Source organism: Brachyhypopomus gauderio, chromosome 11 (assembly GCF_052324685.1).
Source record: "Brachyhypopomus gauderio isolate BG-103 chromosome 11, BGAUD_0.2, whole genome shotgun sequence".
NCBI lineage: Eukaryota > Metazoa > Chordata > Actinopteri > Gymnotiformes > Hypopomidae > Brachyhypopomus > Brachyhypopomus gauderio.
Window position 1 is genome coordinate 9479602 of NC_135221.1, and position 71274 is coordinate 9550875.

Genomic DNA, 71274 nt, shown 5'->3' on the forward strand with positions numbered 1-71274 from the left:
GGCAAATGCAATTAAAACAACAATGTGGCACCACTGTGCGCAGAACAGTAATCTGAATGATTCTGCAGCTGCGAGGCTTTTCCTTGCGTATCCACGTGTCGAGGCCGACCAGACACAAGCTGGCAGGTGCTACATAATTCTAATCGTTATTAACGCTCTGTTGTTCTTTCAATGTGCAGTCTATAATCGACATTTGATGGTGTCGCCTTTCCCAGAGAACTAAAGGCTATCCGAGTGAATCCATACTAAGGAAACGATATTAGTTGTTTCCAAATCTGTGAAAGCCGACCAAAGCGTAGCGCAGGAGAGGGCGGAGGGCCACGGTGAGGTCGGGGGACTGTGACAGATTCCTATTGTCTCTGCTTTTGCCCACACTTTATTACTCAAACGACCGACACCGCCCGGAGAAAACGATTCATCACCCGACTCCATACACGCTGCTACCAGGCCTGCGGGCGAAAGAGTTGGGTTTTATATCAGCCTTTTGCGGCTAAGGGGGAGCGTAGTTTGCAAAGTGGTGCTATAAATATATGAAAAAAGACAAATTCAGGGGGTTCAAAGAAGAGCCTAAGATAACTAAGAAGCCAAGGATTCTTTGGCACCTCAGAGCTATATAACGTTAGATGAACATACTTCAGGTAGGTTATTAGGACACTTTCTTGCAACTTATCAACATATATTTCATTACCATATGGGTAAGAAAGGACTGTAACATCACCACTCTTAACACTGTGAAATTTTAAAAGGGATTCGGTTCTTGATCGTTCATCGCTTGATTTGATGTATAAATAGGACAGTAATTAGTTAGATTTTAGAATAGACTGTTCAGTGCACAAAGTCTAATTAAATGAAACAAGTTAGGTAGGCGCGAATTGTCAGTTTTAATAATGCGAGTGCTTCTTAGTATTCAAAATAATTGCAACATAAACGAATTAGTCGATACCATTTGGCTCCCCGAGAAAAAATGGATTGTATTTAGCATCCACTGACGTCGAAAACATCCCAGGAACGTGGTCCACAGTTCTCTTGAAATTGAATTGAAGTCAATAATAGCGCGAGGGGGAAACGCAATTAAAATAAACGTGTGGGTTTTTTTCCGGCACATTTCATTTAGTCAGATAATAATTGTGTTAAAGTGTATCAAACGGAAGTGAAATGGCTGCTAAAATATTCTTAATAAAAATCAGAATCAGGTAGGCTATACAATTACACTAAGGCCTATATATGCCAGGCCCACACATAAAACAAAATCTTAGGAAAACGAGAATTAATAAGATAGAACATACAACCATGACATAATTATAATCATTGGTTATGATGTCGAACTCGTTTAACTAACCTCTACTGGACACTAAAGACCTGTATTGAGTCTTGACCTTCATCTGCAGAGTCAGATCTTCGTATCATGACCTATGACGTTCTGTGAATCTGTCATACTGCAAGTTGAGGCACCATCGCCATCACTTGAGGGTTTATGTACAGTCATAATAAGCTCAGAATAAGAGAACACGCGTGGAGTCTTACAAAGCCTGTTTTATAAGGGGTTTGGTCTAATGCACACAGAGTTAGAGGCAAAATATGGCGTTGTGTTGTTAAAAGCCATACCTTAAATGTCCCCTCACTCGTGCTCTTCCTATTGAGACACACAGATACACTTATTATTGATATAGCTTAGAATTCACAAAATTGATTTTTATGCTTCCCTCTAGCCAGTTTGTGCTGCGGAGAAATATTTTTATTCGCGCGAAAGCCGAAATAAGTGCGTAATAAAACGATGATATATTAAATTCGTTTCCCTCGTGTTGAGGTTTTATTATGCGTCATTTTTCATTTTTATTGAATTGAAAGCGGAGGATCCTGCGTGTTGCTTCGGGCGCAGAAAGGTTAAATTATTTGTGCCAATCAGCGAAGCTCGCGCGTCACTGAAGGACCGACGCTGCTTTAGCCGTCGGTTTACACGCCACAGGCAACACATATATCAGTGGGATTTGATTTAATTCGATTTAACAATCTCCTGGCAAAGTTTTTGTTAAATACTAAACGTGACCTATCCAGATTATTTAATATTTTTTGTTACTGACAGAGTTTTTTTTTGCCCAGTTTTAATCTTGTTTTTAATTTTTATTGATCTATCTATTTATTTTTTTACTCATTATTTTTACTATGATCTTTCATGGCGGTAAAACCGTGTGAAACCATATTGCAACAGCATTTTTTGCTAATGGCGACTCATTTGTAGGTTTTTTTTTTTTTTTTTTTTTTTGTAGGAAAGCTATGAAGCTGCTCGCGTGAGCATAACCGATAAATAAAACACGGAATATAAGAGTTTATAATCGGACTCGTGTCGTCAGTCACTTCGGTCTAGTGCAACCCGCTGTTGAGAAGATCCTAAACAACCTTCCAAGTGGAAAATCGCAGCGGGTCCTTTAAGAGACGGTGCGGGCCACCGAGCATCGTGTCTCCAGAACACAGGAGCCAATGAGGGGGGCGCCCGACAGAGTTTGGGCAGAGGGGGTGTCTCACCTGCTGAAAACCACTTCAAGAGCAGCGTGAACAGGACGTTTTCTGCTTTCGACAATTAATATGCATGCATCAGACAGTTAACAGTTCACTTTAGATAATCACGACCTGCTGAAGTCGTCTTGCCAAAGCTACTCGCTTTTCTGGTGTAGTAGTGCAAACTGAAAACATCGCCAGTTTTAATCTCGAAAATTTAGAAACTCGTCACACGGATTTAACGGGTAGTGAAAAGTCGTTTTTACCCATGAGATTTTTCAGGTGCCAAGGAGATCTTTGAAAAAAAAAAGATTCAGGCGAAATGCAAGGGGTGATGCAAGGTGGTGGATAATCTCAACTGAAATGTTGTTCCTGGGTATTTGACAGACGCTATGGATTCGCTGTGATTTCTGATTTACAGTCTAATAATTTGCTTCCATCGAATGGCTGCGATTCAGAGTTCGAGTGCGAACATTTAAAGGAAAATACAGTTTTGCACACTGGGGATTAACTGAAACCATCGGAGAGGAGTAAAACAAACCTGCGACGCCTTGCAGATTTCTTATTTTTTTGCGTTTTACAGCCAGAACTGCGACAATGGAGCACACTGGGATCGAGGAGGTGAACCAGACCCACCAGCAACACGAGCCCATCAGCTTTGGAATAGATCAAATTCTGAACAACACAGACCAGCCGAGCAGCTGCATGCTGCCGAGCCGAACTAGTGAGACGGACTACCAGCTACCGCCCAACGTGTACGCCAACGGGTACAACAGCGTGTACAACCCGGCCTGCTCCATGGCGGCGGGGCTCGCGGGCTCCTACAATGTAAACATGAACATGAACGTGAGCATGAACATGAACGTTAACGTGAACTCGGGGAACGCGGGGGGTGTTATTCGCGTCCCGGCCCACAGACCAATGCCATCGGCGCCTCATCCTCCTCCCCCTTCCCATCCAGCGGGCATCGCGGCCGGCTTGCCCACAGTACCCACGGTGCCCACCATGGGCAACCCATCCAGCTTCACCTTCCCGTGGATGGAGAGCAGTAGGCGGTTCGCCAAGGACAGACTGACGGGTGAGTGTCTGAGTGTCTTATAGTCCGGTGATCCTCATATCATGTGTTTGTATCACGTTTGTATCTGCGAATCTGCAAATGGCATGAAAAAGAAAGGTGTAAGTCATAGATCAGTGAAGTAAAATTAAAAGAGCGAATGATATATTAATAATAATGATGTCATTATGCGCATTAATAAAGCAATAATATACAAAAAACTTCTAACACTGTTGTCGATAAGAGTAATAATAATGACGATGATGATGACGACGATGATGGGATGACAACAGCAATACTAACACTAACAATACTACTGCTACAACTACTACTACTGCTACAAATACTACTACTACTACTACTAATATTTTTATACTAATAAAATTATTATTATTTTTATTAATATTATCCACACCACCGTTATCATCATTATAACAACAATAATAACACTACTTTAATATTAGTATTAGTAATAATAATAGTAGTAATATTAATAAAATAATGTAATAATAATTCTATTACAACTAAAAAAATGCAAAAAATGTACAGTAAAATACTAACATGTAAACAACACAGTATAATGCAATTATTTATACCGAATGGTACAATACTGTCGGTTGACCTTGCGTAAACTTTTTAACCGGTTTTAGAGTGCTATTGATTTTTCGTTTGGTTTATTGTTAGTAGTTATGATTGATATTATGTGATATTTTTTTTATTTATTTAGTAGAATTAAAAAAAAATTCTCGTCGAATACTAGGCTAGTCTCTTTTTCATTCATGAATAATTGTCATATTGCCACTTGCCATATGCCTATTCTGCCTACCGTTTGGTCTTTGGTTAAAATATCACTTCTGTCCCTAACATTAAATTAGACATATGCCTTTTTCCTGTCAAACCAGCGTTCACTCCGCAATTTGTCTAAATATTTTGAAATGAAATGAGGCTGTATTACTATGTATTCATCACAAAACAAAACAAAAACATTGTTTGGAGAAAAAATAGGAAGTGGACTTTACTTCTACGGTTCATCGATGGAGAAGCGATCCGGACGGTCTCAGGGTGTAATGCGTTATGTTAGCATTAGAATATTACTTGCATTGCTTAAAAATCTGGAATTTTACTGGCACTTCACGACACTCTGCACTGTTGCACATTTATAGCCGTTTCTTCATTGAACATTATAGAGATATTGCTTATTTATTTGACATAGACGTTTACCACAAAAAAAAGCTAAACGCCACAAATATATAAAACACTTTCATGCATAGCCACGGTGCGCATTATATATAATATATTATATATACATATAGGACATATATAAATATAACACACACACACACACAAATATATATAAATATGTGTGTGTGTGTGTATATATATATATATATATATATATATATATATATATATATATATATATATATATATATATATATATATATATATATATATAATTATTCTTTTTTTCACATCTTGCCAGTGTGTATTTATATGTCTGTCTAGTGGATCTCACCACATTCTCCACCTCCGTTTTCCATTTGGGCCGTGCAAGTTCACTACATCAATGACGTCATTCATATTAAGATGAAAATGAAGACCAATATGGATTTCTCCACATTAAATATTCACAAAGCTGTTCTATTCACATTAATTATTAAAATGAGAGAATGATATGTCAACTGGAAAAGGTCTTTTGTAAATATGCTTATCAATTTTACTCATGGTCACTATGGGCCACTCGTTTAATATGTTTTATCTTTGCGAGTCTTTCATTGGCTCTGGTGTTGTGAAGCGGCTTTTTATTTGTATCTAAACTATATTGTAAAAATCATTTTTTACTGTTAGAGTTTAGGAGTGAGTCTGTCCGAGCAAGTGATGCAAGTTATGCATTAATTTACATATTTCTTTGCAGTCTTGCAAATAACACAATAATGAAAAACACCCCAGCCTGAAATATTACTTGAAACCAAACGAATCAACGTATTTCAAGAACAATATCATATAATAAAAAGCTGAAGGACATAACAAAACTAGTTTTCTTAACAAATGTAAAAATTAAACACCATCTTTATTTGTTTCTTTCTTGAGTTCGCAGATTTCCCGCAGGCCAGGCATGATTTTTTTCTTAATTGTCTCCTTGGCAATTTGTAAGTGTATAAAAAAACTGATCTCGTGAAATATTTTTTACGCAAAACATCATTAGCTGCATGCTGTTAACACAGCGGAATGAGAAACACGGCATGAGACGAGCTATAAATATGTTTTAATATAATCAGTGTGATGTATGTATGCAATGCAGAGGTCAACACAGTTCAAGTCATTCTCTTCCCATTTGGGTATGCAGGAGACCCGGAGTGCGCTAGCTGCATCAGTTGCTTTAGCGAGATTTTGTTCAGTAGCCTACACAAGTGAGCTTTTCTTTTACAAGCGATATTTTTCGGACTGTTAGTCCATGCTGCATCACAGCAAGTGTCGCGAGTGTCCGGAAGATGATTGCGCTGGCCAGGAAGAAACTGGGAAATGAAATTGCGTGTGGATGGCTCTCTGAAATGACAATAATGATCTTACTCACCCATAAATACGAATGATTAGGAAGGCGAGGGCAGGCTGTGCAGTCATGGTGACACTGTAATGGATGAGGCCGTAACCACTGTACGTTTCCCTGACAATTGTTTTATTTCATTCGATATTTCAATTCCCAGACTGGAGGCAAATTTAAAAGCACAATCTGTTTTGCCTCACCGAGCATAAATAGCGATAAATGCCCATGTTATATTTCAATATCCGCTATTGAACCCATTATATGTATATTTATTAGATTGCTACAAAGGTAATATTCGCAACGGGGACGGCTGGCGCTGTCGTATGAAGGTGATATCACGTATAAATGATTTTATTACTGTCCGCATATTCTCCAAGGCAGGGTTTGATTTTTTGATGTGCCCACGCTAAATTCTATTACACCGACATATCATTTAGAATTCCCTTTGCTGTCGGGCACAAAAAGGGGCGATGTTTGTATTTCTAACTGACCTGTACGGCCTATTTATTTTTCAACTGATCTGTATATTTATTTTCGGCCAACTGAGGCTTTCTTGGTGATGTATTAGTTTTGTCAACGCCTCCTACTGTAAAAAAGATCAAATAAATCTTGTAAAAAGGGATTAAGATAAAAAATGACTTGAATTCCAGAACACTGATTAAGGTCTAGACCTCTACACATCACACCAAGACATTTGTGCTGTTTTCTTCGTGATTGTTCTTAGCTTTTAGCATATCCTGCTTTTCTGTCAGTACGATAAGACCTTACTCCACTATCAAATTGACTGTCATGGCCTTGACAGCCTGTCAGTCAGTGTCAGTATTTTAATTAAAAGCATTCAGGTCCAATTATGTGCAGATATCAGGGGGCTGTTAATAACATCAGAAGCCCTTTCATTTGCCTTTCCAATAAGGTGGACGTCCTGATTGGAGGTAAAACACAGTCAAACTGCATAGGCGTAAAGGAGTGCAAATAAATATTTAGTTTTGCTTAAATTATGCAACTCCAATATTTTACTTTCAATTTAGATTTCTTACAGGACTGCAAAGCTAGTTCTTTCAAATTGTGTAAACTGGATGTAATTTCTTCGTATAAAAAGATCCGGTTTCAGGCTCTATATCCCTTTTCCCAGTATGACCAGTGTCAACATGTGAAAAGTTCCTTTGAGTTCCAGTGCCTGCTTAAAACCTTTTGCATGTGAAACTTGTGTTACACAGGAGCGTGTGTGAATGTAAAAGATCTTTGGGTGTATCCATGAAATGACTGCTTCAGCAGTCCAGCACTGTATTATTTGTATGCTGGTTTGCCAGTGAGACCAACCAAGACACGCTTCCTCCATACATGGGCAGTCAACCAGTGCAAGTTCAACTAGCACTTTCAGGTCAACCGGACTCAAGTTACCAAATGCTAAGTATTGTTTCAGATGGAAGGTTATTCTCTGGGCATGCATTATTGGTCAAACGATATATGCTAGATATTTAGTATATATATGTGTGTATATATATATATATATATATATATATATATATATATATATATATATATATATATATATATATATATATATATATAGTATGTACAAACAGTATATGCTAGATGTGTAGTCAAAATATATACATTTATATATCTTTTGACTAAACATCTAGCATATACTGTTTGTCCAATGTATGCCCAGAGGATAACCTTCAACCTGCAATATATATAAATATATATCCAGTTTTTCATAAAGGCAAATCCATTTTCTTTTTTCTTTCTTCACCTTTGATTTTGAGTAGTCTATTGTGCTTAGTTTTCCAAAAGCACTATATGACATATACTTAAGTATTTTCTCAATTTTTTTCTTTAATAGTTAAATTAATGGGAACATGATGTTACTTTTGGCAAACTGGACCATTAGCTGGCAAGTGATCCGTATGCATTTCCAAGCAGTTACCCAAGTGCCTCTAACATTCTCAGTTGAGGTTAAATGGAATGAAAACACACCTACTGGTCTCAGCAGACACGTCTGGAGGTTGTTTGCATGATTTCAGTTCTAGTGGAAAACTGATTTTTTTTCTTGAAAGAATACGATACAGTTTTGTCTTAAGCAATATATCCCATCTTAATTGTTAATTGTTACATTTTAATCATCATGTTATATATATTGGTGAAGTTTTTCAGAGTGTTACATATTCTGTGGTGCTAAAATGTAGGTGTAGATAGTGTCACAAATACATGATGCCTTTCACATAGCAACATCAATCCTGCTTTCTGTACATTTTGGCCTTATACAGCAATATCTGCATCCATTTTTTGTAGCATGTAACCCATATTTAGGGCTGTATTAGTGTATTAAATAGCATCCTGTGTCAGTACATACCCATATAAAAACTATATCAATGCACAGCTGCTTCTAAGCGTTTTCTTACCCAGGCGCACCAATTTATGTATACCAAATTGCAGCACACACGCACACACATGCTCACACACACAGATGCCCACACACACACACACACCCTCACTCACACACACACACACACACACACACACACAGACGCCCACACACACACACACACACACACACACACACACACACACACACACACACACACACACACACACACACACACACACACACACACACACACACACACACACACACACTCATTCAGAATATTGCCAATAAGATGATAGGCTGAGATGTAGCTGAGCTCATGTCACCCTGTGTTGCTCCAGTGAGGATCCTTGACTGTGTACCCTCTGTCACCCTTCAGCAGAGCAGGCTGTTGACATACATGCAGGAGGCCTCGCCATGCCTGGGGCTCTCCTGACGTCTCTGCGGGGCCTCAGAGCCCCATCTGAAGGGAACACGGACAGGGACTCCCCCTGGAGCTCCATGGAGGTGTTAGCCAAGCAATATTACCTTAGTCCACATATGTCCCTATCTAAGGGTGTGTGTCCAGGTGAGTTGCTAGTGAATACCTTACAGGTTCCTCCGGTGTGTTTCAAGGCAGCTGAACGTGCAGATGATATATTGTAGTTCAAAGCTTTTAAAAGTAAATGAATAAAGGGAGGATCACATGAAAATGATCACAGATACATTTAGAAAACATCATTTTATGTTAATAAAACTATTTATTTATTTAATTACTGAGATTTGTGCAAAGTACGTCCTGTTTAATTTCAAATGATAAAAGCAACCACTAAACTAGATAATTAAAAAATCTTGCCTTGGGAAACATTTTCGCTCTACTTGAAATATAACTCTGTCGACGTTAAGGTGTTAATTTACGCAATGCCAGGCTGCCAAAAGTGAAGCAAACGGCTGTAGACCTCAATAGTAACTACAACACTCCTGTTGCTTTTTCAGCCGCTCTCTCTCCGTTCTCCGTAACGAGGAGGATCGGACACCCGTACCAGAACCGAACGCCACCAAAGCGGAAAAAGCCTCGGACGTCCTTCAGCCGCGTTCAGATCTGCGAACTCGAAAAACGATTCCACCGTCAGAAATACCTGGCGTCGGCGGAGCGCGCCACGCTGGCGAAAGCGCTCAAGATGACGGACGCGCAGGTCAAGACTTGGTTCCAGAACAGAAGAACGAAGTGGAGGTTGGTTCTAGCTGCTTGACGGTTCTAGCTGCTTGATGGTTCTAGCTGGGTTAGGTTAGGGTTAGTGTCCATTAGTGTCCTCATTTGTTTATTTACACGGTTATAATAAAACAACAACAACAACAACAAAAATAATAATAATATTGTATAATATTATATTACATTATATAATATATTATATTTTCAAGGAAGTGTGTTTTAGCTAAATGAAGACTGAATAGAAATTGCTTGTGGCTTGAGCATGAACTGTGGATGAACCCAAGAAATTAAGTGTGTGTGTGTGTGTGTGTGTGTGTGTGTGTGTGTGTGTGTGTGTGTATATATATATATATATATATATATATATATATATATATATATATATATATATATATATATAGAGAGAGAGAGAGAGAGAGAGAGAGAGAGAGAGAATATAAATATAGTACATTACAGTAGTGGTGGGTGTTTCATTCTAATTCAAAAGTTATCTGGGAGGCCTCCTTTACTTGACCTCCTTTACTTTACTAGTACCAACGTGTAGTACCAAAGTGTAGTCTGGGGACCATCCACCTTCTTAAGGCACATAAGGTACATTTTGCAAATGAGAATAATGAATCCCTGCTACTGAATCTCGCACAGAATCCCAGCTAAGAAATGTCAGGTTTTCAGTTTCATTTAAGCCATTATATGAGGTACAGCTCCATTTTATTTCATCATAACATCTGCTGTGAGCCCTGCTGTGTAGGCAGTACTGAAACATACAATGTCTGGTGAGAAAATAAGTATGACAGACTCTTAGTGACCTAAATATCCTCAGCTGCACAACCAATGTCACAACCATCAGTGAATGTGTGGTGATTTGTGTGAGCTACTCTGCACCAAGCAATATAGCTAACATTATACCTACATCTGGTGGCTGGCTGTGTATGACCAAAGACAAACATTATTAGCTGAAACATATTAATTTATTCCTTGAAATCTGTTTAAATCAATTCTGAAAATGTCAACCATTACAAATAGACATCCACCATAATAAATAGGAAGAGACCAAGAGGCACTTTAAGGCTAAGTGATGACCTTGAAGCCCTAGATGAAAATGTAATTGCTTCATTTGCACTGTAAACAATTCCACTATTTGTAAGTGTGTAAACAGTGGGATTAAAACCCTCTGTGTATGGGCTCAGTAGGGCAGTGAAAGTATCTCACTTGACATGGGGAGAGCGTTGCAGGACACATATAGCCGACATCATGAGTGCAATAAAGAGCCAGAGCTTGTAGATTACCATCGTTTGTTTAAATTTGCGATTTGATTAGTTGGTTGGCAGTTAATGTTTATATTTTTGTACCAAGCCAGCAAGCCAAACTTGGCAACTGGCGAGATTCACTGTGGACGGCATTTAATGTCTCCTCGTGGCAACCGTGTAGTTATTGCTTAGCTCTGCTAAATATTTCTTCAGCAGTTTTTTTTTTCCAGTCACCGATTTCCTTGACCAAGCAGAATTGCTGTGGCGCTTAAAAGCTCGTCTCGAAACTTGCTTTCCAGTGCATTATGGAGCCCATAGGTCTGAATAATTGAGTGTATGTCCATCCTTTCTCTTTAATCCAATCACCGTGTTGCTGTTGGCTCCTTCAGAACAAATGAGTGTGCAATCTAATTAAAGGACAGGCTTACTTACCTCTGTTTTTATCAACGAGCTACAGCAGGCAGGAGAGTCACTGAGAAGCAGATGTATTTATAATGAAGCTGGATCATGGCCTTTAAAGACTTTACATTGATTAATCTCATTGTGATGTGTCAACTCAATAACATATCCATCTCTACCTCATTTAACCAGGACTAGGAATAGTGTGGAGTTCAGCTTTGTATGAATCTATCTAAAAAGATGCTTTCTTTCACATTAGCAGTCAACCTTCTAATGTAAATGAGAAAGATTTTAGAAGAAGTCATTTTCTATTCTTAAAAATAAACAACAGCCAAGAGTTCATATAAAATGAACATTTTAAAACACATTTTCTATTTTCTAAATACATAGGATGAGATATTGCGTAAATAAATTGAATGTTGAAGTAGATCCAGACAACGGCTTTCATTAAATAGGTCTTTTAAATATTTCTTGCTTTTCTATTGCAGCATATTCAATTTCTAGTTTATTTCTACAGTATATGGGAAAATGTGCAGTTAATTTTTGAAACTTACATTATTAGTTGTGTCAGTTTTCTCTGTAAAGCTTAATAAACAGAACAAGGTTGTAACCATTTAATTTCTAGGGTTAAACAGTTACACTGATCCTTTAGGTGCTTCTAGTTGACCATATAAGCTCAGCCTGAGCACTGATTGGTCGTCTCACATTAACTAAAATATTTTGAGTCCGCTGAATTATTAGACACACACAATTAGTTTATTCTTACTCGATCGACTCTTTTAAACTGCATTTCTAAAAACATTTATGGATTTTGCTTTAGGGCTTTTGATCAGCAAATCTAAAATATGCAGTAATCTTCCATTTGTATGAACAGACTTTTGTTTTGAAGTAAACAACGCAGGGCTTTCAAATATGTAGAATATCCCCTATATTTCCCTATTTATGTATACAGAAGACTTTGGTTACAGTATCATGATTCTAGCCTTGCTATTGTTTTAAATCAGATTCAAAATAAAATCAATCACTGATTCCTGCTTTCCAGCAGGATCTGAGTTCCTAGTTCCAGTGGTGAAAACATGGAGCACAATAGTCTTAGTAGCTGCTAAAAAAGTTATTTTCAAATTATTGTTTTACATTGTGTACATTCAGTTAATAGTGTGTTAACTCATTTCATTCAAAACATCCAACATAATACAGGGCATAGAGTCACCACTGTACTAAGACCAATGCTTTAATGTGAGATGAATTCTCCCAGCACAGTAAACATATCAGCATGTTTCCTCTCAGTTTGTATTTCCTCAATGAATTGTTGTGTCTATGATTATTCCTAATCCGGCTGACTGATTCTGAAATGATAATTACATTTTGCCCCAACCAGATTTTCTTCCCACAGTACAAGAATATTATTCTTCTGGACACTGTGGTTTGGAAAAAAAAAGTTAAGCGTCAGTTTCAGGAACGAACTTACTGACAGCATGATGACATAAATTCACAGACTGTGTCTCCAGAACGTGCACAAACAGGATTTAAAACAAGTGCTGTCAAAAAAAAAAATCAATACTGCTTGGTCCGTTGCAAATGTTTTCTTTCAATTGACTGATTCAGTTCATCGCAGAAAGATAATTGTGCAATGCTTCCTGAACAGACTGTACCGCTCTAAAATGCAAGATTTAATTATCTACAAGGAATATTATCTACAAGGAATATTATCTACAAGATTACATTGTGCTCTGAACAGTTAAACTGAAAGACGTTGGGAATTTTGGTCTCATGTAAATTTTTAAAATGTTTTTTCAATATTTATTATGTTGACCTTGTTCAAGGGCAGTAATGGATGTCTTTATTAAAAGAATCAACTTTCAGCTAACAGAATTTTATATTATTTTACATTATTATTAACGATATGCTAAAATATCCTTTTGTATTGAGATGTAATGCATCTGGAAAGCACACGCTGTAATGATGGCGGTATTTGTTGTCTCCCCTCGTCTTTGTGGCGGTGGTCCAGGAGGCAGACGGCAGAGGAACGTGAGGCGGAGAGGCAGCAGGCCAACCGCCTGATGCTGCAGCTACAGCAGGAGGCCTTCCAGAAGACGCTGAGTCAACCCATCCAGCCGGACCCCCTCTGCCTCCACAACTCCTCGCTCTACGCACTGCAGAACTTACAGCCGTGGGCGGACGACAACAAGGTGACCTCGGTCACCTCTGTCGCATCCGTGGTCTGACCCACACCTACCATTTGTGCTGGTTAATGAGAAAGGATCTTTATAGCCAGGGTTTAATAGGATTATGGGATGCCAGCTAGGGGAACATTTGGGTGGATCTCAAACACACTCCTCTGGACTGATTCCAGGAGCCTTGATCCCAAGCCATAAGTTAAACATATTTATTTTGTGAACCCTTTAGCAGACATCTCACGTCACGCAGTTCATGCTTCATGCGGCTCTTTGTTTTGTTTTCACTGCATATATATGGAAATAATGTAGCGATTTAAATGCTTTATTTTCAATCACGGTGAGGAACCAGCTTCCTCTTTGTAATGAGATAATACTGACAGAAGAATTGTGGGGGATGTGTGTGACAAATGAGTATGTTGTGTGTTTCTTCATCCCCAAATTGACTGTAATGGAAGGTGAAAAACAAACACACTCCCTTTTCCTGATAAATATTATTCCTACCTGAATCTGGTCATTTGTTCAGTCCTTACACTCATTCTCCCTTTCCTTCAACAGCCCGTCTAACAGAGGGCGGGACTCTGTTCTCCCATCCAATCCGAAAGCGTGGATTCACCCATCCAGACGGCTGTTTGTCTACGTGCAATTTGGCACCAGAGGCACCGATTTAGCCACCGACTCGTTTGTTCTTGTTGCTTTGAGCTCCATACGATGTGTTTGTGATGCATGCTCCCAGCGTCTCCTGTGCGTAGACAGGGACTGAAGATTGTGAGTTTTGTTAAGCCCGAGTTCTTCTTTACCTGAACTTTGCAAGCAATTACAAAAGTGCTCACTATGTATTCTTCATGACATGACATTTAAAATCGTTTTATATTAAACATAATTGTGACTTCTAAAAAGGGCATCATATTTTCTACCCTGTGTCTCAGACAAAATTCTTACATCTCTTTTTAAATTTGTTTAAAGCAGACGATAATAACTGAAATCGACATTGCTTGTATTTTGCAGTGTTTTCCGATGTAGCCTACATATCGTAGTATTTTCCACCAAGCCCATAAAAGGCTCTGGGGTTGGCACAAAAACCTGATATGACGAGGTGTTTTGATAGTCGTGACCCGTGTCCATCCAGACACTTGTAAACAAGCATTATCGTCTCAGGGTCTTTTTTTTTTAAAACAAGAGTCAAGTCAAAACAAAGATTTCCTCTTTGGATGCCGCAACAGAGCACTATCAGGGCTAATCTCCATAGGGAGCAGCAGCGTGGCTGTGTTCTCTGCTGCAAATGAGCCTTTACACTCCTCAGCACACATGGCTGCTTCTCCCAGGAAATGCCGAAGAAGTAAGCTGATTAGAGCAGCGCGTGCAGCACGGCCCACGGGCTCGCCAGAGAATCCCCACAACATAAATCACACGCCCTGCTCGGGTCAGGACGCACGGCACTCTGCAGCCAAGGGTTTCACAGCACCCCCAGTCCTCTGGTCCGTTCCTTCACCTGAACCCTATTTAACTCTTTAACCTACAGTGTGTGTGTTGTAAGTGTTGTATGTTCACATATGAATTGGTTTTGAAACCTGCTTTCTCGTTCATTTTTTACATTTTGTTTCTTTTCTAATATATTTTCATCCTTTTTTGTAATTAGGTTTTTCCTATGAGAGTTCTATGGTCTCGTTTAAACATTTATTGTTAAAAGCAAATGCTATAAAACACACACAGACACACACACAGAATCATACACGCACATACACACAGACATATACACACACACACACACACACAAAAATAAGTGTTCCTTATTATGCTAATATGTGAATGGGTTTGGATAAGGATTTTGAGTGACCTGTCGACATTTCACTGGGCTAAAATGCACTAATTACAAATGCTGAAATATGGAATGTTGAATTGAGACACTGCTAACAAAAACCATTAAAGTTGTATGTGGACTGTTTCCTTACCTGGTAACTCAGTTCTAGCACATGTGGATTAATTAAAACAAACATGAAACTTTTTAACATTAGCAGTTGTTTTTAATTAGATCGAAATCAAAGAAATTTTTAGTTTTCTAATAACTGGGTATGCCTTTCAGTGCTGCTAATGATCACTTGCAATTGTGACGTGGTAAAGCAACGCCTTTCTAGAAAATAATAAAATTAGTTGTTTTAACTCTTTCATCCTAAACAGAAATGTCTACCGAAACAGAATTCTACCCCGAACCAAATGTTTCTTGACTTTTACCCATTAATCTGATATAAATTGCTCTGAACTGACCAGTGCTTATTTTGCCTTGATGATAATAAGCACCCTAACCCTAACCCTAATTCTAATCCTAACCCTATCCCTAACCCTATACCTAATCCTAAGCCTAACCCCAACCCTAATCCTAAGAAAGGTTTTCAGTCCATACTGTTAAGATCATTAAATGACACTAAGCCCGTTGCTTTATATTTATAAAACAAAGAGTACAGAACAGTATTGTCAGATGCAGAAAGCTGTTTTATAATGGTTCCTGTCATAACATGGTAAATCTAACTTGATGATCTTTGCAGAAATGTGTTCCTTGTTTTCAAATCATTTGAGATTCAGAATCAGTAAGCTTCCGTAAAACAAAAAACATCACAGGCTTTAAATGAAATATTTTACTCTAAAGGATGTAATTTCTCTGACATGAGTTCCTAAGGCTTGTGATATTCAATGCAAAATAGCTGTCTAAGTTTAGCTTCTGGTCTGTTCCTGGTTTGTTTAGTGAGGTTTTGACGGTGTCTTGCCTGGTTTAGATTCTGTCAGTATGAGCCTGTTGCCCTGGCGATGCCTCCTTCACCCCTATTTCCTCTGCCAACCCTTGAGCTGCTTTCATCTTCCTGCCTCTGCCGTCACGGCGACGTGACTTGGCTCCTTTTAGCAAAATTCCTCACGCCCACTGTTTTCAAAACTCGGCATTGTGTTTAGCTACAGGTGTTGTGAAGTTCCCTCTCTCCGTCAGTATACTCCGTCTCTTTTCTTTTCAGTCTACCTGAGGGCGTGCACATTTTCCCATAAAATGAGCCACATCGGGAGACGAGAGTTTAAGTGGGATCATATCACACTTCCTATCTCACTTGATGTTTGCAGACAGACTACTGGGTTTATCACCTGCGAGAACAGATCAGTCTGAGCTGCTGATCTCAGTCCCATCTGCTTGTCATAATGCGTTTGAATGAGCTTGCGTTAACTTGAACGTGAGCTTGTTGATATCAAGATGTGGAGAGGCAATGCAAAAAATGAACCCTACTAACGCAAAATCACACAAAACGGACTGGATACAGACATGAACTGAGATACATCCACTGAAAAAGTATGGATGCGATCAGAGTAACTAGATAGCATGTTATTATATAACATGATAACAATTCAGAACGTACCTTAAAGCTTTGTCAGGATTGTTTCGACTAAATGCTCTGGTCTCCACAGTCACTGGATCCTTCGATAGAAAGGAGGTATGTCAAAAAATAACTGTACTTACACCAAATTACTTTGCTTTCATTTCTTTTAATGTGAAATTCAGCGTAACTTACACAACTATATCTACTGTACATGGCTACATCATGAAAGAAACTAAATGTAGCATGAAGTGAAATTTGGTCTTTTCGACACAGATTTTTTTTTTCACAAATCTGCTTCCTTTCTTCAGTGAAAAGATACTGTTGACCCTGGCCTACGGTTGTAGCAGTAAACAGTACACCCATGGGTTGTTTGTGTACCTATATGATGGAGCACAGATAGGCTCACTCTCAAGTAAAGAGATGTCTGCAGAGACTCAAATCTTTATTGTCTTTTCCAGACAGAGATACACCCAAAGATTACATGTGAAAATGATGAGAGTAGCAGTCATGGATGATGACCTTAGGGCAAACTGTCTGCATTTTAATCACCTAGCTCTGTTTGCATCAAGCATTATAGGTAAACTTGTTAAAGGTATCAGCTTTTGTTACGTTTTAACTTGCCTAACTTCTTAAAGTGTGTGGGCTTTCTGCCTTTTTTGATACACAGCAACTAAAAACCCTCCAAGAACCTTAAGGGACAGCGTTTATTATTTTGAGGCATGAGTGTAGCAGGCTTCTTTCACACAGTGCTGCAAAGGAGAACGTTTGGTGGACAAGTCTCACATCAATTGCACAATGGCTACAAAAAACAGGTCTACAGCTATGTAGCTATGTCATGCATGACAAGTACTTTCGGATAACCTATATCGCAATACCAGCATGTCTACGTGTTGTTTCATACGGATCACTCGCATTTGCCTTTATGAAATGTATTTTTTTTACCACCAGCACCAGCATAAAAGGATACCGCCCGATTTGATTTATGTGAGCTTAATTAACTATTAATTAGTTATGCTATCGTTAACAAAACAAAGTGTTGACAAATGTTGAAGACGATACATTTATCTCTACAATAAAGTAGAGTGCCACGATATTTATATTTCAGGACAGAGCTATTGGAATGAGTTCTTTTGATCATTTAATACAGGACAAAATGCTAAACAATAAACAGTACAGTACAAAATAGGCAAGGCGTGCTTTTGTTACCTTAAACTGAAACACGGTGGGAATCCAGAAATGCAGCCGCGGCTTGGCCATAGTAAACACACGTCCACTTTTTTCTTACGCCATCTACTGGATGAGCATGGTATAGCTCGTCCTTCGAACGAAACCTGCAGCTCTGTTACCAGCAGACCTGCAATTCTATTGGACGATGGTTCATCGGCGGATCCTGTTCTGCCCGCTAATTCGTTCGCGGACCCGTCAATCATAACTTACAACTTCCGAGTTTTCGTTTGTAGTGCAACAATGGCAGAGGATAACATACCAGACCTAAGCAGACCTCAGATGTTTTTATTTGGTGAGCTAATCAATGAGATGTTGCACAATCATATAAGTTTTTCGAACACTTTTCCAACCACAATATGACCCCACAGTTAATTAAAAAGGGTGGTCGGCGCAGTGAGTTAGTGTGGTTCTAGCTGGCTATTTAAGCAAGCTAGCTTATGTAGCTAGTCAAATGCCTTTGTTTTTAGCTAGCTGTCCTGTTAGCTGCCTAGCAACACTTTGTCTAGATACTCAGCTATAGTTTGGCTTTTGAATGGTTACAATGAGTATGCATTCTAAGTAACTTTATTTACGTGTTTGGTAGCTAAGTAGCTAATTACCAGTAACTATATTTTTGCAAGGCTACGATATATTAGCAGGTTAGCTAGCCATGTAAATGTAGCTAGCTTAGCCTGCTGTGTTTTTAGAAAGGGAGCTGTAAGGAGCAGTGAGCTCTGGTGTGTGTTGTGATGGGTGTTTATCTCCCTGCTCTTCCCCCAGGTTGTGTGCTGAAGTCGGACAAGAAGGAACACAAAGTCGAGGTAGACGACGATGAAGCTGACCACCAGCTGTCACTCAAAGCGGTATTCTGAAGACATTTAACCAGAATTAAACTTCAACCTGCATGTATAAGTTCATACATTCATGCAACAAATGCTACTACTTAAGCAGTATCAGGTCCTGTGTGTATTAGCTAGTTAGTACTCTCAAAAGACTTAAAAAATATGTGATTTTTTTCTTTTCATGTAGAATTCTGAAGGTGTCTAATGTGTGATATTATCCTTATTTATTATATATTATGCAGTTGTCCTTATTTCATGCTTGCATGTATTCTCAGGTGTGTCTGGGGGCAGATGCGGAGGACAAGTTCCACACAGTGGAGATAGAGGGGGTGACGTACAATGGCAAGACGACCAAAATCCCTCTTGCTGTGTTGAAGCCATCTATTCTGCCTTCTGTAAGTGATCCAGGCTATTGAGACATATTGGTCTACTTGCATACATTTTCATTCATGAATCTAGATAGTGTTAATCTTTAATGATTTGCTGTTATTGTTTATTAAGCTCCGTCTCTGTGTAGTTTTCAGCATCTTTCTTTCCGCCTTGTTTTGAATGTAACGAGGCTTTACGTTCTTTCTGTGGGTAATAGGACTTTAAATGCTTAAGAATAGCTGTACAAAATTGCAAGATATGGAGATGTATATTGGGAGCAAAGAGCCAGCATCACAGCAATATAATCCAAAGTATGTTACATTAAGGCATTACATTTTTATGGATGACAGCAAGGTTCCTTTGTAATGCATCATAATTTCATTGCTTTTTATAGATAAATGCAAGCTCTGTTACTTTATCACGACAGTTTTACACTGTTATAGTCGATGATCTTAGAAAGCAGGTTATTTATGTTAGCCATTTCTGCTTGTGCATTTTGTACTGCTGGAATTTGCTTCAAGAAAAATTGTGCTGACATGGTTGAATGGTGATTGACAGATTGTTTCAGTGTTTGTTTCAGGACAGTGAGGACAGAGTCTCCATGACATCATTGCTTGCTTTGCTCTCTCGTAGCAACACTTATGGAAAATATGATTTCATGAGCGTTTGTGGTATAGAATTGTACTGTTTTCTTTTTGTGTATGTTTGATGAACGTCTAAAGTGATGACACAATAAAAATATCTCGGATATACGTTAAAAGAAAAATACAACTGTAACATCTGTATTTAATAAGACTTAATTACAAACTCTATCCAACCCTGACTCATGAAACAGTTCCTTGTGTTGAAACAGAAATGATGAGATGATTCCGGATAATTGCATTGTGTGGCTTGCCATGATGTAATTATTGCAGTTACACAGCTGCCATATAAACATTAACCAGAACATCCCTGCATGCCATCACCTGTTTACATTCAGTTGCTATGGATGCAAGTGTTGTTACATGACACTGTGGAATGTTCATTCAGAATCTTTGGCTGTGTTTCGAGATTCCAGAATTGCACAACACTGTTCTGAGAAAGTGTTTGTTTAAATCCAGGCCTATCTGGGAATTACTGGAATGCAATGTTGAGAATGTACCCTATCCCATCATTTCTAGAAGTGAACTAATCAGATTTGTAAAATTAAAGACTAATTATGACAGATTTGAAAATGTGTTGCAGTTGGTAACTTCTGCAGCATTGCTCCAGTGTTACTGTCACTCTGATATTGCCCGCAATCTCCTCTAGATTAAACAAAAATTGTCTGTTGTTGTAAAATCCATACCGATAAGATTATTTTAGATGATAATTCCCTTGGACATCCATCAAAACAACTGTCATTCTAAGTCAGTCTGCATAAAATGTCTGAGAGCAGAGTAATCTCACATTTGATTAATAGTGGTGAAGGAACAGGTCACTGCTCATGAAACTCTTGGCATGTCTGGACATTAGTGGATGGTCACAGTCTTGATTAGATTGTGAGTCCTGATTCTGTTTATGTTTGCTAGCTGAGTTTAGGCGGATTTGAAGTCACTCCTCCGGTGTCATTCCGTCTACAGTCAGGGGCTGGTCCAGTCTACATCAGTGGTCAACATTTCGTTAGTAAGTTACTGTCTCCTCTAGTTTTCAATTAGTATAAATCAGTTAAAGTGATTAAGGCATTTTATTGAGTATTAATTTCCCAGCTTACATGATAACAAATACCAAACCACATTTTAAAAAATGTTAAGTGGCTTTTGTGCAATCTCCCTCTGGTGTGTTTAGGCATGAAGGAATCTGATGAGGAAGAGGAAGAGGAGAATAACACATCACCGGTGAAAAGACCATCCATCATGACCTCTGGGAAAGTCCCTCAGGTAAATTAATCCCAATATCCTCCTTGAAATGTGGGCGGCGCGGTAACCAGACCTGTTGTTTAGACACTGAACCTGCTGTAGATTTGTCCAGGTGTCTTGGTACATTCGTGGTAGGACCCAAGCTGAGATGGATGCTTGTAAGAACTTGTATTTGTTAAAGGGCTGAACATTGGTTTGCATGACATGATTGACTTTAGAACATATTTGTTCTTTTATATTTGTATTTGTGAGTCTGGTTGAGGTCAGGACTCTGTGCAGGCCAGTCAGATTCATCCACACCAGACTCTGCCATCCATGTCTTTATGGACCTTGCTTTGTACACTGGTGCACAGTCATATTAGAAGAGGAAGGGGCATCCGTTCCTTTGCATCCGACGCTTTGCATTGCACTTGGTGAGGTATGGCTTGGATGCAGCTGCTCGACCATGGAAACCCATTCCATGAAGCTCTCTGCGCACTGTTCTTGAGCTAATCTGAAGGCCACATGAAGTTTGGATGTCTGTAGTGATTGACTCTGCAGAAAGTTGGCGACCTCTTCGCACTGTGCGTCAGTGTACGTAGCCTACCACGTCGTGGCTGAGTTGCTGTTGTTCCATTTTCTTATAATACAACTGACAGTTGACTGGAATATTTAGGAGCGAGGAAATTTCATGACTGGATTCGTTGCACAGATGGCATATAATCACAGTTCCACGGTGGAATTCACTGAGCTCCTGAGAGTGACCCGTTCTTTCACAAATGTTTATAAAAACAGTCTGCATGCCTAGGTGCTTAATTTTATACACCTGTGGTCATGGAAGTGATTGGAACACTTGATTCCGATCATTTGGATGGGTGAGCGAATACTTTTGGCAATATTGTGTATCTTTTTAATTTTGAATAATCACAAGTGTGATCAGTCCAGAAAATCACAGGCTTCCATCAAGAGATCTAACACTCCATATTAGTGTACACACTTTAGTACACATTTCAATACAAACTTTAATATTACTTTAACTTGCGATTCCAAATCCGAACGGTACTTTGAAGATAGTCGGGGATGAAGTGTAGGAGAGAGATGAATTCTAGGCAGTGGCGCTGGAGACGTTAGATGAGCAGTGAAGTAGCCGGCGGTTGACAACATGTGTCCACCTGCCATGTGTGTGAAGGGCAGAGTGAATCCATGTAATAAATCTATGCAAACACCCACACCTCAAGGATTCAGTACATTCAGTAGGTTCTGTTCTGTAGAAAAAGCTTAAATTGGACTCGGACTCGGACGATGAAGAAGAGGATGATGACAGTGAAGATGATGATGATGAAGATGACGATGATGATGAGTGAGATTCTACTTTTTTAAAACAATTTCACCTGCATATCAGCTGTATTAAAAGCTCAGTGAAATGTATATTGATGCAAACTAAAATCTAAACTTTTGTACATATTCAGGGATGATGAAGATGAAAGACCAGGTTCAAAGAGCACTATCAAATCACTAAAGAAAGTAAGTTTTTCTGCTCTAGAAAAACAATCAACTTTTCCCCTGCACAAACACTGCTTAGAACTCTTGCCTTTATGAAACAACTGAGAAGTACCTTTACTGGCCAGCAGGTGTCACTGTCTGCCAGGGTTAGACTGAGGGAGCGCGAGGCAGTACCCAGAGTAATAGGGTGAAGCAGTGTAAAGACGTTTGGAGTGAGACAGACAGACAGAGAGAGAGAGACAGACTCATTCCTACTGCTTTTAAATGCACCCAAACTCAAGACTGTTCCAATAGTAAACCCCTACTTTGAAACAATCTGCACACTGTCATTGCATAACAGCAGAATGCATGTCAACACGGGATACATCATTATGTGTGTTAAATTAGTCTACAAATAGCAGAGGCGCTTGTAAGATTATGTAAACTGCTCAAGCAGTCATCAGAGGTGTGTTTGCAGTGGAGTGCCATACTTCTGATGTGGTTCCTGTACCTGTCAGGTGCCTGAGCCGTATGTGGTCTGGAACATAATAATGAGTCTTGTGTAATCTGGGTAAACGTCTAGTGGCCAACCAGGCTCACAGAGCGGACGCATACGTGCTGCGTGCGGGCGCGTGACTCGACCAGACATGGGACCACTCAACACTCTTTCCTTTCTCACCTCCGATCCTTCCCTCTCTTTTTCTTTCTTTCTCTCTCTCTCTCTCGCTCTCTCTCGTTCTGTCCATTCCTTCTCCTGTCTTGTCAGCCCTGCCTCAGCACCTGGCATTTCTGCTTAGACAATGTGTTTGTCATGTCTGGGAGGGTGTGTTTGTGTTTGTGTGTGTGTGTGTGTGTGTGTGTGTGTGGTAGGGTTGTGCCTTATGTTTTCAATAAGCATGTATGCGGTATATGTTCTGTAATGTCTGATATGTTTTTTCTGTGTGTATGTGTGTGTCAGGAGATCAAAGGCTCGGAGGTGCATACCTGCTTTGAGTGCTGATTCCTGCCCTAAAGGCAGATGACAGGCGAACACTGCAGTCGCACATTCATTTAACCCCCCCCTCCCCTTTCTCTCTCTCTCTCTCTCTCTCTCTCTCTCTCTCTCTCTCTCTCTCTCTCTCTCTCTCTCTCTCTCTTTTTTTTTTGCTCTAATACTGCCTCAGCTCTTGCTCTTTGCAAATTCCCAACTCTGCTCCATACAACCTAAAACACCTTTTTCTTTCTCTTCGCCACCCTGAGGGTTTGAGGAGTGACGTTGTTTCGCTGGCCCTGCAGGCCATGACTCGACAGGCTGCACACTCCACAAATTACTGAGCACTTTTATCACTCTTCACCGACAGCCTCCCTGAGAAGAACATATTCACATTACACAGATAAAGCACGAGCCAGTCAGAACCACAGGAACCCAGGGCCTCTGTCACAAGTGCCGATTCCCCGTCGCAGACATGACTTGACACCCGAGGGGCCGCTTTGTTTCTGACACACGCTGTGCGTTTTCACTGATGGCCCCTTTGCTTCTCCTCAGGCCCCGGAACCGAAGAAGAGTGCGGAGAAACAGAACGGCTCGCCGGGGAAAAAAGACGACAAGGCCGGGAAACCTCCAAACCAGGCAGGTTCCCTAAAGCGAACCGCAGTTAGAACGAAGGTTCTGCTGCTTATCCGACACCAGCCTCTTCTACGCTTGGTGCTGAGGGACGAGAAAACATTCAGCTTCAGCTAACTGGTTCTCGTTTGAGGAGTGAACGTGGAACTGTAGAGAGGGATGAAGGTACTTTGAAGGTCTGCTGGTTTTTAGGGCAGTTTCTGCTCAGTGCTGGAAGTTTACGTCCCCCTTAGTGTAAAGAAGCGTGAGATGGGGGTGGTGGAGGTGCATGAGGTGAGAACGTTTACACGAATCAGTAACTCATGGATTAGTTGCAAGCGTTGAGTCACTGTCTTCATGGCGTTGTGTCTGTCCTGTTTGATTGTGGGATTTTTTCTAGAAGTTCTAGAGTCCTGATTGATTCCTCAGTGTTTGGTGAATGTGGTAGTTTTGGTTATAAATATCACCTGTCCACAGATCAAACCAGAAGAATTTTTGAGGCGCTGCGGTAAGTGATGCTAACCGAAATTTTGCTCTGGGTTAAGATGAACCGCACGTGACCACCTGATAATCCTCTTCCCGTTGTCTCTCAGAGGTTAATGTAATGGTGCCAAAGGTAAAGGGCAAATCAGACTAGTAATTGTCCCTTTAAATGTAATAATGCACGTCAGTGTTTAGAGTTCCAGCTCTGATTAGCAACCAACATGATGGTCCGTTCAGAACATTGTGGTCCCAAATCCAGAACGCTATTATGCCTGTCTGTGTGATAGTGGGTTTTAAAATAACCTCCACAAAACGTTTATTAAATAGGTACGCTAGACAGAAAACAAAGAGTGTTCTTTGACCGTGTGGAAAAGGCAGAGGTCGTACCACGTTGCTTTCCCAGGCGGCGAAATCGCAAAAGTGCTCGAAAGAGCAGCCGATGGCGCCAATCCCAAAACGTGCAATTTAAAGGGTCGTTTGCGGTCCACTTTTAAAAACAAACTTGTCTGAAAGCCCCAGAGCTCTGGCAGAGAGTCTGACTGTGGATGAGAGAGAGAGAGAGAGAGAGAGAGAAATGGCCAGACTTCATCATCACAAGCCTCTCCTCTTCCCAGTCCACAACACACGCTTATGTTTGTGGACAACCTGGTGTTTGTTGATATTATGTTACAAGAAATGGACAGTGATGCTTGTCTGTAGACACAACAACAGAAGAATGGGTGGGAGACTCTGGATAATAAAGGCCAGATTCTGTCCTGCTTTAAGGCGCACCAGAGAGTGTTGGAGGACACCTGTCGGAGGGAGCGGTTTAACGTGGAAAGGTGTCCATCAGGCTGTGTGTTAAACAAGCCAAAGCTGTTAAGTGAACCTGGTCGGCAATTACCTGAAATGGGCAGTTAATGTCATTAACAAGCTGGAAATGATGGAGGAGTGTCAAACACACACAAGGGTCTACTTGTTCCTCATAGAAAAACAGTCGTGACCGCTGAAAATCAGCCCTTCAGGACAGGCTTGACCTGTCCTAGTGCCTCTCAGATCACCTTTAACGCAGCTATATGTGTGGATGAACACCCCCCTCCTTTAACTAACCCGGTGGCAGTTCACTTGACCTGACATTAAAAGGCCTGGCTAGTGCCGCATTAGCGTCGGAGATGCTTGTCGTGAGTGCTAATTACCTGGGGCACCCTGGGGCGGCTTTGGTCTGGGTTGCGTGCAGTTGCATGCAAGTGTCAGACAACCTCTGTAATGTAATTCTGTGTGTTTGTGTCTAAGATGGCCTAGATTAGAACCTTCATCCACATCTGAACCTCTGCAGCACATGCGCGCACACACACACACACACACACACACACACACACACACACACACACACACACACACACACAGCCACCCCCTTATTTCCGGTGGGTCAGCTCTCTGCCATTAGTCCTCATTAGGGTTTTGTGTTTGATGTTGCTGCAGACCCTGAGGAGAGCGGAAACCCGCTGCTCTGTGATTATAGCGTGCTGGACGACCTTTTAACACTCAACACCTTCTGCCGCATGGCCTACCAGACCACTGAGCGCTGCCGCCGTTCGGCCCGCTGCTGGAGAGTCACACAGGCCTCCGCGAGTCACGCCCATCCAACCGGCCACTCCGAGCACTGCGGGTGCCAGACATAACGTGTAAGCTCACTAGTCCAGCCCGGCGCAGCTGATCTGCAAGCCTCAGACCGCCAGGGCACAATTCTCAGGGCCCGCTCCGCACGTGGACCAGGCCGAGAGGGCACCTGGGCTCTGAAAGGCCCCAGAGATGGTGATGGCGGAACAGAGGACGAATGACGCCTCCGTCTCAGAACAGGTGGGCAGCGCATCTCCGCTGGAGAAGGACCAGCGTCTGCTGATTGCTACACGCTTTCAAATTGTGGTCGGGCATCGCTGCGGCAAAGGAGACCTTCAAATGACAAAGGATCCCCACCCATGCGTGTAAGGTTAGCGTGCTGTCTGATGGTAAATACTGACCTGGTTTTGCTACAGTTCCACAACCTTTTTTCCCTTATTAGGGCTCCATCATTAATCCCAAGCCAACCAGGTTTGCTTGATTTGCACATAAAACTAAGCAGTAAAATGAAAACATATTTTGATCAGTTAAGGTAGGCTGAAGTAAAGATGTTTTATTTTTTCTCTCTCCCCAAAATGAACGAGACAAATTGCCTCCCGTCAGCACGTGTGTGTGTGGTGAAGTGGAATATGCGCAGGCACTGAACCATAAATCAGGGTGACGATGATCATAACGATTCCCGTCACTGTTGCTGATTCCTGGTTGGAAACAAACATCGCTTTAGCTCCAGACTTCTGCTTTCAGTTACGACTTCCAAAAACCTACACGAATTGGCATTCGGCGGTGTCAAAGAGGACATACTGACGTGTCTTGGCCTCGCGCGCAGGCGTGCGAGCGTGCGGGCGCACCGAGGATGGACGATTACATCAAATGCTGGCGTGCTAGTGATTAAGTGTTGTCCCGTGGCATCTGTAATCAGCGTCTGGCGCAGATTAAAAAGCTGGCTGCACTCTCTGCCTATCAGCTGTCTCAGCTCCACAGCTGTCCTCTCCAAGGGGGGGGGGGGGGGGTCTTCATAATGACTATGCCACACCGGGCCCCCGTGGCCCTCAGCCAGGGCTCTGGGAGCACACGTTCATGCACACGCCTTTGTCCTTTCATTTGATGCCTTTTGATGTGTGACACAAGCGTTAATCTTCACGGAGGACCGAGAGGACGGCTTATTTCTGAGAAGAGGCAACAAGAGGGATGGACTTCCAAGATGTTTTCTTTCTTCTTCTCTGCTGCTTCCCGTTCCTTCGTCTTGGGCCCCTCGCGAGGCTCTGAAGGTTCGTCTCTCCCCTGCCCGTTTCGGTTCGGCCTCCTCGGTAATAATTAATGCCCCAGAGGCGGGGTCTAATGTGCTGTTTGAGAAAAGAAAGTTATTAGGGCTTCTGAGTTCATTTGTCCTAATCGATTCTCGAAGCTCTTTCTGCACTTTAATCCCCTGATCTCGCTGTCAAGAAAAAAAAGGGCCTCTGTCCATCAATGAAACCCTACAATCAGAGTAGATTCCAGCCTGTGCAGCATGTGTAGACAGGCAATTGCTTGTGTAATTGTGTGTGTGTGTGTGTGTGTGTGTGTGTGTGTGTGTGTGTGTGTGTGTGTGTGTGTGTGTGTGTGTGTGTGTGTTAGAGGGGCATGGACGTATAAGAGAGCTTGTACATAAAGAGCTGAATGGAAGGATGAACAGAGTGACTCCTGGGATTTTTCTCTAACACTTCTATGCTAACTGTTTGTGTTCCTTCAGTCTCACAGCAGATGTTAAAATGACATTTAACACTTGGTCTCGTACGTTTCCTAGAACACTGAGGAATTTGTTTAGCCACAAACGGCACCCTAATGGCTATTATCCGAGATCATTACGAAGGTCTTTGATGAGAACCCGATACTGTAATAGCGCTACTGAAGATGAAGCTGTAAGATTATCACCTCTCTGCACTGCTGCTCATCTGTTTGTCTCATTGTGCTTGAGATCCTTCGAGTGTTGCCATGTTTCACACTATGGTGTGTTAGGAAACGAGGATGATCACACCGAAAAACAAGCCCTTTCTTCCTCCTCTTGGCAGTGTCTTCCCCTCTCCTCCCCTCCCCTCTCTTCCCCCTGACCTCTCTTCTCCTCCCTTCCCCTCTCTCCTTCTCCCCTCTTTTCTCCTCCCCTCTCCTCCCCCTCTCTCTTCTTCTCCCCTCTATTCCCCTCCCCTCTCTCCCCTCTTCCCCCTGACCTCTCTTCTCCTCCCTTCCCCTCTCTCCTTCTCCCCTCTTTTCTCCTCCCCTCTCTTCCCCCTCTCTCTTCTTCTCCCCTCTATTCCCCTCCCCTCTCTCCTCTCTCTTCCCCTCTCCGCTGCTGAACAGTTTGGGCTTGTCCTCTCCTGCTTGGAAGCAATAAAAGGATAATTTGTACCCCGCCATGTTTGTCAGAAGGGCGATGTCATGTCATTAGTGGAGAATTCTGCCCGTTGTTTCTTTAATCCATGTCCAGTTCCTTCAGTGGCCCTCACTGGGCCATTAGTTAATAGAACCAAATAGCCCGCAGTACTGGTAAAGCTTACATTGCTTTCAGTGACTAGTTCTTGCCAACTGCACACAGTCTCCGCTGTAGGTTTATTTATTGATCAGCAGTGCCCCTTTTCTTTTACGCCGCTTTCCCTCTTATAACCTTTTCAGCGTTTATTCTCAAACCCTGTGACGTTTGTAAATTGTGGCTGTCGAAGTTAGAAATGGAAACAGATGAATGTAATTAATGCTCTGGGTTACGCATCACAAATCGGTACAGAATTGGCCATGAAAAGCATGCGTCCAGTTTTAGCTGAACTCTTCCTTTCTTCGCAGGCTCAGATAAAAGGCAAAGACAAGACCGGAGCAGGGCCTTCTGGGAAACCTCCCAGCAAGCCCAGCATATCGGAGGTCAAGAACAGACTAGCAACGGCAGCTAAAGAGGTGTGCGCATACACCCATTCACACGCCACTACCGTCTCACTACCGTCTCACTACCGTCTCACTTCTGCCTACATTCATATTATTAAGGCGAAGTGACGACAACTGTTTCCTTTGAAGCAATAACTGATGTTTTTTTCTCTACTGCATCTCGATTTGCATAAATAGCACTACTTTGGTTGTCTGATTATATAAAGCCACGTAAACAGTCAAAACAGAATTTAAAACCTTGAGAAACAGAATTTAAATTAAAATCTTAGTCAAGCATCTCTGAACTTCGGTTATGTTCTGAGACAGTTTTGCGGTTCCGTATATACAGGATCCCTGGTAGGGTCCGAACAGGGGACTCACCGGAGCCTTCATGGGTGTGATGGTTCAGCAGTTACTAAAACCCCGTTAGCCTGGGCTTGCTGGCCTCACCCCCGTGCAGTTCACATCATGTCACTCTTTCAGGCCCACTAGATTAACCAGCACGATTCACACACGTCACCCCAACACATGCTCACCAGCGCTGACCTCCACTAATCTCACACCACACACTCACACTGGGTATCGACCCCCCCGGCCACACGGGCTCCAGAGATGATCAAAGGGGCCGACGACGAATACGCATGAAGCTCCTTGTAATCAGGATCACCATCATCACCATCACATCCATTCTCTACAGGACAGCTGATTCTTTAGTCCTGTCCAAGTCCCGACTTAAGCAGGACATGAGAGGGAGTCTTGTGGCAGAATATTGTCTTATGTTCAGTGTCACTGAAGTGCTCCAACCCGTTTACACAAGCAATGGAAGAGAAGCCCAAACCATATTTCAGTGTTTTAATATGGGAGGTTCCTTCTGCTTTTTGTCCACAGCAGATAAATAGTTTGAGTGCCTATGTTTAGACCAATAAAGCCGTTTGTGTTGTGCTACCAAGTTAGATTGAAAGTTAGTTTACAAAGTGAAAAATGAGCAAAGATAAAAGGAACAAAAAAAGTAAAATGTTATCAAGATCTTTGATATTAACCTTTGCGATATTGATTTGTGATATTTAATAGTGTCATTGTGTTATCTGCAAATGTTAATTTGTATGTGGTTCGTTGTGCAGTTGGGCAGAGAAAAGGTTCGTCATGCGTTGGTATCAAACACATGCAGAGATGCTTCTCTGGTGGCCTATTCTCCCATCACAGCAGACGACCTAAAAGGTTTCTGACCAAACATGCTGCAGGTGAAATGCAATCCTATAAAAGTCACTGTATTCATGTTCCATTTTGTATATACAAAACAAATAAGGGTTGAGGGTATACTAGCTGTTACTGAGCAACACGTCACCGGAGTGATGCAGGTTTGGTGTGGAAAAAAACCTTGCTGTTCACAAATATCAGCATGGCTAGAACACTTCTCAACCGATCCACTTGTGAGGTGGGAACTAGCTGTTGTGTAGTGTGAAATACCGCACCCGTTTGAACTCGACTGCTCTGGAGAACATCAGAGGTGTTTCTCTCTGCCTTTATGAACCTCAAAACAATAATAAACAGTAAAGATGTTTCATTTGAAATGTTAGGATTCCAGCATTAGATCATGTGGACGTAAGTGTATATAGAACTTGGTGTTTTAAGTTGCTTGCGTCAGCGGTCGTAGATAAGGGCAACTGAACTGGGTCTAAAATACAGAAACAATACGAGCTACACTTGGGCAGTCCAGCACGTTCGACTCAACCCTGTTCAGCATCAGCACGACCATTTGGCTGATATTCAGCAGTTCTGAAAGCTCAGTGGCCAGACGGTGGTGCTGAAAATTAAACCGCTTCTAAAAAAAAAAAAAAAATCTGTTTTTCTGAAAAGGGGAAACCATTTCCTAAGACGGAACAGAAGTTTGAGAACTACGCCAAAAGTGCTTTCAAGATCTCGGATAAGCAAGTAAGTACTGCCGTTTGCTACTCCCGTGTTCCGTGAGCTTGATTCGAGATGCCTGGAGTTTTCAAACGGTCCGCCATTGTCTTAAAAAGATACGTGTCCCAGGTTTAGGGTTAGCATCCATTGTCTTAATAAGACTTGTCCCAGGGTTAGGGTTTAGGGTTCGAGCCCATTGTCATAAAGAGATGTGTCTCCCAGACATGGCTGAGCTCACTCCACCGGTCAAAGAGAAGTAGACAGTGACGCGAGAGTGCAACAAGTGCATTAGCGTCCTGACTTTGTGCAGTCAGCGGGGCCGCATGCTAAACGTGTGTCTGACGGGGCTGCTCCTCCCTCTGTTCCTTCTTCTCATCTCTCCGTGTCTCCAGAGACGCTTGCTGCCTGTGAAGCAGGGGATGAAATATGCCCGGGGCTGCCCCTCTCACGGCACAGGACAGAGGGGGGAGGCAGCTGCCAAGGCTAACATCTCTACTAATGATTTAGTGGCCTCTCTCTCCCTCTCCCTCACTCTCTCTCTCTCTCTCTCACTGTTTTGTGTAAAGTGTCTCTTCTGCACTCTGCTGAAGGAGCTTCATGGAGGTATGCTGTTGGTACCAGGCACTTCAGCTGGTTCAAGGCCTTTCAGGCTTGCTGCTGGATCAGAGATAATTAGAATTTGGATGAACTTTCCCTCTGCGGTGCCGACAGCAGTGTCCTGCCATGTGGGCAGCTGGGCCTACAGTCAAAACTCGTTCTCCCCCAGAACATGAATTTGTCTTGTTCATGATTGATGAAATTCTGCTGATTTACATGGAGGCCTCACGTTTCTTCACTTTGAAACGAATGACTGAAGCCAGGTTTACACTGTGATTTCAGTGGTCTTACAAGGTCGTTACATGTCAGTCTGTATGAGATGAGGCAAGTAAAATCTGACTGTGCGATGCCGTGTTTTTAAAGTCAGTCCGTGCCGCAAAAAAGATTCTCGTACGGAAATGACTTTGCTCAGCATACGTCACCAACGTGCACCGGCCGGCGTCTGCAGTTGTCCCGCGTGCTAAGCATCGTCCTGTGATGTCCTGTCATTGGTGGCCTTTAGACGAGCCTCATAGGAGTGGTCACTTTGCAATTTTTATCGACATTTTGACACTGGCCAGAAGTCAAAAGTCGTACATCTCACAAAAGTGAGTGTTTAGGTTTGAAAAGCGCAACCTCCCCTTTTTACAGGCGTCTCTACGTTTGGGTCGCGGTTCGCGCTTTCACGAGCGAGCCGGGGACGCCTGCCCTTCACCACGTGTGTGCGCACGCCCACCCCGATGCGCTCTGGGCCGCTTTTGCGTGTGTCTGCATCTGCGTGCGAGAGTACGCACATGGTGATTCGGGGGGGGGGCGGGCGGAACCTATGTCAGCTAAGTCTGTAATAAGCTCTCTGATGCAGTGCGGCCTCGGAGGAACAGAGCGGCCATTAGCGCGGCGGTGCCTTCGCCTTCAAGCCTCTGAGCAAAGCAGGTGTACTCTCTGATGGGAACCGGGTGGAGCCCGCGTGTGTGCATTTGTGTAGAACCAGCTCTGGAAGTACTTTGGTCGAGGCAGAGATATGAGACGTGTCTGTGTCAGAGAGGCACTAGTCATACGTTCTGGTATGTTCACCTCTCCACTGCCCTCCCTCTGTTCTCTCTCTCCGTCCCCATTATCCTCCGGGCGTTCACTAATGGGGCTGGTTTTCGATAGAACTGAGTCACTCCGCTCTAATTATTAAGACTCTTAATGAGTCGCAACATGAGAGGGACCCTTTTTCCCCAGTTTCACTAAGTCATCCCTCTCTCCCCTCTTTCTCCATTCCTGCCCCCCCTCCTCTGTCTGCTCTCTCTCCTTTTCCCTCCTCTGTCCGTCTCTTTCCCTTTCTCCCTGCATTTCTTTCCTCGCAGGTGATCAAAGACCTTTGGAACTTTGTACAAACACTGAAAAAGTAACGGCAGCATTTGCAGCCCCCCCCTCACGGCCCTCCATGTCCCAGAAGACGAGGGGTATCCAGTGACTGCCTTCACCTGTGAATACTGGCCTCTTCCACACAAATGGAATCTGTCAACTCCACTATAAATGTAAAGAGACTGAGCAGAAAGACATCGAATAGTGACAGATCTTGACCATCATTTAGCCAGATCTACAGCTCATGATCCCGCCAGTGTTTTATTTATGGTAAGACAGCTGTAAGGTATCTAGGGAAAAGAGAAATAACTTGAGTAATTTCTGAGTAGAAATGTTATACTGGAAATGTATCTTTTTTTTTTCTTTTCAGTGAGCAGCAAATTAAGTTTTTAAGTATTTAAGCAGAAAGATTCCTGATCATGTGTCTCTGAGCGGGTTTGCTTTTTGCACTGTACTTCTGGGCCAGCTTGTTTTGGTAAATGTTTTTTAAATGATGGTCGTTTTCTGTAAATAGTACTATTCATTTTAATGTGCAAACATGGCAGCTGAAATATTGCTGAAGATTCCGTCTGGTTCTGAGTATTCCGTCTGGCTCGGAGTGTTCCGTCTGACTGAGGATTCCGTCTGGCTCACAGTTTGCCTTGTAGGTCTAAGGATCCTGTCTGGCTGTGGCTCCATTGCTAGTCCTTTACATGCTGTAAGCTCGACCCGTTGGTGAGCGACCCCTCTCTGCCCAGCCACTGTAGTCATATAAAGTGATCATGCAACAGGCTAGCAGCTGTCTCATTGTCAGAAACGGACAATTTAAAAAATAGTTCTTGGCCTCACGTTGGTGAAGTGAGTTCATAGCGGTATTACATTTTTGTTTCACATTTTTTGCTAGTTGTCTTGTAGCTAAAACTTTTACAAACACATGTTGGAGTCACCTAGACTGGACCTGTGTTTTGTTTGTTTGTTTGTTTGTTTATTTCTGTGTGTTTTAACAGTTAACTGAGAGGGGAAAGGTTGCTCTTACAGTATAGAGTGCGATGGTTGTTTGTCTGAATAATGACAATTTCTGGTAAAATACCCTGGTTCAGCAACTAAGTCTAGCTATTAAATAATGATTAGTGCTTCTAATTAGAAACCTGTGTAGTAGCGTAAATAGCTAATTTTTAGTTCTTCATGATGTCAAACAGTTATGTACATGTAAATCTTACTTGTTAAGCCCTGTTGCATTGCCCTAAGAGGTGGCTAATCAATGTGTAGTAATGTCAGAACGCTAACCTCTGAAATGTCTAAATGGTCATTATTGGCCCATCAAGGGCAAACTGAATTCTATAGCGTTTTTAAATGACATGCATTGTATCCGATCTCAGAATCTACTGCTACGTTAGCCGTGTCCCGCGGCCCATATATATCACATTTCAAGTTTGTTGAATGAGTTGTATGCAAATGCTGTTTTGCAGTGTAACGTGCCCATGCCTACAACAGCCCAGGAATGAACGGAATAAAACGATTCTGCCCCAACCTCCGTGGTGTCTTCTCAGTGTGGGCAGCTGCACAAAGCACCGCTGTACCGAGCAGGACCGGCCTGCACAGCCCACTGGGCTCCTGCACGCTGGCACCTGGCTCGCGCCGCACGCCTCACGCCCAAACACAAACCTCCTTTCAGGATGAAGATGACGGATCCCCATCGCGATGAAGATTACTTCCTTAATGCGCTGCGACTCCTTTTTACGAGCACATGCCTAAACATACAATTCATTACTCAAATGAAGGCAAGCAGGGGCCTTGCGTGGCGCGCTGGAGTGCGGCCTGAGTTATGGGATGGCCCGTGTGATTTTTATTGCGTAATTCCTCATGTGCCTGCAGAGATCGATAAACAAAGGCGAAGAGAGCGGCTCCTGTTCTGCTGCGCCTCTTCTTCTCCTAATGAGGTAATGAATCCCCGGTAAGAGCAAATAGTCACTTTGACACCTTTAATACATAATTTTGCTGAACGAACATTTTTGAGGCTGTCAAATAGGTCTTGAATTAGGGCTCTTCAATTGCCAAGTTGATATGCGATACCTAACCTTGCGATCACCACATGGTGGCGGTAATAGCTTGTAATGGGGGTTGGATTTGATTTATGTCCCCTGCTGTAACGAAAGGATAATTAAGTACCCCTTTACCTGGATATACCTTCTGCTTCTCTCCAACATGCCTAATGTGCTGTTTAACACAACCATTTCCTGAATCTCAGTGCATGAAGTAAGCTCAGCAGATGGTGTGTGCGCGCGCGTGTGCATGCATGCACATGCATTCATGACTGTCCAAGGCATTACCGCTATAGACCAAAACAGAGGCTCCTGTTTTTCACTACATGAGGTGACTGATCATTTGTAAATGTTAAATAAGTAACATTGTCAACAAGATCAACCTCGCCACACTAGATTATCGAATGGCTGTGAAAAAGCTGTGATGTGCACACCAAAAACCTTGCGAGAGAGTTCCAGACCCCAGATGAAACGCATCAATGACCGACCTGATGTCACACATATGGGGTGGGAGGGGGTTTGGGGAGGGGTGCTGCACTGAGGAGTCAAGAAATTAGGATGAATGGCCATCGATCAATAACCTACAGCGCTGCCAGTCTGAAGGAGGTATTAGAGGAAGTCCTGGGCTACAGACAGGTCATGGTGATATGAGATCCCTGATATCTCAAACGTTCCATGGCCAGTGTTATTACCAGCTGTTCCTAAATGAAACTCTTTGAAGTGTTGGTGATTGGCTACATCTGAGGCACAATACATAGGAGCAGGAGCTTCTCTGGGAAAATTCATGTGATTGCATTATTGATGCTGTTCATTACCGTAGACCTTTACTGCAGTCCTTCACCTCTTAAGAAACAACAGGACACAGTGACAGGATCGCTACTTTCATCTATAGCACATTAGTATCATGGTCATTACTGCTAAAATATTACTCAATATTCAACATCAAATGTAAAATGTGCATTTTAAACTACCTGGTTATATCTAGGTGGAGTACAAAGGAAATTGATCTGAATTCTTCAGAAGCCGCTGCATTTTTAGGGGTCTCTTAGTTAAGGAAATTAAGAAATGAAGAATTGATAACATGATTTGGGAGGATTTCAAATCTTTTGATTCAGAGCTTGACCCGACGTGGCCTCTGCGCCGCTTCCTGTGCAATACGTTCAGCGTAATTAGTCCATCAGTCTCATCGCGTCTGGCCTGCTTTAACTTTCGGCTGGCGGGGAATTGATTATGCAATCCGCTCCTCCAGAGCCCCACGCTACCTGAGAGAGTTCACACCAGCACGGGCGTGGCAAAGGACTGTGGGAAAGCTAGTGCGTGCTCAACAGCTGCACAACATTACGAGAACGTTGTCCGATGGGCCCAGAAGGTCTCATTTGTTGCTTCTGGAGTAGGCCGTACAGTATATGAGGCATATGTAGGGTATATGCTTTCGGGTTTTTCTTCACAGTCTGGGCAGCCAGCCCCAAAAGTACTGAAGCAGATCGTTCATGTCTTTGTGCATCCCGCCCTGCCGCGTCCCGTCACAAGCTAGCAGTGGGTTCGGTTTCAGTCTCAGTTGGACTTATTGTTAGGGTCTGACGGTTTAACCAGCATCTGAGTGAGACGTGCTCTCGTGAGTGAAGATGCATGAATGAAATACTTTGCAAATGTTCCAGCTATCATCTCAAGGGAGGGGAATTGTGCAAAAGCAACCTCACTGAATTGTGGTTTTGCACTTCTTGGACCATGGAACAAAATGCGTATACTTCAGCCCCCAATAATCCATCTATACGGCTGATGAGTTTGTCTTGGTAGAGGTGGTAAGTGCATGTTTTTGCACGTGTATGTGTGAATCTGTAAAAGCAGACAACCTCGGCGTGTGTGGTTGCGTGTGTCTGAGCACGACCTCTCTCTTCAAACTCTGCGTGCCGTGTGTGTGTTTAGCTGTTAGCAGTCAACGTACATCAAAACTGACACGTTAACACACTGCCTAGATACAGGGCAATAAAAAGAAAAAGGCAAGGAAAGATTTCAAGCATTTGTGGGGAGCTTTCAAAATGGAAGTGGAACAATACTGCAGCCTGAGGGGGAAGGCAGTGATCACGCTGGTATGTTTATATTAGTGGAAGAGGAAGCCATCATTGTCATTGTCAGGGGCTTCTTTTATTTTCACAGCTCAGCTCTCTGACATTCTAACCTGTTCTAATCTGCGAGTCAGGCGCACAGTACTCTCAATCGCACGGTTTAAGATCTCAGTCAAATTCACGCGGCAGGGCTTAAGTAAAAAAAAATATAGTATTTTTAAAGATATATTTTTGAAAGGTTCCTTGTCATCAAGAGGTAAACGTCAGTGTAGTGCGCTGATTGCAGGTTGTGGTCTGCGGGGTCCTCTCCAACACTGCAGAACCAGCTCGATTCAGAGTGCTGGTGTGCTTCGTCCTTGCTTTATTAATATGAGAGAGGGTGCGCTTCCCCCGACATGTACCAACACGCCAGCACATTACCTCCACGGCTGGCTATGGCAAAGATGCACATTGCATTCCATGACCCACAAAACCCTGGGCTCAGCTCATCAACATCCAGCACAGACTTTCAGAGTTTGAGAGGTCCTGGGTGTATAGAAAATGCTCCTGGACACGAATTTGGCCTACTGGACTAAAGTACATGAGCAATAGGGATTCAGTGGTGAGGTTCTGAGTTTTTCACAGTTTATCTTGGATTAAGTGTGAATTTCTTCATGGTCCTCCCATTAAGCTGTGTGAATCCTGATGTAATAGCCATGTAAGACAATGGAGTGAAATGGTAAAATCGGTTTTGAGTTTTCCTCGCTGTCTTTTCTCTTTTGTGTGTTTGGATCATGGCTCTTTTATGAAGCTGTAATTACAACTTGCCGACATTGTCACTTTAGCAGCTGTTGAAGGGCATGGTGGCTACATTATCATGCAAATAACCTGACTGGGTTAGTAACAGTCTCCATGAACACAGGAGAGGCGTGAGATTGATCTCTAGAATGTGCAGTATCAGGGGTAAAAGAATGATGGAAAAGAGCTCTCATTTACCTCCTCTAGATCTCTTTTGACCCCAAAGCCCCCCCCCCCCCCACGTGTGCATACACACACACACACACACACCCACTGAAGCTCCCCCTGCATTGTGGCCTCTGCTTTGTGGTCATGTTTCATACACAGACATTTAGTTAATGTACCTCTTATGAACAGAGAAGCTAAAAAGGGCAATTTGTCACTTCTAAACATCTCCAGAATGGACAGAAGAGGGATTTGTAAGGAGACTGCTAGCATTGTGGTATACAGATGTAGGACACTTCAAAAACGTTCTCTGGCCAGGGTTGCGTGGGGCACCTGTAGCCCAGCCAGAATGATTGGGCATGGGGCAGGATTTCTTTTTTCTGTGCTCATAAGTGTGTTCTGGAGCTTCTTATCAAGATGAATTGAACCCATTTACGGCTAAATGGTCTGTGACAAGGCGCGTGATTTAGTTTTTTTGTGCCAATGCGATGTCCTCTGTCTATCGTCTGGACTTAGCCAGCCCGATTCAGACAACAGATGTGTGTTTGTGCTGTTAAGTGTCCAGTGCTGCAACAATATATATATCAAATTATTTACCAAAATGTAAATCGGGCAGTACTGGGTTAGCACACTGGTGGTTGGACCCTTTTGTTGGTTCAGATACACGTGCCAATGTAAAAGGATGCATAGAATAAACTCCTATTTCTATACTGTGTTTGTGAACCTTGCAATATATCTGGGGCACAGTGACCTTGAATGCAGACTTTGATCTGACTTTGACCATGATTTGATGAAGGGACTGAACATGTTTAGGCCAGAGGATCACTGCTAGAACTGGTCTTGGTAGACGAATAACGGATGTCAGTTGCTGCAGGAAAGTTAGGACAGGTGCAAATACAAATGAGCAAAGTAGTATATTTGTCAACCTATCAGGATACAAAGATTTATAATACTGGTGCTAGTCTGGTGTGTATGCATTACATCTGAGTTAAGAAATAAATCAGATGGTACACTTGAGTAAAACACCAGCGCTAAACCTGACCTGAATGGCTGAATTTGTGTCGTTATGGAAAGAGAACTGGTTCTTATTTGAGCTATGCAACATTTGAGTAAGTTGCTCAAGTGACTGTGCCAGCATCCCTTTGATATTTGAATTTTACAGCTGGTATGGGCACTTCTTGTGTTTCTCTTTCAAATAACATCTGCAGCTAGAAACCAGACAGGTAGTTACGATGAATTGGTCATGGCTGAATATCTCTCTCTCTCTCTGTCTCTCTCTCAAGCCCAGAGGCTAGTATTTCACTGATTACAGAGTGGCCATGTGAATGGCAGTTTGTGTATTGTCAGAACAAAGGAAGCGCACGGTCTAAGAAGGTGTTAGACAGTGGAATGGATTGGACCGACCCATTAGGTGTAGGGGTGGGGGGGTGGGGGGTGGATTAGCCCATTGGGCCAGAGTTTTCCAACAAGTTGGAACTAGCTAAAGGGACACATTTAACACCACAGCTAGACTCCACTTGCAAGCAAGGCTGCTTACCGGTGAGCATGTGTGTGTTTGTGAAAAAGAGAGAGAATAGGACTGAGAGAGTGAGAGGTGAACATATCAAATTCAGCTGGGCAATCAGAATCCATTTAATCTTGACCAGGGTTGTTTCTACAGGAACAAAGCGTGTGTGTTAAACTAGTTATGCGACTTGAGCCGAACTGTGATGGTTTCTGATGTTCAGGCAGTGTTGTGTGTACTGTTATTTGAGATTGAGTTTTGCTCAACTGACCCTTTTTTAATGCTTGGTTTTACTTTTCATAGTGTTATTCAGAGGTGCGGTAAACAAGGTGAAGTTCGGGGCAATGTTGTTTGTTGTTAAATGTAAGAGATGCCTTTATCGCCTCTGATGTTTAAAATGTTTTCCCACGTCCATCTTAAGGAGCACAATTAGGTAATTGCAGCAATTAAATCATTTTAGGGGATGAGGGTCAATTAATTACAGCAGTATTTCATAAGACGTCCGCGCGAGTCTTACATCACTCCTGTTAACCCACTCTGGCCACGCCCACTACTGAATTTTGCGTCATTACAACATGAACCTCATCTTTCAGCAGCAGGCCGGGTGAGCGTGTGTGATTAGTTGCCCCTGCCCCGTCTCCCCAGCGCTGCTCTGTCAGGCCGGGCTGACCACGCCAGACAACCTGGGGGGAAACACCGCCCGTTCCCGAACCAATTACCCACCCTCCGGTCCGAGCTTTTCCTCCGCTGTGACAGGCTCCGACAGCCAGGCTCTTTAAAATCTATTAACCTCCATAGCGAAACGCTCTCCCCGAACGACTGCGGAATAATTAAGGAGCGAGGGGTTCGGCGAGGCGTGCAAATTGATGCGGTCCCGAAAATAAAAACACATGTTAGCGGCGCGCGCGCGGCGAGGGAGCCGTAGCGGGTGTTTATGACGTTGGACAGCGTTCGGAGCGCGCGAGAGGAAACGCCGTCATTAGCGGCACGCTGTGCTGCTCACTCGTTGGCCCCGTGAATGCGCTCTGCACGGACACCGGTATTTGCGCTGGACTGACAGGGCAATTATCAAAGTCAGCTGCCAAAGCAGCCTCAGCACAGAGCCACAACCCCTTGCCCTCAGCATGAACACACACACACATATATGCTGGCACACAAAGATCACAGGCTACCACGTTGGAGATCACGTTTGCCACCCCGACACTACACACACACACACACACACACACACACACACTCACCCTCGCCTACTCCCACGCAAACACTTCAGACCCACCCACACCCACTTACTCCTTCACACACACTTAAATCCCACACACACTCCCGTTCCCACACGCACACCTAACCAACATCATCTGCACCGAACGTCGCGGCGTTGCGCTAAACGGTTCCATGCTGTCGACTTGTGGCGGGGGACAAATTAGGGCTGCGCACGAGCCCGTAAAGGCGACACGGGCAGATGTCGGCGCCCCCCCTCCCTCTCGCGCACCTTCTGTAGCGCTCCGGAGGGGCCGCGACCCCGGGTCGACCCGCCCGGCTGCAGCCCTATCGACCTTCTCGCTCGGTTGGGTCTGGGCTCCAGCCCGGGCAGCGCTGCTGCTCCACGGTGTGTGAGGAGTCTCAGATGCGGCCCCAGTGGATCTAGAGATCTGTGGTCCTGCCTGAAAGAGCTCTACATGGAGACTCTCTTCTCTGGCCTTCGCCCCGACACACCTTCTGGTTCAATAAGATTCAGATGCCACCCCAAGCCAGCCTAATCTCTCAACCGATATATTTGTGTCAGAGATGAAAGCGGGAATAGGTGGGAATCTACGTGTGTGTGTGTGTGTGTGTGTGTGTGTGTGTGTGTGTGTGTGTGTGTGTGTGTGTGTGGCGGTGGCAGCTCTGACACTAACGTAGTATACGGGGCTTTACTTATAGAACTGTGAAGCTCTTTTGTCAGGTTGAGAAAGGTCTTATAAGCCTTTGAACAACTCTGTGACCGCCCCACAAAGATTTTTTTTTGCCCTTTTTCTTTTTTCATTCAACTTCGTGAACGCCGGACTCAGCATTCCTCATGATCACTACACCGATTCACTGAGAAACAGAGGACACTGAAACTAAAACGTTTCAAATCTTTTACTCCTCTTGCCTGTGTTTCCATTTAGTTGTATTTTTGTATTTGTATTTTTGTATTTGTTCACTTACTCGTGTACACTTGTGCAAACACGAGTAACTTATTAATTCATTCCACCTGTTGCTAATTATTTGGCCGATCTGAATCATTAATGCGCCAATCGAATTAAAACGGCCAAGCACTGTGGACAAACATATTTGGAATATAGCACTTTTAATAACTTCCCAATGCGTTGTCTTCCAAATGCTACTATTTATGGTAATTAATTCAGCCAATTCAGAGCACACACCCCAACTTATGTCTTACAACATGTGTAAATTACTCGAGGCTAATCAGTTAACAGGTTTACATCAGCGTTTTCATATAATTATTTCTTGTTCTAAATTGCCCCAAATGTAACAATCAATACTCTAAATGCTAATATTATAAATAAAAACTTTCCTTTTTCTTTTTCCCTTTACCCACATCAATGCCCAGTGAATCTGATAACTGCCCCGTTGCACTAACTGTAGATTAAATGGAGATGTATGGTCCGGGTGCCCAGAGCAGTCTCGGTCTCATTTCACCGGTGTCGGACGTGTGTGTGCTGCTCACCGCTTTACCGCTTTTGTTTCGGCTGTTGTCGGAGGTTAATTGTGACCTCGTCTCACGCACCAGGTGATACCCACATCAAAGGTATCTGTGTCGGTTCGTATCATATTCTCAGATTTATACTTGCTCAACAAAACTCGTTCTGTGACTGCACAGCGCATTGTGGATTTAATGAATGTTTAATGTCCAGTATCTGTCCGCTCTCAGTGCCGTATTCCAAACAACTCATCGGACTTGAGTTAGACTAACAATTATTTTGCAAATACACCAACCTTACACTGCAGGACATTTAGTAGTATGCACGCCAAAAATATAAGTGTAAATAAAGTAAAGGGCAATTTGTTCAAACCAATTTTTTTTGGAACATTTTGAGAAATGCAATAAAATTTAACGGCAATTTTATAATAAAATTTAATTAGCGCCGACAGTACATTGTTTGGATAACCCATACTATGCCTCAGTTGACACAAGCAAGGTTTATAAAATAAAGGTGTATAGCTGTAAACTGTTTGTCTTTTCTCGTGTTTTCTATTGTTGAAGCTAAAAAGGACTGTCGTTTACACGGTAATGAGTGAAAATGCGAGGAGCACAATGCTTACGGCTGGTGGGGGGCACGTTCAGAACGCTTGTAAACGCATTCACACCTCCCTCGCATTTCAATGCCTGATAACTTATAGAACAATATTGAAGAATCGAGTTCGACAACCACTTGCATGTCAATAGTGTCTGGGAGCGCACGCGGAATCCACAAACGCACGAGGGCCAGAAACAGGCCCGCGCCTCGGTCTCATCTGACATCTCATCTGTGCCCTGATAAACAAGAAATACATTCCGAAGTTTTTTGAACTGCGAAAACATCTTTATTTCATACAGTTTTTCTAATATATATATATATATATATATATAAAGAAAAGAAAATGTATGTATTTGCATTGTATTGCGACGATTTCATTGTATCATTTTATTTTTATTATGTGTGTCTTGTCTTTCTTCAGTTGAGAATTTATGTCGTATTCATACTAATTTGTCTGGAATGGAAGAGAGCAGAACAGAGTGATGTATGGTATAAAAACCTTCTCCGTACGGATGGTCTCTCACAGATTACCCTATCAGGTGCAAACCACTGACAGGTTTCCACCCACTACCAACAAAAAAGTGCTCGCAGCGCTCCAAGTCTCCGCGGCAGACAGACCGCTGACAGGGACCTACACCATCACCCGCGCTGTGCTGAGAGGCTGTGTGGCGGCTCCGCGCCTCTTTTATACCCTCGCCTCTTGGATAACAGTCAAGTCTCAACTTAAGGAGACTGTTTTTCAGCAATAGCCCATCTCCGTGATAACCCGGAGAGGTTGGAAACACTGTACTTTTTAACCTCCTTAAACAATGGACATGGGAAGTTTACAATGCCTCATATAAGGTCTGCGTTAAGATGTCCTCGGCAGGTACGATCGGAATTTAACTTCAACTCTCGAATACTGGATCGACACTAAGGTGGAGAGAAGTAGAAGTCCGGGGTGTTTTCAGCGGGGAAGAGACACTAAACCTGCAAAATTGAATCTTTCCGCGCTCGGGCAGGAGAACGGCGTGCGCGCGCGCTCACGGGACAACCGCCGACCACAGAGGATTTGGAAAACAACGGGGAGACATTTGTCCATTCTTATTCAGTTGGGGTAATCATTTAAAGACAAGGAAGAGCCTCATGCTGCTCTCAGTGGCTCAGTTATACTTAATTTATCTCTCCTTTCATTGGGATTCCAAATCTCCTCCGGGATTTTCTGTGTGAGGACCCTGGCGGGGCTCCGTGCGGCACTTACTGGGGCAGCAAACGGTGGAAACAGGTGTATTTGACCAAGATGTCTGTTCTGCCTTCAAGGTTCATCTACGTGTAAGGATTCTATTTTCCTCTGTCTTTTCATTCACTCAGACCGAACATTCTTGCCAATAGAAGTCGCTCAAAGCCAGATTTGCTGGTGCACTTTTATTTCGTGTAATTACTTGTGATTCACCTCCCCGCGTCTTGTTTCTCTCTCTCTCTCTCTCTCTCTCTCTCTCTCTCTCTCTCTCTCTCTCTCTCTCTCCAGGTGTTTACATTTTCTGGTCCTCTACTTCCAGCTGCAGGTAAATATCACTGGCTTCCTTTGATATTTTATCTGGATTAAATTGAAGATTATGAAGCTTTTCCATGAATTTACAAATTTTTATTATGCCATTTGCAAAGTGAGGCAACCACAGAAACTACACTTCTGAGATAATCACTTGTTTAGATAAGGATTAGATGAGAAATGCCATCTTTTCTGTATGTAATTATATTTTTCACATTTATTTTTGGGTTTATGTAACGGTTTCATCTAAAAATGAAAACTCTGGTAATTGCAACAGGAATTTTTTTTGCAAATCTTAAAACTTTAGATGAATAATAAACAACCATAAGATAGCATAATTCAATGCAATGATATATAATATTTTAGACAGATGTATACATTACAGTGTCTCATTCATAGTTCCAGAAATTGCTAATAGTAATTTCAACAGTTCTGAAAGGTTTCCATTCTATTTTTCCTCTCAAAAATATATTTCTGCTCCTCAAAACAATCACAGTGCACATGCCACACAATGACAGTGACTCCTGAATCTTAATCAGGGTGTATGCTTATGAATCTTTTCAGAATTCATCCTGCAGTTTTTCAGAATTCACTGTGCAGCTCTCAATACATGGCACTTCATAAAAATCTTTGCATGTATTTCAGAAGAAAACTATTTTTTTAGCCCCACATGGGCCAGTGCAAGCTACATTTTTTTCCAGGTATTATCTTAATAAGGGCACATATATACATATAACGACCTCTCAGAAAACAAACTGAAGCAACCAATTTGAGCAAACATCAGATTTGAGCGCTTTATATAATGCTCCAAGCCCACAAGTCCATGCTGTCTGCTACCCTGAATCTTCTGTGCATTGTGTCAGTAATTACACTAGCAGTGCTTTAATTCCAGCCGTTACTGGTCAAACATGTGAGCATTTTCTGATGGGTCTAGATGCTGCTGCTGCTGTTGTTGATGTTGTTGTTGTTTCCCTTGAGGAAATGCTTGGAAATCAGCGGTGTGATATGTCTGTAACAGCAAGGCAGACGTGGTAATGCATCGATGCGTTGTTTCCGGAGCTGCGGACAAAGATGGTGTCTGCAGATAGGGCCCTATCAGGCATGCAAGAGTACGCAACTTCTTAGCAAGGATGGTGCAGATCTTTTGAAGTCTCAACAATATCTAGCTTGCTAGGCTGCCTTTGAAGGGAGACAGGCAGTGTGATAAAAAAAAAAATAATAATAATAAAAAAAAGCCAAACATGTTGCGCATGGTTTTGGCATGAGTCTGCTGTGTAGGCACGTTCCTCTGTCCTGCTGGCGATGAGATGTGTCTGTCTACAGAACACACCTCGGTGTTTGACTAGAGATGGAGAGATTTCAGAGCAAATCCCTCAAAGGAAATGCTGTGTGTGTGTGTGTGTGTGTGTGTGTGTGTGTGTGTGTTTTCCCTTATGAGCAAAATGCGTGTGGGCTTTATGTCAAGACGTAGCTACTTTGGAAGAAAAGTCTGATCCTCCCTCTGTGAAAAATGCAACTCTATGCAAAAAAACTGTGATGCGTATTGTGTGTGCATACATTTTTTCATGGTTGTTTGAAGTTGTTTTACTTTCTTAAAAAAAAGAAATCCATAGCACAGCATGGCAGTAAATCTCTTTAAGAATCTATTTATAATATATATCTTGTCTTATGTTTTGTTTGCAGTATCACAGACGTCTGTGTGTATATCACATCTTATTGTGCAACAGAGTATTTCTATCCAAACGTTATGCAACAGACATATATTGTAAAGCTCTAGGGCTCATCATAATGATGCTACTTAGCTAATGGATTTAATGAATGAACCATTGCAGCTGTAGAGACCGTGTTATGGTGCTAAATGGGGTCGAGAGAGATTTCACTTTCTTGAGGTATTTTTTTCCACACGCTCCACTGAGCCCAGTTCTGAGCGTGTTCAGAGCAGCCCGCACGCTCAACTCTGCGCTAGTGTCTTCATCCTCATCTCAGCCTTGAAGATTTGTTCTGCCATGAATGCATTTTCCTCCTTGCACGCTCTGAATGTCATTAATTTGCTGAGGTTAAAATAACAGCAAGTCGGAGTATGTAATGTGTATATAATTAGCCACCTGAGAGCAGCCACATAAAAGCCCATTACTGGGTAATTACCACTCACACAGCTGGGGAGAGCACACTTGGCTAGGGTAGAGATTCCAGGGGTTTTGAAAGTATACGTTTCTCCCATATGATAGGGTGACAGGAAAGAAGAACACGAGGAGAGAAGAGGAGAGGAGAGGAGAGATTACACACGTTTTCTTTTGCATGAAGCCTCAGGCACAGTTTATAAAGTAGCGAAAGAACGAATAAGTGCATTTGAAATATCCTTCAGATTGTTTCATTTGCATGTTTGTGTGTGTTTGGGTGTATGTACGTGTCTCATTGCTGATGTGTTGCATGAATATCTGTTAGCATGGCTGCAGATATGTGTGTGTATGTGTGATTTATGAGTGAAATTCTGACCTCAGGCAGATATTTGTTTGATGACAGAGGAACAGGTCTCGATCCTTCAGGTGGATAATTGCTAGTGGAAATGGAATACTTGGTTTTCTGAGTTGTAGCTCCAGGCACATAGTATTCTCCACTAAAAGAGAAGTGAACAGTAATCTGGCTTCATGCTTTGTTGTATTGAAGACTACAAAGGCTCAGTGTTTTTTCCAGATTTGAGCTTTTCTCTGTCATCTTGATATTCAAAATGCATAAATCAAGACACGTCTTGATGTGTTTATCAAAATGATTAAGCTCCCTTTTCCAGTGACCTTGCTATAATGTAATGAAATCACATCCAGCTTCTGTTTTCTTTATGACAATATAGAGAGATACCCTAATGTTCTTTGTTCTTTATAACTATATAGAGATCCCCTGATCTTCTTGTTCGTTATAATGGTATAGAGAGATCCTTGATCTTCTGTGTTTATTGTAATGATATAGAGAGATCCCTGATCTTCTGTGTTTATTATAATGATATAGAGAGATCCCTGATATTCTGTGTTCGTTATAATGATATAGAGAGATCCCTGATCTTCTGTGTTTATTATAATGATATAGAGAGATCCCTGGTCTTCTGTGTTCGTTATAATGATATAGAGAGATCCCTGATATTCTGTGTTTATTATATTGATATAGAGAGATCCCTGGTCTTCTGTGTTCGTTATAATGATATAGAGAGATCCCTGATATTCTGTGTTTATTATAATGATATAGAGAGATCCCTGATCTTCTGTGTTCATTATAATGATATAGAGAGATCCCTGATCTTCTGTGTTTATTATAATGATATAGAGAGATCCCTGGTCTTCTGTGTTCGTTATAATGATATAGAGAGATCCCTGATCTTCTGTGTTTATTATAATGATATAGAGAGATCCCTGGTCTTCTGTGTTCGTTATAATGATATAGAGAGATCCCTGATATTCTGTGTTTATTATAATGATATAGAGAGATCCCTGGTCTTCTGTGTTCGTTATAATGATATAGAGAGATCCCTGATCTTCTGTGTTTATTATAATGATATAGAGAGATCCCTGATATTCTGTGTTTATTATAATGATATAGAGAGATCCCTGGTCTTCTGTGTTCGTTATAATGATATAGAGAGATCCCTGATCTTCTGCTTCTCTACGTGCAGGAGTCTCACCAGAGCTCCGCAGACTTCCGCTTCTACATCAAGAACCAGAGTCGGGATAACGTGAGCCGGAAGCAGGTGCGGATATACCAGCTGTACAGCCGGACCACGGGGAAGCACGTGCAGATCCTCGGCAAGAAGATCAATGCCAACGGAGACGACGGGGGCAAGTATGGTATGGGGGCGTTCCTGTTCCTCTTCCTCTTTAGCTGAGAGTCTTTCACCAGCATCACCCACCAACACCCCAGTCCATAATCACAGGATTAGAGATGTGATTTGCGTCATACACACATTTACATACATTTACTAAGATGTGTTTGAATGGTGTACAAAGAATACCCGTAGAACCAAGAGAAGAACAACATGGAATGATGTGGGCTTTATGTAGATAAGTACTGACCAATCAGCTTTTAGATGTCTGACTTAGATCTGCCAGGGTTGGACTGCTGGATTATTGCAGATAATGAAAATGATGTGCAGGTGATGGGTTTAGTTGTTTTGAGCTAGCGTGTTTAGATTTGAAGTTTTAAGTTTTCTCACTCCTTGGAAAGTAAATGATGTCGAAAGTAATTTTAGCTGACTTTATCTTATTCAGAGGTATGATACCAAGCTGTGACTGGCCTAATCTAAGGTCAGATACCTTTACCAAGCGCCTTGAGTGAACCTCTTTATAATTATAACCAAAACTGTTCTCTGATCTATTAAAACAAAAGGATTTATTTAGAACTTATATAAAGTTATTTAGCCTGCCAGGAGCCTGAAGTGAAACATTTTCTCTTATGGCCCAGGTAGCAGTTTGTATCGAGCTCGAAAACAAAAGGTGCCTTTGACCACTGGTCATAGATGCAGTGGCCTGTGTCTCAGCCTGAGCCTTAGCTGTCACCGGAGAAACCCAGAATCTGGTTTCAGACCAGTGGAAAGTGGAGCATCCGCCCAGAGCGTGCGCTACAGAGCTAGCGAGGAGGAGGGCTGTGGGTAGAGATAAGCGCAGTACACGCTAGACTGAGCTGCGCTGAGTGATACAAGTGTGTTTACATCCGACCTCATTTTCACCCGTGTCAGTCCGAGTCTTGCCCTGCGCGTACGCACCAGCTCCCCGACGGGTGTGCCTTTTCAGGCCTTGAAGACCTGTCGGCTGCTGGGAGTCGGAGAGGGGAGTTCTAATCAGCGGAATGGGTCGAACTCTGCACACGAGCAGCAGATACCCCAAGCTGACAGTGCTGGACCGCTGGGTGATTGGAAAACGGCTTCATGCCCTGTTTAGGCAGCCGGCGACTGAGTCGGTTTTGAGAGAGAGAGCAGCGTGGGGGTATGAGGGAAACGTAGGCAGGTTGGACAGGAGTGCAGGGTGATCCAGGTAAATCCTCACACCTGGTACCAGGACACACTCTGCCAAGGACACCACACTCATTTATTACTGCTGCTCAGGGGTCCAGTAACTCGTGAGACGAAGGGCGTTCACTGACTACCACCGCACTACGAGTGCATCGGAAAACATTCTCCACGAAGCTAATTTCAGCTATTTTATATACTGGGTGATTTTCGGAATTCGTTGCGCAACAAGCCGTGAGCTGTGCCGTTCCCTGCGAACACTTGGCTGTTCAGCGGTCTTGTCTGGCGAACATGTGAAACAGATGTACGGCCCTCAGAACACCAAGTATGTCAGGCAGCTCCTTGAAAAAATGCCGCGAGCAAGCATGTGCTGATCATACAGGAGGGACGTCTTAAGCAGCACAGGTATTTGGTATAACTATAAATATAAAACAGCATTGGAGAGAAGAGAAACAGGTGTAGCTCTCCCTCCGTAGTCTACATCTCTCCAGCTGTTCCATCTGCCTGTGGTTTTTCCTCTTCTGCTCTGGTTTTTCAGCAGTCCCTTTTCAAGTGTCACCTCCTTATCCGCTGGCCTAAGGAGTGGGATATTTCTCTCACTTCTTCACAAATCTCAAGTGCTCTGCCCAAACTGGTTCCCCTGCTCGCCGGACTCCGAGCTGTTTTTAAGGGGGACAATTTCGGCGTTGCCCTCAGAGCCCCCAGCCTTTGAGCCCTGCTGAATAGCTCTGTGTGTTAAGCAAACGGATCATCTTAACTTTTTGATTGAGTGAGCAGGGACTAAAGGCGACTGGAAACCCAATCCCCGGGGATCTTAACTGTTCCAAGAGGTTTGGCAGATAGCTCCCCCTGGGAGGGGTGAGACTGAACAAAGGTGCCTAAACAGGGAGGGAGGGAGGGAGAGGGAGAGAGAGGGAGAGAGAGGGAGAGAGAGGGAGAGAGAGAGAGAGAGAGAGAGAGAGAGAGAGGTCCAAAGGGTAAAAGAGGTGATGGGAGAACTTTTCACCATTTGTTTGCGTGTGGTAGTTTTTGATAAACTCCAGTGGCATTTTTCTTCTCACAGCGTGTTTTGTCAGCAGTAGAGTTACTGAATGTGTTTTACTAACTGTATCTCTAACACATGACAGAGCACACAAATAGCTCCATTCTGAGTGTGTCTGTTTTATTCTTTCCACTGTGTATTTTGTTAAGGCTTCAAATGAGTGTATCTTCTTTTTTATTGCAGCGCTCCTTGTCGTTGAGACAGAAACATTCGGGAGTCAAATTCGAATACAAGGAAAAGAGAGTGGCTACTACATTTGCATGGACAAGAGTGGCAAAATTATTGGCAAGGTAAGAATATTCACTAGCAGAAGTGCAATTCATTATTAATATTATCATTTTAAAGCATTACTGGAAAAGAATGGCACTGATGGCTTGTGAGTGACATGGCAATTTTGGACGACCTGTTGGTTTGAAGTTTGATGTAGAACCTCATTATTGTGTCAATTAGCAGACATATTAATTGCAATCAAAGAGGCTATTCTGCTTTGTGATCACCAGAATATCAATGAACTGGAAGTCATGCTTGAATCTTAGAGGCCTGCTTCAAGGTGCTGGACACCAGTTAAAACTGCTGATTCTTATGACCAGTTCTGTACCATTAAGTAGAGATCTTGGATGTGCTGTTTGCTGTTCAGTAGTGACGGTGTCTGCTGAGGCGTCCTGCTGTTCGGTAGCTGGTGATGTGTCTTGCAGTGCTTTTTCAAAACCGCTGCAGCTGCAACTTTGGCACAGTATTTACACAGTGCTGTTTTTCTGTCCGCCCCCCCTCATTCAAATTCAGCAAATGTTTCACTCATGTCCGTTCGAATCAACGTGGATGCCCGAGTCTGGCTTCAAGGTGAAAATGTGTTGTTTGGTTTCCATGTTCTGGTGGCTGCCATACCGCAAGCACATTTGAGATGGAAAGAGCAACACCCCCTTTACTTAGCCATAAATGGTACATTCCATCTTCCTCCGGCTTGTTTGATACCCACCATAAGCACCAAGGGTGGCAGAGGTCCAGTCCCGTCTTGGCAGAGACGCGTGTTTGCTGGTGGATTTACTGCTGATCTGTGTATAAAGTACAGCTGAGCGAGAACCCTGTCATAAAAGCACATCGGTTGCAGTTTACTGTCCACTTTCATTTGAAATCAACCACTGAGCGCACACAAAAAAAAATGTTCCCAGACGCTAAGTCTGAGTTCAAAGGGCATCAGAGGCTGATCTGTTCTGAGGCATGGCTACATTTCTAGCAGCCATTCCTCTCTTCCCATGTTCTTTTATTTAACGCTTTCTCTTAAGCTTGGTTGTGAAGTACACACTCAAGGAGGATCCCTCCTCAACCCTAACAACCCGGACGATAGTGCTCCATCCCTCACTTTGGTTACTCCATAACAAAGAGCAACAAATTAGATCTTATAGAAGACTCTATCTTTACCTTCACTCCCAGTATCACTCTATTGTCGTTGGCTTCAGACTCTTACGAGAACCCCAGCTGGCGGGCCGGGGAGAGTTGCTCAACAGGTGGGCCTCGTCTGACATGTTATTTTCTCTCTCCTGCAGCTCAACGGGAGTAGCCCGGAGTGTGTGTTCGTGGAGGAGTTCTTGGAAAACAACTACACGGCGTTTGTGTCTGCCAAGTTCAAAGGCTGGTACCTGGGCTTCAACCGCAAAGGCCGGCCAAAGAAAGGCACGCGGACGGCCCAGACGCAGCAGGAGGTCCACTTCATGAAGAGGGGCCTGAAGGGCACGGTGGACCCCCAGGAGGAGTTCCGTTTCACCACGGTAACAAAGCGGACACGCAGGGCGCGACGTCTGAGGCCCAACCCCAAAACGAACTGACGGAGACGCGGGGCGTGTGGGGACGGTCCCACGGCGGATATCCTACGCTTCTTGCTTTAAATCAACATCAAGACTATTGCGAATAAGCAACAGGTGGGAAAATGATGGCTAGAAGAAAAAAAAAAACAGAAAGACAAAAAGCTTAAGTAAAGTTCAAAGATGTTTTATTTTTATATTTCAGGAGCTTTGAGTATCTCCCAAGTGTTGAATGTTTCTGGGTTATCATTAATATAATATTGTGTCTGTTACTTTATTTATACTGGGTAAACTAAGGACGACGAAAAAAAGGAACTGTTGTCTCCTGCTTTGATAAGTTTACAGCAGCAGGCATCCATTCGAGGAGAAATCTGACAATGCAGCTTGAGAGAGAACTTCATTTACTTCATTTCATTTTGAACTGCCCCCCCCCCCCACCCCCCACCACAGAGGACTGAATATTTTCCTCTTGAATGAGCTCTCATGGAGAAGCAATGACAGCAACAGCAGGGTCACGTGACCCTCACAGGCCTCCATAGAAAACCGTGACGCTTCGAGTGCAATATTTTGAAGGCCCCACCCGTTTCTCCTTTTCTCACTCCCTTTTTTTTCCGCTCGATGCTTCTCCTCTGGGCAGCGCTGCTCCGAGCCCGCTGGGCCCGTCTCGGGGAGGACTGTGCCGAGCTGCACTGAGCACTGCAAGCTTCCTTTTGCATTTTTGTGCGACCTGTGATTCAGGAGAGCACAACATGCTACGACTAGCCACGCTACAGCATCGGCTACGGCGGCAGGTCTTGTTCAAACAAACAGAGAAGAGCCCTGGAAATGAACGGACCTGGAGAGGGCGACGTGTTGATTTGACGAGAACCTTTTGACCTTAACTTGCTGTAATATGGTGCAAAGTCTGAGATATGCACTGGGCCAGTGACAATGGGCCTGGTCTCAAACATTCTCTAACACTAGCACGCGTGCACACACACACACACACACACACACACACACACACACACACACACACACACACACACACACACACACACACACACACACACACACACACACACACACACTCACTCACACACTCACACAAAAGTTCTACTTTTACAGCTGCAGACTATTTTATTTCTAAATGGAACTAGATTTCATAGCAACTTGTAGTAGTTACATAAAACTGTTCTACAATCAATTTAATGGTCAAAATTTCCTCCAGCAAATTTGGGTTCCCACACAATCAACACTTTTCCTGGGACAAGCCTACATTATTCTTCCTTCTGATGGTTAACACTCTAGTGCACAGAGTACATAGATCACTTTATACTTACTTCCACTATGATGTCACACAGGCTACCCCCCCTAAACTACACCCACCCTGTGGCCAGGTCAGCCCTTCATAGGGGCGGAGCTGTAAACGAAACTATTTACTCCTTTGTCACATGACAGGTTTTATATGAGACGCTACTAACAAACATGACTCATATATGGATTCAAAATGTATGCAAAAAGTAATATTAATTTTATGACAATTATAAAATATTTATTGCCTTTCTATGTAAATACAACCTGATGGATTTATTTGACCTCTTAATAAAAATGAGGACTATATAAAAAAAAATTAAAATTAAATGTTGTGTTTAGTGTTTCAGGGATTTGAGTATGCAAGTGGAATGAAAGTCCAGTTTTACATTTTGCACAGAAAATCTCCCAATGTCTAATGCATGTCTAATAGTTTATTCATTCTCAATGCTGGAGGAGCAATTGTGAAGGATTCTTTGTATGACATGTCAAAAGCTGGGCTGCAAAATCTCTCAGGAGTTAACGGTTTAGCAGACGTCCACGCTGCAGACCTCTGAATTTCTACGTGAGTCATAGTTTCCCAAACATGCACCTTCCATCTTCCATACATAAGCAGGCAAAAGGAAGAATCTGGATTTTCATAGACGGTTACGGTACATTTCGACCTAGAAGTGCGTTGTACGCAAGTCTCAACCTATGAGGAGAGGAGTTTGCCGTTGGAATGGATGTGCTTAAATAGGACCAACACGTTCCGTCATCTGAACTGCCGACAGACTATGAAAAGGTGAATTGCACTTCAGAAATGAGAAACAAGGTCCAGGAAATGTGTCATAATTAAGTTATGAGGCGCTTAAAGACAGCTAAGAGATTCTCAGACAACATGAGAATTCAAGGATCGTTTAGACTCAAGGTTATGTCAACAGATTCCCTCCTTGCTTTTACATATTGCCTCTTTCATGAAATCAATTAGAACCAGAGGGAGTAGAAGAATGTTCAAAGAGAATGTTCAGAAAGGTATTAAGGTCAATGGAACTATTCCTTTTCCAAATGGATTTCCAAAACCTCTGGTATGAAATCTTGTTCTGGGAGACATTACTTTTGTGGATGACAGTACCCTCATTAGACTGACTACATTAGCCACGAGAGACCCTTCGTTCTGGGTATCAATGTGTCAATAACTGACATTAGCGCATTAGCACAGATGCACTCACTCCACTTCACACATCTGGGTTGCCACTGAGGTGCAAAACTTCAAACTCTCAACTAAACGCCTGGAATGTCATCAAGTCTTGCTTCTCTCTCTCTATTTCTTTCTCTCCCACTTAGTGACTTCTTTTTGGCAACCCTATTTGAGCTGTTTCTCCCTCCGTAAAGGAGGAGGAAGAGGAATGCAGGCTAGCATGTCTTATAATGTTGTGTTCAGGAATGGTGTTTACAGTAGCAGTCAGACTGAAAGATAGCCGTTTTGAGGAAAAAATGGCTTTTGTTTAACTTCCCACTGATGTTATCAGACCCAGCTCTCTACAGCCACCTACAGCGGGCAAAGACCGGAGGACGTGGTCTGATTTAGACGTCTGACGAGCTCTCCGTCTTCTTTTTGGTCCCCTTTATTGTTTCTGGAGGTGGGAAGCATAGCAATACGTAGCACAGAGGTCGACACTAACTCTACGACTGAGCCCACGTTAGCACAGAGGTCGACGCTAACTCTACGACCGAGCGCACGTTAGCACAGAGGTCGATGCTAACTCTAAGACTCAGCCCACGTTTCAATTCCTCTAAATAAGCGGTGGAGCAATAACACGCCATCATTTTACACAGACGGCGGTGTGGGTATTACAACCTTGAGGTAGCATTCACAGTTTCTTTTTCCACTAAATCTTTTTTTGCTGGTCTAACACATTTTTGGCGATAGGGGGTGAGGAGGAAAGAAGATGCAAATGTTGATGAGAGTAAAAACACTTTATTATTAACATTTCTGCAAAAATATGTACACATCACTGTGACCTCACGACCACACATTCTCGATCAGGATCACACCGACCTCATGCTACGAGTGTGCATAAAGAAAAAAAAATCCCACAACTTTGTAACAAGCTTAATTTTAGAGTAATGTTCTTTATCCCAAGGGTCGAGTCCAGTCCTGAAAGCGTCTGATACGTCTTCCGTGTAGATGGAACCATTCCACAACGATAGCTCTTAAAAAAGTTGAATAAACAGACTTTTGAAGAGTCCAGACATCTGAAAATGAAAGAACAGGGAGCGTTTAGCGCGGGGTTCCTGCCAGCTCTTCTTCTCTGGCTTAACCTTTGATCAGTGGAGGATGGCCCTGGAACGGTCCCAGGATGCTGAAAGGAAACATAAAATCCCTCCCTGGAACTCCTCCCTTTCAGGACGGGGCCCTGTGAACTCCCTGCTGCCGACGGACGCCTATTCATGGACCCGGCTCCACCGCGGGAGGCCATCGCAGTGAAAAAGGTCGCGCGGGGAGCCCGACTTTGCCATCTTTTAGCATCTTTTTTCGGCCGCTCCCGTGTCCTGTGTGTATATTTAGAACAATGCGCAATAAGAGTTGCTTTTGGGGAAAGCCCGTTAAAAAAAAAAGGCAGAGAAACGTTTTTCCATTGGCCGCCGCCAAAGTACACCAGTTAACACTTGTTTTCTCTGCTGAATGACAGACAGGAAATAAGGGGGCGCGTTACGGTGCGGCGGTCGCCTCCGTGCTGAAGCGCTCGGTGGCTCGGTCAGCAGCGGGGTGAGTGTGAGGGGGACAGGGGCCCAGGAGGCCCTCAGAGTGCTCTCTTCAGCAACCACACACTTAATGAAAGGGCCATGTCAACAGAAAGCTGGTGGCCCTGCCTTTCCCCACATAGAACAGCCTTTGTCTCCCTAAATATTGCTTAACTTCTCCTGGGGCTTCTGATGGCCAAGAAACATGCAAAACCAAAATAATGGTTGACCTCTAATATAATCCTGACTGTCACAGCTCAGCGCGGAGGGGATTTTTTTTTCTTGAGTCTGTGCAGGAGCCGCAAGCGTTCGTCTCGTCGCCAGGGAAACGCGCGACCGCACTCTGCTGCTCCGTTTTTACTCCGCGCAGTGCTGAGGCGGCTCGCAGATTCGCGCCTGGTTTCTTTTTATGGCCGGCCTTGTACATATAGCTGAGGGCTGTTTTTAAAGGCTTCCATTATGTTCCAGGAGACGATTACTACGACAAAACAGTTTATATGTCCCGTTTGAAGACAAGATGATTTGCGTTCATCTTAGGAGACTACAAGCAGAACAATAGATACATGATCAAATAGGGCTTATGGGATTCGTTTATTTTGTGAAATTATACAGGCTACCTCTTTAATTGTTGCTTTACCTTCTCAACATTAAAAGGAATTTTCTATTTTTTTTTTATATTTATGCCATAAATCTTTTTTTCAGTTTTTTTTTTTCCACAGGCTAACATCTAGCCTGGACTAACCTGACACTCTCCGTAATAAAACTCAACGGCTATACGGTAGGCATGAAAAAGAGGTCCAACACATTTCCCAGAATGCTGTGCGTGTCCTGAGAGGCAGCTGTCTGGGGCTTCTTGCCTGTGCTCTGAATCTTCCAGTGAAACACATACAGGCCTGTCCTTAAGTACGTGGACATTGACATAGCTTTTGTTCTTAAGGTCAGTGGCACTTACATTTATACTGTGTGAACCATATATCCCTTCTGTACACATTATATACATATATCATGAGACCAGTGATTATACAAGTGAACATAGTCTTGTATAATGTTTAGTACATGGTTGCAAATATTTGCATTTCACGAGTGCCTAATGTCTGCAACCTACAGACATCATCATCTTCACTGCTCTTCAGTGATTTGGTGTAAGCTCAGTTGGGTTCAGGTTGGGTGAATGACTTCACCAGTCAGGATACATTCCATGTTTAAGTCCTGCATATATCCATGGTTGTTTAATGCTATGTTTCAGGACACAGTCCTACTGTGCCATCTGCAAGGATCTGAGCAATTAGGACATTTCTTTTGACTTTAGAATGTATCGATGCCAACAGCAGTAACATCATCAATGACATCAAAAGTCAAGCAATTCAGCAATACCACCACATTTTAGATAACTTTGCTGTCAACCTTGAAAGGTTATTTTATTTTACTGTCTGGTACCGTTAGCCTTCATAAGTCCACAAGACGTTTTATCACAGAACACTACAGGTGTCTCAGGGTAAAGCTCCAGACATTATATTGAGGCTGATGTCACACAATTCCTGTCTGTGGTATCCATGCCTTTATATGGTGTGTCTATGTCTACATCCTGTCAAATAGTTCAACATTTCTTTGATATTTTTCTTTCTTCATCAACACATTATTGTGATGATCTGTGGTTTGCCAGCTTGTGTGCTGTTACTAAGTTTATCAATGTGTAATTCCTTTTAAACAATATACCAAACAGTTGGTTCTGACACAGCCAATTTAAGCTACTTCAGATTGGGATTTTTTGGCCTGTGTCAACACTCCTCGATTCTTTAACTAGATATTCAGGAACATATTCCAATTAGAAATCCTTCACCATGAATCAACTGTAAATATTTGGTTAGCTCTCTTAATGAACTTGTGCAACATACATCTGGCTAAGAAATGGAGTTGGCTGATTGCGAAATGCGGGATGTGTATAAAAAGAACTTTTCCTACACGGTCGACTCAAATGTTGCTGGAGATATACCTTAAATAAAGCTGATATTCTGTCCTTTATTTCATATCCGATGTCCTGCAAAACAAAACCAAAACTGCAACTCTTCACTGTAGGGCACCGTATACATTTGAACAGGTCACTCTCCTTATTATCATCGTGGGTTTCTTCCTGCTTCTCCTGTCTCATTTCTTTATATAAAAGCATGTTGTCCCACCCCCCAACCCCCATGCACACACACTTTCTTGCTGTGGGTTCCTTATTGTCTTGAGATATGAGCTGGTGCATTGTGCAGCCCTGTAATTAGTGCCCTCTGTGCTGGGCGTTTATTCTCATTGAGCCTCTTCACAATTAATCAGCCCTTTTTCCCCCTGATGGCCAAAGCCCCTTGACTCTCCCCTCTCCAGAGCCAAAGAACCATGCCTGCCCCCCTCTAATCACCACCCTGGAGAGGCCGCACTGGGAGTTTGTTTAAAAAATGCAAACACACACACATACACACAAAATTGCATCATATGATTGCATTATTTCATGGTTTAAGGTCTCTGAACATTTAGTGGATGGCAGGATCACGTGTGGCCCATTGAAAGCAGCCTGGACACCTAAAGACAAGGACTAGTGACTGGCGCATACGCAACGATCATGTTCAAAAACAGGTTGAATAATACACAAACATTCAAAGCTAATTCACATGCAAAATGGACAGCATATCTTATTGAAGTTGGCAACTAACATGGTAAAAGAATAATAGAATGTAACTAAAATTAAGGTCATTAATTTGCTCAGTTTCAGTACAATGACTCAAAAATGCTCCCTCGCTCTCTCCGTCTCTCACCCTTAATTAACGTTTGAGTTTATTCATCTGAAATAACTGACCTGGTATTGACAGAGGAAAATGAAGGTCATTAATTTGATGTTGTTTGTACATGAGCAGCCGACATTATTACTGTTATTGTTATATGGGTGGCCACTTTTTTTTTTTTTCATCACAGAGTGTTCACTCCCACACTTTACACAATTCCTCCGAAAATTCAGCTTTTCCAGATCAGGTATCAGCAGTAGGAGTATCTAGAGTTTCAGAATTACCATAACAGGAGGAACATGGATTTTTTACGAGTTCTTATTACAGGGTTCCCTTTCAGAAGACACACACTTTATTCATCATCTCAGTCTGGGTTTCAAGGCAGTGACAATCAGCAGCTTGTTTTATTGATCATCTAGAGTTCCCTTTGTTAAATTCCTCGTTCTGAAGAATTCTGAACGGTGCCATTGTAAAGCTGAGAGATGTCTAATGTTGAGGCGTGTCTGTGATGTGTGGGGTAACCTTAGGTTCTCAGAAAGCTGACAATATTGTACAAGAAAACTTCCATGGTATCTCTAAGCAGTTAACAGGCATTTTCATGTGGATGACGCCATTGTGAATGTTATGTTCTACTCATTTGAGACTTAAGGAGGAGAGAGAGAATATGAAAGAATTGAGAGAAAGGAGACGAAAACAAAGACCAGACACAGGACACAAGCGAGTGTAAAGACCTTCTAGCCTTTCACCTGAGGTCGAGAGACGGCCTTAGCACTGCTGAACCAAAATATGTTTTCTGAAACCAAGACAAGCATGTGGTCATTGTGGCCGCTCTCCAAAGCTAATGATGTCAAGTGATTCCCTAACAAAATCCCCCTTTCAGAAAGAAGAATGAAAGAACTGTGCAAGGGGAGGAGGGAGAGAGCAGAGGATGGAAGGAGTGGCGGAGGAGGAGGTGGAGGAGGGCAGGGATGTTCAGGGCGTTGGGTGGCTGAAAACAATATAAAGAGAGGCCCGGATTGGGAGACGAAGGCCAAAAGCAAATTGAACTTGAAGTGCCCTCTGATGACCCTAGCAGATATGGTGCTGCTGCTAAACCCCAGGCACTATCATATCACTCTGCGGGGGAGAATACACTTACTCCACTGCTTGTTACCAGAATATTGGTTTTAATTGTTGCCCTGAATTTCCTGCGCCTGTGAAGGATGAGTCAGAGATGATTAATCAGAATCAGAGTAATGGGGCGTGAGGGAGGTCTCGGGATGGACCTGAACTGCAGGTCAGGGGTTGGACAATGTGAACATTCAGCTACTTAGCTTCCTTTGCAACTTTCTGACGGAAATGTGTTTGCCCAACACCAATTAGGACGGCTCTTGGTGCGTTCAGCTGAATGCTTTTGACGGGCGGGCTTGTCCCGCGACATGACAGCCGTCCTGAGCAGGAACAGGCACGCCAGTGTCCTCTGGACCATAATTGGTGTCCCTTGCAATGTGCTGCTTCCCAGGGGCTCTAGCCCGCGTCCCCGCGGAAGCCCTAAATGAGAGGAATCAGGGCTTAATGGGACTCCGGCGAGTTTTAAACAAACACAGCAGAACCCCCCACTGCTCAGCACGCCGTACGCCATGCCGGGGGGTCCCAGGTCTTCGCAGACGGAATCTCTCATAACTCTTGAGCCTCTGCTCTCCACCCGCAGGCTGCTCCACCTGTGGCTCCACCATCACCTGCCAAACACGGTGCATCCAGCTCCATTTGCCCAACACGACTCCCAGAGTGTCTTCCTAAATGAAGCCACTGTCGGCTATAGACAGACAGTAATGACTGCAGTAAATGTTTGCATTTCACAGTTTAGTCATCGCAGTCCCGTAGGGTTGGCGTTAATGGAAAACTGTAAACAGGACAAGCAGTTTAAGGTTTAAGCTTTGTAACATGGACAAACTCTTCTCCTGTGATGTTTTTTACCCAAAAGCCTCCAGTGAGAATAGACATTTGTCTATTGACATTATTTTATACAATCTGTGTGTTCTGTTGTTCTGTGTACAGTTCAATTCAATAAAGTTGAATTGAATTGAACCAGTTTACAAATATTTTACCAGTTATACCCATATTATTGTTTTGTGTTGGTGATCAGACTGGCCAATCAGATGGGCCACAACACATCCAAGTTTAGTGTTTTCCCAGGTTCAGCACACCAGAGTCAGAGCATAACACCCCTCTTCATGAGCTCCATCAGACAGGACAGAACAGAAAGAGCAGCTGGTCTTTATTCTGGGCATCCCGACTCGAGAATCTGTGAGATTAGCTAAATCTGCTTTGTGCCTTTGGATCACAGTGCAAACACACTCCTTCACTTACAAACTTGAACATGCATCTGCACATGCGTATACACACATACCCACACTCAATACTCTACAACGCTTGTGGATAGTATAGTTGAAAATTTTCTGCTTAGTCATTATTTCATCGGGACATTTATTTACAATGATATAGTTGTCCATAGCTAATACATATAGGTTGTATTAGAGTCCATAATTGTCTTTAAACCAAGATACAGCTAGAAACAACCGACAGTCCCTCCCTACTGACATCAATCAATCTTCCTGTCTTTCCAAATTTAAATCTAATATTAAGACTAATCTCTTTTGCCTTTGGTCATCCTTCTGTTTGATCTACTCCACTGCTATTCGTGACGTTTAATTGTAATGATGTTGTCTCATTAATGTTTTTCATAATTGTTGAGCCTCTGCTCTGTGTGTTCTGTTGTTCTGTGTACTGATGACTGTATTATTATTATTATGGTCTCATCACCTTTCCTGATTGCACGCGACACTAACATACATCTGCAGAAGGTTTCTGGTGGTTCTGCAGTTTCTGGCTAGAAGTTAATTAGGAGTTATAGGGACATAACTGTATGGTTTGTGGAGTGAGATGGAAACAATAATGTCCAGATCAATGCAAAATTGATCATATTGTTGGGCCTGAGGAAGACCTAAAGCTCACTGTCTGCAGTCTTGGGTGGAAACATAGAGCTACAGGGGAGAGAATCTAGACCACGACTTCCACTGGACATGTAGTGCTGTCACATTCTACAGGAAACATCAGAGCAGGCTCTACTTCTGGAGGAAGATCTGGTCCTTTAATGAAAGTAGAAGATGCGACTGATGAGGCTGTTGGGTCCAGTGCTGTTTTAGGATGCTAGTGTGTTTGGGGGAGTGGTATGAAAGCACAAAATGCCAACAAACTCAGCAAACAGCTGGACAGGTACAATACGGCAGGAGCAATATGGCATCTCTGGAGTCTGTATTTCTGTGGAGTCTCTTTATATCTATGGAGTCTGTATTTCTGTGGAGTGTGTATTTCTATGGATTCTGTATTTCAGTGGAGTTTGTATTTCTGTGGAGTCTGTATTTCTGTGGAGTTTGTATTTCTTTGGAGTCTGTATTTATATGGAGTCTGTTTCAGAAACGAACAAAGGAAAAGTTGCTGCGGATACGAGACGACCCTCCCACCATCTCCACAACTCCACCCACCCTCCCCACAACTCCTCCCACCATCTCCACAACTCCACCCACCCTCCCCACAACTCCTTTCACCATCTCCATAACCCCTCCCACCTGGTTTTCTAGATTACGCCTGCCTTGCTGCAAATCTTGAAAACGGTCTACAGTACGAGGAGTGGAAATGAATAACAATTAATTGGTGCAATCATAAATCAAAACAATTGCATGTGAAATCCATTTTATTTATTTTGTAGAATGATTTAATTGCACTTGCACTTTGCAGTCAATTCTATCCACTTTAAATCTATCTATCTATCTATCTATCTATCTATCTATCTATCTATCTATCTATCTATCGAAAAGGGAAGGAAGAGAAAAGATAAATGAAAAAGAAGCAACAAAGAAAATCTGCTTTTAAATTGTTCCCAATAATCACAAATGCAACATTTGACTACATGGAATATCCTATACACACACACACACACACACACAAACACACACTCTGAGTGACCTCGCAACACTCCTGCCCATGTCTGTTTATAGTAAACGGTACCAGGCCTCTCAAGTCCCCCCCCCCCCCCTCCACTCCTGCCCTGCGGGGCACCGGTGGCCGGCTCAGGAGAATTCATCACCGGCGCGGCTCTGCCTCAGATCGGGTTTCACCCTAATGAAGCTGATCAACGTGCGCTAATCAAACCTGTGGCGGAGCGAGCGGAGGACGTCCCCCGCGAGACAGGCCTGCCGCGAGACAGACGCGAGCGTTGAGAAGCTCCAGACCGCGTCCTGGGTTTAGCCTTACCTTTATTACTGAAAGACATTTCCATTCTTAAATACCCAACGCAAGAGCTTAAAAGCAGCACACGTCTGCTGCAGGAACAGTGCTGGACACCAGGGACGTCTGCTCCCCGAGGTCAGGCAGCTCTCCGGTGGCGTTACTGATAACCCCAGTGCGGTGGTGAGAGGGGATGGGAAAGTCGTTTGTTCTGCGTGTGTATGCCTGCCTTTTTGATTTTGTGTGTGTGTGTGTGTGTGTTTTGGGTTTCTCTTTTGAAACATGTAGCAGCTGAGCAGAGCTGCACTCCGTCTGTGTGTGCGCGCGTGTGTATCCGTGAGAGGTTTCGGGCCATTAATGACTCTGTCCGATTAATCACTGTCCTGCTGCAGACCCCACCTCTGCCTGACTCCCTCGGGACTGTCCTGCCTCTTCTCAACCGCTCCGCTGGAATGTGTCAGCAGCCACGGCGGGGCTCGACCCCCTAAACACAGCTCGCTCCAGGAGACGGGGAGTGCGCATTTAAGACTTCACACAGCGAGACAGGGATTCCACGTGGTGACATTCTCAGGCCCAAAGCGTTTACCCCCCCCCACGAGACTGGGGCTTCTTCACAGCCGTTAAAGGTGCCGTGTGACGAGGCGAGCGGGGTGGGCTTGATCTGAAAGTCTTCTGTGTGCTTGTTGCCATTCTGGGTCAAGCATCAATGGGCCCCAGCAGGTCTGTGTGCCGCCCTGCTGGTGTGATAGGACAGGGGGTCTGCGATACTCGTTCTATGGGTCTGTGCTACTCTGCAGATGTGGCTTTTTGCTATATTAGCTAAATGATTTGGGGTGTTCAAAACTCATTTCTTGGCTTTGCAGTTCTTCTGTCTATCAGCTTTAAGCCAACAGATCTGCACAGACTGGCGTTTACCCATGAATAATGATCCAGGGCATGAAGACACACACACACACACACACGTGCGCACACACATGCACGCACACACGCACGCACTTGTACAAACACATACCCAAACCTACACACATACTCATATATATCTATATACACACCCGCACACACATTTTGATTGACAGATCACAATAGGGGGGAAATTCCCAAACCCAGTGCAATTTTGCAATTTGTAAAAAGGCATTAGTGTGCACTCCAACACACACACTTCTCAACACCCCCACCTCCCCAACCGCACATGCACACACACACACACACACACACACACACACATACGCCAACTCTTCCCCTCCATGGGGCTGTGCATGTCCGTCTCTGTTTGAGAGAAGCAGAGCTTGACTTTTGCCTTCAGGTCCTGATCTGAATGGTGTCCGACGAGGTGTGTCCTCCACTCGCCTCGGAGTGCTTCATCGAGTGCTCCTCTTCATCTTCTAACCTCCCACCCCTTCCTCCATCCCTCTCTCCCCCTCCCCCTCTCTCTCTCTCTCTCTCTCTCTCTCCTCTCACTCATCCGTCACTGGGAGCAGAAGGACTGCTGATGATGGAGAGTGAATGGGAGACTTCGTACTGGGACATAGAGTTTGGGCTGGGGGGGGGGGGGGGGGGGGTTTCTCCTCAGCTCCTCAGCCATTCAGGGCATCTTCCCTTAAATGGCCACCGCCACACAATGGCTGGAGTAAATAAAGATCACACGAAGGAAGCGCTGACGTTCCTGAATGGCGGAGAGGAGATGCTATCTCCACAAGCTGATATCCAAAACCACTCCGGAGGACGATAAAGGCCCTCTGCTTGTTGAAGAGTGTCTCTCTCTCTCTCTTATTTGCTTTAAATGCTGGGTTGGGTTACAAGGTTGAGGGTGAGGGAGCAGAGGGTGAAGATGAGGGGTTGAGGTACTGATGCACAATGGGACAGCCAGAGTGTAAAATCAGCCATTCTGTCATACAAAGGCCAAATGAAAACCAAATCAAAGACATGGCAAAGAAGCATTTTTGGGCCAAGCACCATAACAGCCAACACACCACATTTTAGGCATTTTAACTGATTTAACTAGCTGGGCAACTGAAAATTAAAATGATCTTTCCCATTCCTAAGATGCATCCCTTAAAAAAATACTAACCTACTTAACAAGAAATGTTTAAATTTTCTATTTGATGCTGTCATTTTTACCTACGTATTTTAACTATATTTCTTGGCACAGTGCGGTTAGATTCCACTGAACCACGTTACAGAGATAACCATCCCGTTTCATCAAAAGCCCATTGACAAAGGCAGCAGACCTTAACAGTGAGGTGGAGAAAGTCAAAACAACGTCTAGCTACACTACCATCAGTGATTTAGCCCATTCTGACTTTTTGATTGGCCTTTCTTCTACGTCTTCTTCTTCACTTTCTAAATATGATGCTGCACAGGGCTCGAGTGCTACAGTGTCCCGGGAGAGATGCAGATAGCATTCAGGCACTCTGTGCAGTTCTGGGTTTTATCAGTCACATCAGGGCGGCGAGGACACCAGGAGAGGCTCTTCTGATAGCAGATAAATCAGCTGTTACTCTCTCCACCGCAACCTTTATAAAAAGAACATTACATCCAACATTAATCAAAAGCTGAAGTAACAGCGACAGGACGATTTCTTACGGACTGGGGAAGAACCCACAGGTGCTGTAGTACAGATATGGCCGTGCTGGAAGTTGTGAAAGTGTTTGGCCACTACCATGCGTGATCGAGCCCCGACTGGAGCAAGAACAGCCGATTCTGGGCTGATTCGGATGAAACAATAACAAACAATGAAATTCCAACTGTTATCGCAATCGAGAGAACCGTGCATCACCTGTCTGGAGGACCGAGGTCTGTCCGACGCACAGGTGACGAGCTTAGGGATATTGGACGTCTTGATAAAGACGCTGGAAGCGGGTTCCGTTTTGACAAGGCACCAGGAAGGATGAGGAAGCGATGGAGACTCCGATGAAGAGCGTGCTGCTCTTTGTACCGACAGATGCACACATGAAAGAACAAAGAAGCGTGTCATGGTGAATCCTTCAGTAAAAATGGAGGTGATTTAGGCGGGTGTGTTGGTGCGTGCATCAGTCGGCCTGTGAAAGCACACCTGCTCAAAGACGAGTGAAATGATGCAATTAAAGACGAGAAGAAAGAGAAATTTCCTCTACGGTTACTGAGGGCCTGGTAAATTACCTGTGAACAACCTAAATGACTAAGGGTATTTTTTTGTCACAACTTGATTAGATGAGCATTTTGTTTTGAAAGCCAGTCTGCCTCCCTCGTGCGTGATCGGGACTTTCCACCGTAGCAGAAGCACTCATTAATCAAACCTGAACTCCTCATCAGAAAGACTCCTGTCAGATTTGCCCCATGGAGCACCCTGCCCCCATCAAACCACTGATTTCACTATTTAGAAATCCAAAGCCAATTTGTAGGTATTGCTTCGTGATGTAGCTATGCAGGAAATGATTAATGATGACACATTTCTGGGATTTTGTTTATTTTATTCAGGGCTGTGGTTTCTGCAGGTCAGGTTTTAAACTGGAGTAGAGATGTTCTGTATAGGAGTCGTTCACTTGAAAAGCACAACATCTGGGAATTGTTATCATATGCATTTTATATCAATATGAGATCACACATAGAGGAATTATTAATTAATTAAATGATAAGGACCTCAGAATGGGTTTTGAGGTGATATATAAGTTCCATCACTCTTCTTGCGTGGGAACAGAACTGGGGGGAACTTGTGATATTAATGCATTTTCATTATATGATGCACATTCCAACACATTAACACGTATGCCTATTGTAAGAGACATGAAGTATGTCCGAAAAACAAATCAGGGGTGAAATATGCACTGCTGCGCCCTGCTGAACAAAACAGAGAGAGGCTGCAGGGGCTGAAATCAATTTTTGGCCATTTTTTAGCTGGGGCCACCACTCTAAGCGTAACGATTTAAGACAGCATCACTTCTCTATGTCAAAAGAGTGTTGCAGATGTGTGCCTCCATTGCTTAAGGAGTGCAGGACTTGGGGTGAGAAGAAATTTATGCCTTTGTCTTCCATTTGGGGCTAAGCCGTGTCATTTGTAACCAAGACATAACAAGAAACTCAAGGCCTTTTGTTCCAGATTCACTTTTCAACCACATCTCCCTTCCCACCAAGTTCACAATTTAATAAAAGTCTGGGCTCCATAAACAAAAAAAGGCACTATTTCTCAGCTGCGGACCAAGCAGTCTTACATCAGATTTTCTTGCTATCTGTCTCTCCAGTAATTCAGTATCGTGTGTTTTGTTTGTTTTTTTTTTTTTTTTATACATTGTATTTTTCAGCGTTGGAAAATTCTTGCTAGCCACAGAAGGTGGACTTAAAAACTGAAGGAAGCAAAACAAAGAAAGTAAAACAGCTTTTAAAAGCCTCCAGAAAATATCCTAAATTAATTGTCAGGCCCGATTTGAGACGTGTTCAACCAGACTGTTGATGTTGACGTTTGATAATGTTAATATATTGCTCTGAAAACATTTCTTTGCAAATGTTACCAGCCCAACCGAAATCCATTTGCGTGAGTGAGTAAGGAAGATCTTTCCATCTTTACCATTTCCACATCTCATACTTTCACCATGTCTGTGAGTTTTCCATGGCGTTCGCAGATTCGCGCCGCCTGGGCGTTTGTCCGTGTTTGGAGGATGTTTAGATGCTCTGGAGCTGACAGAGAGCGTCGCCATTGCTGCTTAAAGCCGCCTCCAGCTCTCTAGCGCACCAGGCAAACTAATAACACATGGCATGTTGCCAAGCCCGGCTTACAGGGCCTGTGATGTAATGTTTATACAATATAGGGATATTTCACTTTGCTGTCAGACTGCTAACTCACCTGTGGTTATTCTATCCCTAAAGAATCCCTGCAGCTTGAGTTGTGCTGCAGACAGCGATCGCTCTGCAACACCAGGGGAGGGAGGGGGAATCGGGGAGACGGTGGGTTCCGGGCCTGAGTGAACCGGCCTGCCCCGAGCTTTGGAACGGCTGGGCTGGCCGTGGTTCAGCAGCGGAGAGAGCAGAATCCTCCCCGGTCCGGTCCCGCACTGAAACCAGAGCTCGTGGCTTCGGCTCGATGTGTGGTCATCTTAAATTGAAAGGAGGTGTTTCCCCAGGAGAGCCGGACTGTAAGAAAATCCCCCCGTCCGACGTTTAAGAAGGACCAGCTGCTCTGAAGCTTGACGAAAGAGTGCAGAGCTCTCAGAGGAAGGTGACCGGAGCACCGACGGACACGGGACACGCTACTACACAAAAGTGACACGAGGTCTAAATATTCACCATCCTACGGGACTCTGAATCCATTCCTGCAAAGTGTTAAAATCATTCTTCTAGCAGGGAGTCAAAAGTACAGAAAACATGGGCACTGGTGAAAGATGCAATTTAAGTCAATCCAATCCACGGACTACAGTCGAACTGGTGTCTTTAATTCAGCGAACTAGATGAGTGTCGCTCTGTGCCTGTCGGAGCACAGCAATGGTGCTACAATGCTAGCAATGCAACGATTCACCTGATACCTGGGCTGCCATGGCCCGAGTTGGCTTTTCTGAGTGATTGCATATGATAGCACAGAACCAGGGGTCGACGGGTCCGGCAGCAGGCGTGAGGCGGAGGTGGCGGCTCAGATGGGTTCACCTCGCCAAGTCAGGACGCTCTGAGGTAGAGTCTATTCTGCTCAGTCAAACCCGTCTTTGTTTAAAGCAAACAGCCCTCAAATTCTCTAATCTGTGACGCGGCAAATTCCTCAGACAACTATTTCTGATAGAGGTGGGCAGCCGCCGTTCAGGTACACTCCGAAATATCTAAATGTTTTGACAGATTCCAAGGTTACTGAAATATTTTGATGGAAGTCGGAGCAAAATATTTTGATAAGACAGAGTAGAATATGATATTAATGGCACATTGTGGAGAGAAACTGCCACCTTCTGGGCTTTATGTGAGGACGTGCAAAAAGATGAGGCTTACCGCTGGTAACATCACCCAAGCTTTTAACTACCCACCTCCCTGTAGCTTGTTGACTGAACTGGTTTTAACTGTGGCAGGATGTTGAGTGGCATTTGCCACGATCGGACCAAATCATGGATTCTGTAATTAAATCCACAAAGATCTGACAGCTCCGGAGCGTTCTGTCCTGGAGAGGTTTCATCAAAACCACACGTCAACAACTGTGGTGCCATTACACTCTCATGGGGGCTGGAGGTAACGTCAAGCTCCCTCACCTGAACAAGAACTGGAGGGAACTCGAAATAGCATTCTGTTGAGAGAGAGAGAGAGAGAGAGAGAGAGAGAGAGAGAGAGAGAGAGAGAGAGAGAGAGAGAGAGAGAGAGCTCATTCCCTGCTCTTTAACTTTGGACTAGGGTTGCTTTTAGGGAGAGACCACACCTGTATTGTCATTTTAGATTTGTACTCGGATTCGGAGTTCATCTTTAATGACTGAATGAACTGGAGACTCAAGTAAAACACATCACAGGCTCTCAGATATAAATGCTGAGGGGAAACAGAAACAGAAACAATGTGTTTGCAAGACTCAACACAGAGGTGAGGTACTTTTAACTCAACCACTGCTCATCTGCCTACCTGTCCCCATTTCCTGTTCAGTGCTACCTGCTATTGGTTCATGAACATGAGTGTATTATTTGTTGCTTGGTCCTAGAATTACAGGAGTGATCGGTGCTCTAAGAAAGTGGACAAATCTTTGAGCTGAGGTCAAGGTGAGGTATAATTTAGGATTAGCATGGTGGTTAGACCTCTCCTTGGGACTAATCTCTCCGTGCTTTTGAGAGCACTACCTCTGAGTGATGAGAGCATCCTCACCCTTCAAAGTGCAGAGCAGGTTTTGTGTGTCTAGCGTAAACACTGTCTGATTATAGGCTGAGATTAGAAGAGTAATGGGCCGCTAAAAGCAACATAAACTTTCCAGAACATTCAGTTCAATTAGAAAACAGTTCTGTGTCCATATCAAAGGCTTTGAGGCATTTCGGCCCCTCCGTTGCCCACGCACGCTAATGATCAGGTACGCAGTATTTTCCTCGTCTTTTTTATTTCTTATGCTGAGCCTTTCATCAAATACACCACGCTAATTGGTAGCGCAAACACAAAGCCTCCTGGACATTTGGCGTTCACTGCCGAAGGTAACGAGAGAAAAGATCGCGTTGGTTTGGCATTCAAGGTACAAAGGGGAAAAGGGGCACGTCGCAGAGGGAGGGAGCAGGAAAGACAAAAAGGGTGAGGTGAAAGAGGCACTCAATGACAAAGCCACCCCTAAATGTAACATTCAGTCCTCCATTAGCATAAATTTGAGAGCGTCCCTTTGATCTGCGCAAGGCACTTAACAGAGAAGTTAGACCTTTCATACAAGGAATGAAAGCCAGTGATCGTAGAGGGAAATGGAGCCATGTTTTAAACTCTTTTACTGGCTGTTACACTGTTGATTAAAATGGTTATGCACTAGGATCTGTCCAGTTTGTGGGCCTTTTACGTACAAAGCATAGATGCTTTGGTCAGCGGGGGTCAATTCAGCATATTACGCTGATACACAGTAGCTTTTGTGTGCACTGTACTGGATCACTGAGCAGGCCAGGGGAGTGAGAAGAGAGAGAGAGAGAGAGAGAGAGAGAGAGAGAGAGAGAGAGAGAGAGAGAGAGAGAGAGAAAGAAAGAGTGACAGAATCAGAAAGAGAGAGAGAGACAGAATCAGAGAGAGACAGACTCAGAAAGAGAGAGAGATAAAGAGAGATGCAAACAGACAAAGACAGACAAAAGGCGAGGGTGAGAATGTGAGGGTGGTAAGAGACATTGGGCTATACTGAGCTCCACTTAAACATCTCTTGTAAATTTTCCCCCTGCCTGGGCTGAGAACTATGAATATGGCCCTACGTTTTTTATAGTGTGGCGGAAATGGAATTAAAATGATTTCATGATTCTGTTTCACTTTCCTTCGCATTTCTCTCCTTCGGTGTGCAGCTGCCTCCCCCAGGATGTGCTGACGTTACAGCCGCCGGGTTCTTGCTTCCCATAGGCTGCAAATGGCTTTCCATGGTTCACAGAGTCTTTCCCAGTGTGTCTCCTCTGCGCTGGGGAGGAAACCCTGTAATCTTGTTGG

The 71274-nt window shown here is 43.4% G+C and overlaps 3 protein-coding genes and 1 long non-coding RNA gene across 9 annotated transcripts; 3 read left to right on the plus strand and 1 right to left on the minus strand.

Moving 5' to 3' along the window:
• The first annotated feature begins 2363 nt into the window (after nt 1-2363).
• On the plus strand, nt 2364-15486 carry tlx2 (T cell leukemia homeobox 2). Of its 4 annotated transcripts, XM_077021795.1 has the most exons (5): nt 2367-3574; nt 8849-9037; nt 9445-9682; nt 13316-13496; nt 14040-15486. In XM_077021795.1, the coding sequence occupies exons 1-5, from the start codon at nt 3094-3096 to the stop codon at nt 14046-14048; spliced, it is 1098 nt and encodes a 365-aa protein (XP_076877910.1). In that variant the 5' UTR covers nt 2367-3093; the 3' UTR covers nt 14049-15486. The 4 variants fall into 4 exon arrangements, with proteins under 4 accessions (XP_076877909.1, XP_076877908.1, XP_076877910.1 ...); XM_077021794.1 differs by having other exon boundaries at nt 2364-3574; nt 8852-9037; nt 13316-15486; XM_077021793.1 differs by having other exon boundaries at nt 2366-3574; nt 13316-15486.
• LOC143526956 (uncharacterized) lies at nt 14142-18111 on the minus strand. Its single transcript, XR_013134005.1, has 3 exons — nt 18044-18111; nt 16877-16935; nt 14142-14223 (listed from the first exon to the last, which is right to left on the minus strand). It is a non-coding gene; the product is annotated as an uncharacterized LOC143526956 (long non-coding RNA).
• Nucleotides 18112-18235: 124 nt separating this feature from the next.
• Nucleotides 18236-34485, plus strand: npm1b (nucleophosmin 1b). Of its 3 annotated transcripts, XR_013134006.1 has the most exons (12): nt 18236-18356; nt 18824-18906; nt 19161-19280; nt 20805-20898; nt 21061-21152; nt 22382-22470; nt 22580-22634; nt 24118-24201; nt 29068-29175; nt 30264-30383; nt 31000-31074; nt 32976-34485. XR_013134006.1 is itself a non-coding variant. In XM_077021797.1 (11 exons), exons 1-11 carry the CDS (start codon nt 18305-18307, stop codon nt 33018-33020), a joined length of 897 nt encoding a protein of 298 aa, XP_076877912.1. In that variant the 5' UTR covers nt 18236-18304; the 3' UTR covers nt 33021-34485. The 3 variants fall into 3 exon arrangements, 2 of the variants coding, with proteins under 2 accessions (XP_076877912.1, XP_076877913.1); XM_077021797.1 differs by lacking the exon at nt 30264-30383; XM_077021798.1 differs by lacking the exons at nt 31000-31074; nt 32976-34485 and having other exon boundaries at nt 30264-30993.
• An 8659-nt stretch (nt 34486-43144) lies between these two features.
• fgf24 (fibroblast growth factor 24) lies at nt 43145-53202 on the plus strand. Its single transcript, XM_077021799.1, has 5 exons — nt 43145-44101; nt 44298-44334; nt 47980-48151; nt 50534-50640; nt 51895-53202. Exons 1-5 carry the CDS (start codon nt 44070-44072, stop codon nt 52171-52173), a joined length of 627 nt encoding a protein of 208 aa, XP_076877914.1. The 5' UTR covers nt 43145-44069; the 3' UTR covers nt 52174-53202.
• The last annotated feature ends 18072 nt before the right edge of the window (nt 53203-71274 follow it).

Excerpts from the sequence above, each read along its gene's own strand:
- tlx2 (XM_077021793.1), top strand. The coding sequence starts at position 3,094 with ATGGAGCACACTGGGATCGAGGAGGTGAACCAGACCCACCAGCAACAC. Across the intron at positions 3,575-8,848 it reads CGCCAAGGACAGACTGACGG|CAGAGCAGGCTGTTGACATA; the intron begins GTGAGTGTCTGA and ends GTCACCCTTCAG. Across the intron at positions 9,038-9,444 it reads ATCTAAGGGTGTGTGTCCAG|CCGCTCTCTCTCCGTTCTCC; the intron begins GTGAGTTGCTAG and ends TTGCTTTTTCAG.
- npm1b (XM_077021797.1), top strand. The coding sequence starts at position 18,305 with ATGGCAGAGGATAACATACCAGACCTAAGCAGACCTCAGATGTTTTTA. Across the intron at positions 21,153-22,381 it reads CCTCTGGGAAAGTCCCTCAG|AAAAAGCTTAAATTGGACTC; the intron begins GTAAATTAATCC and ends TCTGTTCTGTAG. Across the intron at positions 29,176-30,999 it reads TAGCAACGGCAGCTAAAGAG|GGGAAACCATTTCCTAAGAC; the intron begins GTGTGCGCATAC and ends TTTTCTGAAAAG.
- fgf24 (XM_077021799.1), top strand. The coding sequence starts at position 44,070 with ATGTCTGTTCTGCCTTCAAGGTTCATCTACGT. Across the intron at positions 44,102-44,297 it reads CCTTCAAGGTTCATCTACGT|GTGTTTACATTTTCTGGTCC; the intron begins GTAAGGATTCTA and ends CTCTCTCTCCAG. Across the intron at positions 48,152-50,533 it reads AGACGACGGGGGCAAGTATG|CGCTCCTTGTCGTTGAGACA; the intron begins GTATGGGGGCGT and ends TTTTTATTGCAG.